Source organism: Ovis aries, chromosome 7 (genome assembly GCF_016772045.2).
Source record: "Ovis aries strain OAR_USU_Benz2616 breed Rambouillet chromosome 7, ARS-UI_Ramb_v3.0, whole genome shotgun sequence".
Lineage (NCBI taxonomy): Eukaryota > Metazoa > Chordata > Mammalia > Artiodactyla > Bovidae > Ovis > Ovis aries.
In genome coordinates this window covers 84268390-84337950 of record NC_056060.1, presented here as the reverse complement: position 1 = coordinate 84337950, position 69561 = coordinate 84268390, and the positions used below count along the sequence as shown (strand labels likewise).

The following is a 69561-nucleotide window of genomic DNA, read 5'->3' as shown; positions in this document are numbered from 1 at the left end:
CCTGTCTCTCTAGCAGACCGAGCTCCCTGATGCCAAGGACCATTTTTTTTTTCTTTTTAGAATAAGAGGACCTATCTCATAAAGATGCATTAGCTGAGACAATTCATACACAGTGTCTACACCTAGTAAACTCTAAACGGTCGTATTGTTTTACTCCCCAGCCTCTAGTCCATACAGATGGAAGGACATCATCTTTGCTCCCATATTAACTGCCACTTTGAATCTTCTTATTGGTGGATATTCGGTCTCCTCATCTCTGAGGAGATGTGCTAGACGTTGAAAAGTGAAGTGAAGCCGCTCAGTCATGTTCGACTCTTTGGGACCCCATGGACTGTAGCCTACCAAATTCCTCTGTCCATGGGATTTTCCCGGCAATAGTACTGGAGTGGATTGCCATTTCCTTCTCCAGTGGATCTTCCCAACCTAGGGATCGAACCCGGGTCTCCAGAGACCAATTGCCTTACAGAAAAATATATCAGTACCCAAATCAGACAAAGATAATATGAAAAAAAAAAAAAAGAAAATAAGAGACCAGTGTCCCTCATGAATGCAGATGCAAAGAGCTGCAACAAATTATTAGCAAACCAAATTCATCAGTATATAAAAGATTCATGTAAGAACTTCCCTGGTGGCCCAGTGCTTAGGAATCCACCACCCAATGAATGCAGAGGACACAGGTTCAATCCCTGGTCCAGGAGGATCCCGCATACTACAGAGCAACTAAGTGGTGTGCCGCAGCTACCAAAGCCTGCGCCCTCTAGGGCAGGAGAACCACAACTACTGAGCCCCTGTGCTGCAACTACTGAGGCCCATGTGCCGGAACCAGTGCATCACAAGTAACCCCTGCTCACCACGACTAGAGAAGGCCTGCATGAAGCAATGAAGACCCAGCACAGTCAAAAGTAAATAAGAAGATTAATGTATAATTACCAAGTATAATTTAAATCTGGAAGATAAAGCTGTTGCAATATTTGAAAATCAATTTGAGAAACTATGTTAATATTCTAGAAAGTAAAACCACATGACCATATCAACTGATGCAAGAAGCATTTGACAAAAATCAACAGACATTGAATTAAAAACAAAAAACCAAAAAACCTTAAAAAACTAGGAATAAAGAGGAACATCTTCAGCACCACAAGGGCCATCTACAAAATCCTGTACCCAACATCATACTTTATGGTCAAAGAAAATTTCTCTCTAAGATCAGAAACAAGGCAAGAATGTCCACTTTTACCATTCAAATTTAAACTCAAAGATCTAGCCAGTGCAATAAGGCAAGAAAAAGAAATTTTAAAAGCATACAGACTGGAAAGCAAGAAAACTAATAGAAGACATCATTGTCTTCATAGAAAATCCCAGAGAATCAACAATAAGAAAAAAACCTCCTAGAACTAATTTAGCAAAGATGCAAGGTCAACACACAAAAATCAATCATATTTCTATATACTGTTAATGAATAATCAGAAACCAAAATTGAAAGCATAATAACTCCCCAAAGCCATAAAGTATTTATCAAGTTTAAAATGTCTGAAAAGTTGTGTCAATTTACAGGCTTGCTAGCACTTATCATGTTCTGGCCAACTTTGGATATTGTCATTATTTTTCCAGATATAAAGACATTAAAAATAAGATATGTACTGTTTTATACATACAGAAGAATATATATGTGTATGAAATGACAATAAATGAACACCTGTGAGCCCATCTTTCAACTTGAAAACTACAAATCTCAAATTCGTAGACACAGAAAGTAGAATGGTGGTTGTCAGAGGCTGGAGGGAAAAGTTATTTATTATTTAATGTATAGGATTTCCATTTTACAAGATGAAAGGAATTCTAGAAATGGATGATGGATGGGTATTTATATTGTATAACAGTGTAAGTGCATTTAATGCCACTGAACTGCACACTTAGGGTTAAAAAGGTAAATTTTATGTGTATTTTACCACAATTTTAAAAATAAATAAATATGTGAAATTTTAAGAAGACACCTAAAATACTGTCACATCATCACACAAGTGTGTGTGCTCTTCTCCTAATCCATGTCCTTGCCTTCTACCACATTCAAGAATAACCACAAAATTTTGATTGATATTCCTTTGCTTCATAAAAAAGAAGTTTTATATATTTACAACCCCTAAATAACAAAGCACTTAATTTTGCTTATTTGGAATTTTTTATAAATTGTATTATAATGTAATCTTCTACAAATTGCTTTTTTTTAAACTCGGTATGGCATTCCTAAAATTTCCCTCCATGTTGCTACATGTGTCTGTAGTTCTGTTTGCACTGCTGCATAATGTTCCGTCATGTGACTGTACCACAATTTATGTATTCATTTTCCTTCAACAGATATTTGGGTTGTTGCCAATCTTTCTGGAGGGTGAGAGAATGTAAACTATAAATATTCTTGTGTATATCTTGGCATACCTACAAGTGGAACAGCTAGGTCATAGGCTATGTGAATATTCAACTTTACAAATAGTGCTAGTATTCCAAAGTGATTACATCAATGCATGCTCCCTCCAGAAGTGCTTAAAGAGTTCTAGCTGATCTACTCCTTACCAACACTTGGTATTATCAATGGTTGAGGGAGGTGGGTGGAATCAGATAAATATAAAAGGATCTATCATTGGCATCTTAATTTGTTTTTCTGATTACTAATGAGGTTGTTGTTGTTTTCATATGTTTCTTGGCCATGTCCTTTTCCTCCTTTGTGAAATTTCTGTCTTTTACCTACTTTCTTTAGGCTAAGGAAAAAAAAATTTTTTTTCTAATATATTTGTAGGAGTTCCTTATATATTCTGAATACTAGGTTTTTTCCCCTTAATTTATGGCTTGTCTGTTTACTCACTTGAGATGTCTTTGAACAAAGTTCTTGATTTTAATATGATTGAATGTATCAATCTTGTCTTTTATAGTTAATACTTTTTGTGGTTTATTTAGGAAACCCTTCCCTAATCTAAAAGCATAAAGATAATCACCTGAATCTTCTTCTGAGTAATTTTACAAATTGCCTTTACACATCATTTTGAATTACTTTCTATATAGAATGAGAAATGAGATGTAATTTTATTTTCTTTTTCCATCTTTCTTCAGTGATTTTCAGTACTATCTTTGTAATTTGTGAAGTTTCTATATTGTGAGAGTCTGTTTTGGGGCCCTCTGTTTGTTCCTATTACTAAATTTGCCTATCCTTGTATCAATATTACACTATCTTAATTACTACTGTCTTTTTTTTAAAGTCTTGATATCTGATAAGAAAAATTCTCTTACCATATTCCTTTCTTTAAGAGTGTCTTTAGTTTGGGGCCTTTGCTCTTTCATATACATTTTAGAAATAAAGCATCTATTTCTCAAAAAAACTCCCACTCTATTGAGATTTTGTTTGGCATTGCTTTAAATCTCTAAACCAATCTGAGGACAATTGACATCTTTAAGATACCAAGTCCTACTATCCATGAACATGGTATATATCTGCATTTACTTAGGTCTTCTTTAATGTTGTCCAGTGAGATTTTATAATTTTCTTCATTTAGGTCTTGCACATCATGTATATAAACTTTATTCTTAGGCATTTTGTATATTTGTCTGTATTGTAGGTGATTATCATTCTTTTTCATCACTGCCAAATTAATAGAGAAATACAGAAACTACTTTTAATTTGTACCCTTTTGCTCATTAATCATGAAGAGCCTTTTTTCATATTTATTTACCATTTGCTTTTCTTCTCACATGAAGTACTGGTGCATGTGGTTTGCCTGTTTTTCTAATATGATGTATAGCAGACATTCTGGTTGTTCATTCAATATCCATTTTTCTCTTCTTTCTTGTTAGAAAGAACTGATTTTGGTTTCTATCCACAGGGAAGGTGGTTTTAGCTTATGAGTAAATCTTGATTGATCTAAACCAGTCATAGTCATTCCATTCTCCTTTTTTTAAATTAAACAGATTGGTATAGAGTAACTTATTTTCTAGCCAGTGGAATGCAAGGGAAATCTATTTGGCACTCCCTGGAAAGGTTTCCCTGTTCTAAAGAAAGAAACAGACAAGACTACTTAGTCTATTTCTGGACTTCTTGGGTGAGATTCCTGGAGTTAATGCAGCTATGTTGTGACCCTGAGGTCTGAAGACTGAGAATAATGTTAACATTGCTAAGGATTCCAGAACAGAAAAGCAGGAAGAAACTGGACTCTTGATAATATCAACACTTAACGGCTATTTTACATATATTAGCTCTTCATCCTTAAACCTATGAGATAGATACTATTAATATAGCCATTTTCAAAATAGGAAGCTAAAGCATAAATAGGATAAGTAACTTGCTCAGTGTCCCACAGTCAGCAAATGGAGGGGCCAGGATATAAACCCAACAACCTAGCTTCAGAGCCTTTACCATTAGTCTATGTTTTGTGGTGGCTATTGTGTGAAATCAACCAAATCAGAAGTTGCCCTATCTTTGGAGTTATTATATGAAGTCTAAATTTCTCTATTGTTTATATAATTTTAATTGGAATTTTATATCATTTGCAGCCCAAAGCATCTTGATTTGGGGTATTTCTTTTTTCTAGTCGACTTATAAGATCTATTTAGATATTAAGAATGCTGACTGTTTGACTGTAATTTGTGTTGAAATACAACTGCCTAATTCTTGTATACTGCTGTGGGATTGTAAATTGAAACCTTTAGTAAGACAATTTGAAAAAAAGGAAGAAAGCAAAATACTTTATAATGTTCATCCATACCCTTTATTTTTATTTATTTTATTTTTTTGGCTGCACTGCACAGCATGCAGGCTCTTAGTTCCCCAACCAGGGATCAAACCCACATCCCCCTGCTATGGAAGCTTGGAGTCTTAAGCACTGGACTGCCAGGGATGTCCCTTCATTCATACCCTTTAAACCACTCTATCTATGTCTAAAAATTTATCCTAAGGAAATAATCAGAAATAGGCGCAAAGATTTTTCCACAATATTTTTCATTTTATTATTTATAACACAAAAATAAGAATATTTGTAAAATTCAGGAATTCCTAAAATTTAGATTGGATATTATAGTATAGCTATAAAATAGAATCGGAGGAGGCAATGGCACCCCACTCCAGTACTCTTGCCTGGAAAATCCCATGGACAGAGGAACCTGGTGGGCTGCAGTCCATGGGGTTGCTAAGAGTCGGACACGACTGAAGCGACTTAGCAGCCGCAGCGGCATACAATGGAATAGCATGTTTTAGAAGCATGTTTCCATTCCATGTGTAGAATGGAATAGCATGTTTTAGAACTAAACAAGTAAACTAAACAAGTAATGACGTTGTTGTTTAGTTGCTTTGTTGTGTCCGACTCTTTTGTGACTCCTCTGGACCATAGCCCGTCAAGCTCCTCTCTTCTTGGGATTTCCCCGGCAAGAATACTGGAAGTAAAAGTCGCTCATCTGTGTGACCCCGCGGACTACACAGTCCGTGGAATTCTCTAGGCCAGAATACTGACGTGGGTACCTGTTCCCTTCTCCAGGGGATCATCCCAACTTAGGGATTGAATCTAGGTCTCCCAAATTGCAGGCAAACTTTTTACTGACTGGAGTGGGTTGATATTTCCTTCTCTTTTGATCCAGGGATTGAACCCATGTCTCCTGCACTGCAGGCAGAGTCTTTACCACTGAGCCACCTGGGAAGTCTTATTTACTTAAATAGAAAGTGTTTAACGATAAGGAAAATTGTTGACAGCATATTGTTAAGTTTAAAAAAGTAGATTGCATACAGTGAGTCTGCAAAATGGTTTGGCAATTCCTTTCAGAACTGAAGATGGACTTATAATACAACCCAGCAATTATACCCTTGCTCATTTATCCCAGAGAAGTGAGCACTTCTGTCCAAATAGGAAGTTGTGCATGAATGTCCGTAGCAGCTTTATTCATGATAACCCCGAACTGAAAACTTACCCAAATGTTCTCCAGTTGATTAATGTTTAAACAGACTATGGTATTACACATCCATACCATTGAATACAGTTCAGCAGTAAAAAGGAGCAAACTATCGGCGTATGCAGCAACTTAGATGAATGTCAAGACAATTACAATGAGTGAAAAGAGCCAGTCCTAACAGTACACATACTATTTAATTCCATTTGCTTAACATTCATGAAATTATGGAGATAAAGAATGGGTGCTTGGTTGCCAGGAATTAGGAATGAGTGGGGGATGGAATGGGTGTGGCTCTAAAGGAGTGATTTACAAAGGAGAGGAGAATTGAGTTTCTTTATCCTGGGTTCCCTTACCCTACTGCTCTCCACCCGGGTGCCCTCTCCCAATAAAATCTCTTGCTTTGTCAGCACAAGTGTCTCCTTAGACAATTCATTTCCGAGTGTAAGACAAGAGCCCAGTTTCGGGCCCTGGAAGGGGTCTGCCTTCCTGCAACAAATGGCGACTCTGGCGGGACTCTTCTTCGCTGAGACTGACATCCCGACCGCTCGGGGTACTCAGGGGCCGGCTTGCCTGCCAATGGACCAGACCCAGCGGCCGCAGCTGGGACCCTTTTGTCCCTGGTCTCCTCCTCACGCAGACAACTGGCCAGAATGCCCCGACCGGTAAGGAACAAGAGACTTTATTGACCTCTCTTCCCTTCCCTCTCTCTTTCCTCTCCTTGACCCTTCCTATCCTTCCCTGTTTTTCTAGTTCCCCGGTCCTGGACGTAGGAATCTGGTGGAAGGGCCCTCAGCCTGAGCTGAGGATTGGAGAGTGATTACCTCCTCTTGACAGAGAACTTGAATTCTGGTTCTGGTCTGGTCTGATTTCTGGTAGGGCCGAGTTCCAGCCCTCCCTTCTCTGGAGGCCCAGGGAAAAGTCCCATAACACCTGGGCATCTGTAGGTGGCAGGAGATGTCTGTAAGGCCACCCCTTTCGCCCCCCTCTCCCGCCTCCTCCCCCTTCTTCTTTCAACCTGGCTTCCTTTCCTTCCTTGAAATCTTTGATGTTAGTACTTGGATCTGAAGTTCTGTGTCACTATAGGAGGTTTTCTGAGAGACTGTATTCTTCTATTTAAGGGCTTCCCTGGTGGTGCAGAGGTTAGAGCGTCTGCCTGCAATATGAGAGAACTGGGTTCGATCCCTGGGTCGGGAAGATCCCCTGGAGAAGGAAATGGCAACCAACTCCAGTATTCTTGTCTGGAGAATCCCATGGACGGAGGAGATTGGTGGGCTACAGCCCACAGGTCGAAAACAGTCGGACACGACTGAGCGACTTCACTTTCACTTTCACTTTTCATTATGGTGATATAAGGCTACGCATGAGTCCATGTATAACTAATGAAATCTAAATAAGCTCTATGAACTGTACTAATGTCAATATGCTTTTGATATTGACCCACCATTGTATAAGATGTTACCTTAGGGGGAGGCCAAGGAAGACTGCATGGGCCTTGGTATACATTGCTTTCAACCTCCTGTGAATCTACAATTATTTCAAAATAAATAAACAAAAACTTAATAAACCAGGACCTACAAAATAAAAACATCTATCATTATTTAAAAGAAATTCATAAAGCATTACATTATTCTAATTGTTTAAATGACTCAGTGCTAAAATAGACTGTAAAAAAGACTTTATTTAAGAGCTGCAATTTCTCAAAAAAACAGGATAAAAAATAGTGTATTTGAATGTATACTATCATGTGAATTGAACCGCCAGTCTATGTCTGACGCAGGATGCAGCATGCTTGGGGCTGGTGCATGGGGATGACCCAGAAAGATGTTATGGGGAGGGAGGTGGGAGGGGGTTCATGTTTGGGAATGCATGTAAGAATTAAAGATTTTAAAATTTAAAAAATTAAAAAAAAAGTAACAAAAAAAAAAGAAAAAAAAAATAAAATAAAATGAATTAAAAAAAAAAAGTATATACATTTGAAGAGAGTAGCATGGAAATATATACACTAACATATATAAAAATAGATAGCCAGTGGGAATTTACTGTATGACTCAGGTAACTCAAACTGAGGCTCTGTGACAACCTAGAGGGGTGGGATGGGGTGGGAGGTGGGAGAGAGGTTCAAGAGGGCGGGAACATGTGTATACCTACGGCTGATCCATGTTGATGTATGGCAGAAGCCAGCACAAATATTGTAATTATCCTTCAATTAAAAATTTCAAAAAAAAAAAGTGTATTTGATAGGAGCTCAATTTCATTTAAATATATATGTTATTTATATAAATTTTATATAAAAATATGCACATATGTACTTCACACAAATATATGTACCACGTAGCTATATCTACATATCTACACATACCTATATCTATTAGATTGGTGCAAAGATAATTATGGTTTCAGACTCTGAATTTTATTTATTTATTTTAAATTTTAAATCATTATAACTAGGCTCAAACACATCTTTATTAACCGAAATAAGAACCATTGAAATCAATGAGAAATATGTTTGCTTATTTCTGTTGCATAAAATCTGTGCTTCAGAATTTGACAAACTCTTGGAAAGCATTTTCTGCCTCCTGCTGGCTGTGGAAGCATTTTTCCTGCAAAAAATTGTTGAGATGCTTGAAGAAGTGGTAGTCAGTTGGCCAGAGGTCAGGTAAATGTGGCAGATGAGGCAAAATTGTAGACCAGTTCATTCAACTTTTGAAGCATTGGTTGTGCAACATTCAGTTGGGCATTGTCATGGAGAAGAATTTGGCCCTTTCTGTAGACCGATATTGGCTGAGGGCATTGCAGTTTTCTGTGCGTCTTAATGGTTTGTTGAAACACTTCTCAGATGTAATGGTTTTGCTGGGATTCAGAAAGCTGTAGTGCATCAGATGGGCAACAGACCACCAAACAGTGGCGATGATGTTTTTTTGGTGTAAGTTTGGCTTTGGGAAGTGCTTTGGAGCTTCTCAGTCCAACTGCTGAGCCGGTTGTCGCCGATTGTTGTATACAATCCATTTTTCGTTGCAAATCACAATTTGATAGAGAAATGGTTTGTTGTTGCATAGAATGAGAGAAGACAACACCTGACCCATTTACTGAGCTTTTTCACCTTTCCAATTTGCTTCAAATATGGAACAACCATAGAATGGTCGATGGGCAGCTTCTCGTTAGTTACAAGAGGATCACCTTCAATAACAGCTCTCAGTTGTCGTCAACTTCCGATGGCCAGTCAGCTGCTACACTCCTCATCTTCAAAGCTCTTGTCTCCTTTGCAAAAATTCTTGAACCACCATTGCACTGTGTGTTCATTAGCAGTTCCTGGGCCAAATGCACTGTTGATATCGCGAGTTGTCTCTATTGCTTTACGATCCATTTTGAACTCAAATAAGAAAATCACTCAAATTTGCTTTTTGTCTAACATCATTTCCATAGTTTAAAATACTGGAGTGGATTGCCATTTCCTTCTCCAGGGGATCTTCCCAACCCAGGAATTGAACTCAGGTCTCCGGCACTCCAGGAAGATTCTTTACCAACTGAGCTATGCTGCTGCTGCTGCTAAGTCACTTCAGTCGTGTCCGACTCTGTACGACCTGCCCACCAGGCTCCCACCATCCCTGGGATTCTCCAGGCAAGAGTACTGGAGTGGAGTGCCACTGCCTTCTCCAACTGAGCTATGAAGGAAGCCCAAATATAAAATAAACAGCAAGTAATTCCTTAGCAAAAAAACATAAAGTGAGAAATGTGCATTAAAATGACCTATTACATAACTGCATTTGTTTAGAATGTATTCCAATATCAAATGGCAAATTTCAGCCATGAAAAACTGCAATTACTTTTGTACCAAGGTAATGTTTTTGTGTATGCAGGTGTGTGTGTTTTTGTATGTGTGTATAAATGACATATACCAAGATGTTAACAGTGGTTATCTCTGGGTGTTATGGAAACAGGTTTATCAGTTCAGTCACTCAGTCATAACCAACTCTTTGCAACCCCATGAACCGCAGCACACCAGGCCTCCCTGTCCATCACCAACTCCGAGAGTCCACCCAAACCCATGTCCATTGAGTTGGTGATGCCATCCAACCATCTCATCCTCTGTCGTCCCCTTCTCCTCCTACCCCCAATCCCTCCCAGCATCAGAGTCTTTTCCAATGAGTTCTTAGCATCAGGTAGCCAAAGTATTGAAGTTTCAGCTTCAGCATCACTCCTTCCAATGAACACCCAGGACTGATCTCCTTTAGGATGGACTGGTTGGATCTCCTTGCAATCCAAGGGACTCTCAAGAGTCTTCTCCAACACCACAGTTTAAAAGCATCAATTCTTTGGTGTTCAGCTTTCTTTATAGTCCAACTCTCACATCCGTACATGACCACAGGAAAAACCATAGCCTTGACTAGACGGACCTTTGTTGGCAAAGTAACGTCTCTGCTTTTGAATATGCTATCTAGCTTGGTCATAACTTTTCTTTCAAGGAGTAAGCATCTTTTAATTTCATGGCTGCAGTCACCATCTGCAGTGATTTTGGAGCCCAGAAAAATAAAGTCAGCCACTGTTTCCATTGTTTTCCCATTTATCTGCCATGAAGGGATGGGACCGGATGCCATGACCTTAGCTTTCTGAATGTTGAGCTTTAGGCCAACTTTTTCACTCTCCTCTTTCACTTTCATCAAGAAGCTCTTTAGTTCTTCTTCACTTTCTGCCATAAGGGTGGTATCATCTGCATATCTGAGGTTATTGATATTTCTCCCGACAATCTTGATTCCAGCTTGTGCTTCTTCCAGTCCAGCATTTCTCATGATGTACTCTGCATATAAGTTAAATAAGCAGGGTGACAATATATACCCTTGACGTACTCCTTTTCCTATTTGGAACCAGTCTGTTGTTCCATGTCCAGTTCTAACTATTGTTTCCTGACCTGCATACAGGTTTCTCAAGAGGCAGGTCAGGTCATCTGATATTCCCATCTCTTGAAGATTTTCCACAGTTTGTTGTGATCCACACAGTCAAAGGCTTTGGCATAGTCAATCAAGCTGTAATAGATGTTTTACTGGAACTCTCTTGCTTTTTCCATGATCCAGCGGATGTTGGCAATTTGATCTCTGGTTCCTCTGCCTTTTCTAAGGCCAGCTTGAACATCTGGAAGTTCATGGTTCACAGATTGCTGAAGCCTGGCCTGGAGAATTTTGAGCATTACTTTACTAGCTTGTGAGATGAGTGCAATTGTGTAGTTTGAGCATTCTTCAGCATTGCCTTTCTTTGGGATTAGAATGAAAACTGACCTTTTCCAGTCCTGTGGCCACTGCTGAGTTTTCCAAATTTGCTGACATATTGAGTGCAGTACCAGAGGCCCCTTAATTGCCTCAGTAATAGCTCTTCTGTAGTAATATTCTGGGCAATTAGCTACTCAGAAAAAAAGACTACATTTCCCAGTTTGTCCAGCAAGTAGATGTGCGCAAGTGACTACATTCTTAGCACTGGGACAGTGTGGATGCCTTGTGTTGCTATTTCTGAGAATTTTCCCTAGGAGTAGCTGTCATGGGTCTTTGACCTCTTTATCACCTTCTCCTTCTTGCTGCCTTTCTGCTCTGCTTGCTTAGATTATGAGGTGGCAGGCCTCAGCGTAGGGATGACAGGGTAGTGAGCTGGAAGGAGCCTAGGCATGGCAAAGCCTCTGGAGAGCAGAAGTCCCATGCAATCCTGGACTTTTGGAGTTCATGTAGCTTTGAGCAAAATAGACCTCAGTCCTATTTAAACCATTGTTAGCTTGGGGTTCCTATCAGTTGCAGTCACACCCAATCCTAACAAATACAAGAGTAGTTTTTTTAAAATTTATTTTTGTATTGAAGGATAATTGCTTTACAGACTTTTGTTGCTTTCTGTCAAACCTCAACATGAATCAGCTATAGGTATACATATATCCCCTCCCTTTTGAACCTCCCTCCCATCTCCTTCCCAATCCCACCCCTCTAGGTTGATACAGAGCCCCTGTTTGAGTTTCCTGAGTCATACAGCAAATTCCCTATTTTTTAAAATAGCTATCTAGTTTACCTATGGTAATGTAAGTTTCCATGTTACTCTTTCCATTTTATATATGTTCTGTTCTGTATTTTCAAAAATTCCTGTAATACACGCAACCCATTTATAAACAGAGAAAGTTATTTGTAAGAAAGAAAAGTTATTTGTTAAGGAAAAAAAACTCATCAGGCCCATTCTCTCAACCAGGAGTGTGATTATGTTGACCAAATCTTCCAGATTTTCCCAAAGGATCCCGATTTCAAACATTCTGGCTAATTGCCTGCAGAATTATCAAATCACTATTTTCAAACTTAATTTGGAGAATAAGGTGCTGTGATGTACTCAGTTGTGTCCAACCCTTTTGTGACGCCAACAGCGGTCTGTTCACCAGGCTCCTCTGTCCATGGGATTCTCCAGGCAAGAATACTGGAGTGGGTTGCCATTTCCTCCTCCAAGGGATCTTCCCATCAGGGGTCAAACCCATATCTTCTGAGTCTCCTGCATTTCAGGTGGAATCCTTATACCTGAGTCACCAGGGAAGCCCCAGAAAATAACGTGATTATGATGATAATTCTCAACTGGTGGGGAGGGGGAGGCGGGGGGGGGGGGGGCGGGGTGCTGACCAAAATATTTGTGTCTTTCTCCTAGTGTTCTAAAGAATCTCTTTTAGGCCATCAGATCACTTCCTCTTCCTGAAGGGCTTTGACTCAGCACTTGGGCATGTGAATGCACTCCTGTTTTTATCCTTCTCTGATTGTTTTGGTGGATAAGTCATGTCTCTGCGCACCCTGAGAACAAGTGCTATTGTAGTGGACACCTGTTGTTTTTATCTCCCCTGCACCTCCTTTCCTTTGGGAATTGCCCCTCCTCATCCCATGCCATTCAGGTGGAACTGTCAATCCCAAGGCCTCCTGGTACCCAGTGTGGCTCCTCACCACAGGGATGGCACACCACCCAGATCTGGTCAGTCTCCCACTTCCATGCTGACTGGTTGTGTAAAGCCTTTCAGTTCTTGGCTGTGATTTGCCATATAGACCCCAGAAGAGAGCAGGTTTCTATCTTCCTTGTCTGCTGTGGGGAAAATGGCTCAAGTCTATCAGTGGTCAGCTGTCCTGCCTCGTAGAGAAAGATTGTCTGCAGGAGAAACAAGAGCAAGCAGAACCCAGTCCTAGCGCGAGAGGAGCAAGAGGGGAAAGAGAAAATGAGCTGATGATTTGAAGCAAGCTGATGTAGGCCCTTAGATCTAGCCAGGCCTGAAGGCAGAGTCACCCTTGTGCTTCACAACAAATTCCTCTTTGGTTTAACTTTTTGGGTTGCTAGAGCCTTGACTAGGTTTCTCTTTTGTCTTCCAACCCTATTGTCAGCTAAGGTAGGAGTTTATTATTATTTGATTGATCCTGTTTGACTAGAAGCTAATCTTAGTCTAAACATGAATGTACATTTTTTGGAAACTGGCTCTGTTCTTGAGATTCCCTGGAATTTAAACATGATTCATTCCTAGGAATTTGGAGGGAAAGTCTAATGACAACACAGTAGTAGTCCCAGGGCATGCAATTAGAAACACACACACACACACACACACACACACACACACTGTTATTGTTATTAGGACTGGATATTAACAGTTGCTCTTCATAGAGCAACATATTCAATATGCAACAAACATTTATTCAGTGTATAAATAAGTAAAAACACCATGTTGCATATTGGCAAACAGCCCCCATAGCAGGGGAGATTCTAATAATAAACAACATCACCCCTCACACTTAGAGGATCTTGCCTTTAAGTCAAAGATATTCATAGGCCTGTCTCTTTTGGTCTCGAAAGAGCCCTGTGAAGTGGGCTGGCTCTGGTCAAGAGATCAGTCATTCCACAGCTGATAGGTCCATTCTAAGTGAGACTTGCACCAAGCACATAGGTAGATGAAAACAGTCTGTGGTTCTGGGAGAAAATACGTGGAAACCAGGGCCCACCATTTTCCTCTTAGCTATGGTAGCAGTATATGGAATGTTAAACTGTTCATATGCTTGGATTTGAATGTCATGTAAATCTCAGTTTAGATCTTAGGTCTGCCTCTCTGAAACTAGGTGATGTTATCTGTCAGGGGAGATGATAACGGCAGTGACATTAGATAAGAGTAGTGATCTTAAAGATTAGTGTAACTGAGTGCTAAGGTGCTTCAGTCATGTCTGACTCTGCGACGCTATGGACTGTAGCCTGCCAGGATCCTTTATCCATGGGATTCTCCAAGCAAGAATACTGGAGTGGGTTGCCATGTCCTCCTCTAGGGGTTCTTCCCAACCCAGGGATCAAACCTGTGTCTCTTATGTCTCCTGCATTGGCAGGCGGGTTCTTACCACTAGCACCACCTGGGAAGCCCTACTGTAGCTACCTGTGAGTATTTCAGAACAGCTACAGACACTGCATGATGGTGTAGCCCAGTCAGGAAGCCTGGGTCCTGGGTCCCAGCACTTCTTACCATTCTTGGTGCATCTGTGACACTCAGCCACTAACCTGCAGGCAGAGGCTACTGGTGGATCACAGGGGCCCAAGGCCACCCTCTCTCATCTGGCTCCCTCCTTCTTTCCCTGGAATAGTTTCTATCTGCTGGTTTGATGGTTTGATGCCTACGGCCAGGAACATCCTTAACAACGCACGGTCGTCATCTAACTCTAGAGGGCAATGTGATTGACTGGTTCCTGACCAGAGTGGAGAAATAAAAGGTGAGGGAGCTTCTCAAGCATGCTGGCCACGTTGTGCAGAACCTGGTGGGTGGGGAGAACTGAACTGAGTTCTGAGATCAGAAAGTTCTTTCTAATCACAGCTTAGTTTCCTTCTTTGGGCTTGGGTAATAAAAATCAGTATCCTCTACTATTAAGCACCACACCTACCTTGTGCCAGAGACTATTATTATAATTACATCAAAACTATCCAAGACTCTACAGGATAAATGTTAATGTCTTCATTTCACAGTGGAAGGAGCTGAGGCTCAGAGAGCTTAAATGCAATGCCCAGGCATGTAGCCAGTGGGGCAGAGGTTAAGTTCTAACCCAGGTTTGTCTTCCCCAGAGATTTCCACAGTGCCTCCTAATTCCACATCTGTACCCTTCATGCTGGAGTGGAGGAATGGTCTTTAAGGGTCAGGGGGCCAGGCTCCCATCAGTCTCTGAGGTCTTCAGAATCTTGGGGATATAAAGTTCTCTGTCCCTACCCTGTCACATGTTTAAGGAGCTGAAGGATGAGACTGGAGCCGATGCTGAGAAGGCTGAGTGGCAGGCCTCTGAAAGCTGTGCTCTGGCCTTACTGGAATGCCCTGCACACACCTGAGGGCACTGGGGTTGGGTAGGGGAATCTCCCTGCCAGCCCCTATCCCCTGAAGGGAAGACTGCATGGAAACTTCCCAGGGCTCACAAGCCCTAGCCTGGAGTGGATGGATCCGTGAAGCCCAGTGGCCAGTCACACCCCGTGGGAAAGCCTTGGCCCTGGCCTGCCTGGGAGCCACGGTGGTGCCGCCTCCTGCCCACGGCTTGGCTCAGCGGGTTCCCAAGTGGCTTGACTTCCTGCCCCCCCATCCACCACCACACTCCCCCACCACCATCCCCAGGGAGCCAGGGAGGCCACTGGCAGAGTTGGCTCTCATTCCTCTGGACTCCCAAAGCCTGTTCTTCCTACACCTTGGAGCCAGATTTCCCCCCAGGGAAGCAGGAGAGGAGACCCTCCAATCCCCCTAGGTCTCTTTGGGGCTTGCAGGCCCCATCCCCACTCCTGCTGCACGCTGAGGCCCCAACTTCTGGGCTGCAATAACAGGGCTTTGGGTATGGGCTGTTGTTTTTGCAGCTGGGCCGGGGCGGAGCAGCAGGGGGAAGGCTTCGCGGGTACCAAACATCTGAGAAAGCCCCGAGCCCACATTCCCACTAGGGCTGTGACAGCGCTTCAGACTAGCAACTGTACTGTTCCTACAAGAGAGGCCCCTGGGCAAGGTTCGGAGTGTGGAGGGAAGGCAGAGAAAGAGGCCAGCCAAAGGGGAGTGAGAGCGTAGGGGAGACCCCGGGGCCTTCTCTGAGCCAGCCCTTCCCCAGCAGGCTGTGTTTCTCCCCTCATTTCCAACTGCAGCTGGACGGAGCCTCTCCCGCCAGCCCCACCCCCGCGCACATCTGGGAGATGCTGGAGCAAGCTTCCTTAAAACAAACAACAAACAAACAAACAGAAATACCTCATTTACTAGGGCAAAATGTCAGAAACTAAAAAGAAGAAAGATCACCCCATAATCCCTTTACTCAAAAATATTTATTAAGGGCATTTGGAAGTATTTCCCCTATGACCTCCTTTTTTTTTTTTTTTAGTAGAGGTAAAATAAAATAAAATTTACCATTTCCACCATTTAAAAAAATACAGTCGTTTAAAAATGTATGTTTATATTCTTGTGCAACCGCCGTCATCGGCACTTTTTATCTTCTCACATTGAATCTCTGCATGATTAAATAATAAATGTCCACTCCCTCAAGCCCCTAGCAACCACCTCTGTCTCAAAGAATTTGACTACTTTAGGTACCTCATATAAATCATACCGTAATTGCCCTTGTCTGCCTGGCTTATTTCCCTTAGCATAATGGCTCTAAGGTTCATTCATGTTGGAGTATTTGTCAGAATTCCTTTCTTTTTGAGCTGATAATAAAGTTCTATATATATTTTCATGTTTTGTTTCTCTACTCATAACCAATTTTCCACATAATTAAGATAATACTTTGTCAATAGATATCCTGATTTTTTTTTTCACTCAAATGTTGCCATGTCTTAAAAATTTTTTCCTAGACACAACTTTTAGTGCTCATCCTTTAATTCCTTACGTAGATGATATAGCATAATATGCTTAACCAGTCTCCTCCCATTGGATCTGAGATATCTTCTTTGTATGTTTGCTGCTATAAATGACACTGAGAAGAACATCTTTGAAGACATTTTTTCCCGGCCTTCCTAGAGCTCTGCCTGACTTCTGACATTTCAGATTATTTCCCAAGATAGAGTACCAGAAGTGGAATTGCTCATAAAGATGATAAACACTTCTCAGTCTTCTGATAAAAACCACCCCAAACTTGCCAGAAGAATCCTGCCTACTGCTCCTCCCTCAAGCAGTATAGGAAATCCAGAGCCTTTTCCTTCCTTCATCTCATATTTTCCACATTGCTGAGCACTCATGTGTCTGGCCCAAAGGAGCCAACAATGGAGAAAGGTGGAGGCCTCCATTAGCAGGGGCCTCCATGGTGGCCTGGCGATAAAGAATTGGCCTGCCAACGCAGGAGATGCAGGTTCAATCCCTCGGTCAGAAAGACCCCCTGGAGAAGGAAATTGGCAACCCACTCCAGTAATCTTGCCTGAGAAATCCCATGGACAGAGGAACCTGGTGGGCTACAGTCCATGCGGTCACAAAGACAGTGACTAAACACCAACAAGGCCCAATGACTCCTCTCACAAACCCTAGGCCATGGGCACCTCTACTGTCTCCATTTTACTGACAAGGCAACTGAGTTCCATGACCATTTGCTTCCTCGTTCAAGGCACACAGCTGGTGTGTCATAGAGCTGGGATTCATGCTCAGATGTCTCTGGCTCTAGACCCTGTGTTCCTTTTTCCTGCTTCTTCTCACAGGGGCACCCCCAAGGAAGAGAGAGGGAAGGGATATGGACCCGTGATGGTCTATGTGTTGAGATCTGGCTCTGCCCTCTCCGCCCAACCTGGCCAAATTCGAGACCAGAGAGCCCTGGCCATTGGGAATGGGGAGTGCGCTATGCCCCCAAGGGGACCTGGGTGGGGCAGGGATGGGGGCAACCAGATAGAGTGGCTGGGGACCACACTGCACACAAAGAGTCTGCTGTGTTGCAGCCTCTGCTCTTTGGGAAAATGAGCATCATGAAGTCTTCTTGTTTTGGACAATCTGATATCCCAGAGACCTCAAACCAAAGAAGACATGGACTGAGGACCCAGAGCAAGCAATACTGAAGCCTGCAGGTGAAACCGGCCCTTCTGGGGTTGCCCAAGGGAGTGCTCGCAGGTTCTCAACTGGAATGCGGGTGCTAATGACCAGAACAGACTCCTTGCCTGAGGCTCCTTCAGGTCCAGTCAAAGGACTAAGCCTGGAGCTAAGCGAATTACTCCACAGACAGATGGAAGCCACTGGAAGCTCAGAGATCTGATGCACATTCCCTGGGCTCCGTTGCTCAACCTGGGGAACACGCCCTGAGATGAGCAGGATAAGGGCCAGCCAGGCCTCAGGTGGTCTACAAAGCAACCTGCAAAGCAAGGGAAGACAGCTCAGTGAGAACCCCGGCGGGGAAGAGTGATCTCTTTTTCCAGAACAGGACTCCCTGCGGGGCGCAGAACAGAAGCCAGTACTCGCTAGAGTCCTGGACAAGCCTGCTTGACTCGGTTTGGGTCAAGAGGGCAGCCCACGGGCCTGGCCTCGCCAGCCAAAGCCAACACAGGAAATGCCAAGCAGACCTCAACAGCCGGGTACCTCATTTGCACTGGCTAGCAGGGAGCACCCGCCTCCCCAGCACCGCTGGGACTTAGCCATGGCATTAGCACTCAGGAGATGCACAGTCCCAGGCCTGCCCTGGTAGGCCCTCTATCCCAGGGCCTGGAGGAGCCAGGCAAACACACAGGAGGCTAGCAGGCAGAGAGAGGAGTCAGGCGTTAACCTGGATGACAGCCATCGGATTGCTGTTGTTTCACACTCCTACTCCTTGGAGGGGAGCTGTGAGGGGTCATCCCCTCCGACACACCCTGGGAAGGAGACCGATGGGCAGACAGTTGTTACTCAGGCCACCAGGGTGATTAAGGCGACTGTAATTGGCCTCGCAGACAGGCAGGGGCCAGGCCTGTCCCCCGGCAGACCCCCAGGGTGTACGGGGCAGGGGAGGGGACCAAGGCGCAGGGAAGGGCACGTCCTATAGCTGCTTGTGCTGATCAGATTCGTCTGTGAACTGACATCCCATCCTCCTCAGTGGTTTTCTTTTCGGGGCCCCAGTGCGGGCCAGAACTGTGGGAGTGGGTGGGTTTTGGGCAGGGAGAGGACCTGAGTCTTTGGGGCTCTTTTTACCTGTGCACTAGCTGGGGCAGCCTCCAAGGCGAGACTCTGCATCCTAATTGTGGCCTCAGCTTGGCCAAAGACCACTCTGAGCCCTGCAGGGCCCACCCCAGGTGGAGGGGTCCGCTCATCTCTTGCTGGTTGGCCCCCTCATTCCTAATGCAGGTGCACCCTGTACTCCCAGGCTCAGCACGCTGCCAGGCACAGAGTAGGTTTGCCAAGGATCTTGGCAAAGTGAGCACACTGGTGTCCTCTTGTGTCCACAAGTACCTTGTGGGAGAATGTCTGTGATCCTCTTTGAGGTCTAGGTGGTCCTTGTGGGCGCATTTTTCAGACAGTCTCAGCTATAGAGAGCTCTCGGGCCACTAGCCCTGACCCTGCTTCTCCAGGCAGCATCCTTTACACCATCTCTGGCGGGCAGATGTCCTACATTTCAGCCAAGTTCTTCCTTTCTACGTGAGAGTGTGCGTTTGTGTGTGTGTGTGTCTGCGTGCACACAAGGGTGCACATCCATGTGTATGGCTGGGGAAGACTACGTGTGCAGCCCTGGGTATTTTCTTTCCTGTCCAGCCTCTATGTTCCCTCCCTTGGAGGTCCCAGGCAGGGAGGAGAAAAGCGAGGTGTCTGGTGTGGAGGCTTCTGGGTCAAGGCCTTTTCAAAGCCTGTCTTATTTACACTTCAGTCTGAGGAACAGGTTAGGCTGGCCTCTCACAGGCCTGTTCCCACAGCCCCCTCTCTGAGGGGGTGTCCTAAGCCATCTGAGAGTAGGAGCCGGTCTTGGCTGCTCAGGGTCTTGGCTGGGATCCCTCTCCACTGGAGGAAATATCAGAGGCCAGGTACCTGGAGCCCTAGAGAGAGAACAGAGGCCCATTAGGTCAGCACCACAGTTTCTTGTGATCCACACAGTCAAAGGCTTTGGCATAGTCAATAAAGCAGAAATAGATGTTTTTCTGGAACTCTCTTGCTTTTTCCATGTTCCAGCAGATGTTGGGAATGATCCCTGGTTCCTCTGCATTTTCTAAAACCAGCTTAAACATCTGGAAGTTCATGGTTCACAGATTGCTGAAGCCTGGCTTGGAGAATATTAAGCATTACTTTACTAGCATGTGAGATGAGTGCAATTGTGCGGTAGTTTGAACATTCTTTGGCATTGCCTTTCTTTGAGATTGGAATGAAAACTGACCTTTTCCAGTCCTGTGGCCACTGCTGAGTTTTCCATATTTGCTGACAGATCGAGTGCAGCATTTTCACAGCATCATCTTTCAGGATTTGAAACAGCTCAACTGGAATTCCATCACCTCCACTAGCTTTGTTCGTAGTGATGCTTCCTAAGGCCCATTTAACTTCACATTCCAGAATGTCTGGCTCTAGGTGAGTGATCACACCATCGTGATTATCTTGGTCATGAAGATCTTTTTTATACAGTTCTTCTGTGTGCCTCTTGAGAAACCTGTATGCAGGTCAGGAAGCAACAGTTAGAACTGGACATGGAACAACAGACTGGTTCCAAATAGGAAAAGGAGTACGTTAAGGCTGTATATTGTCACCCTGCTTATTTATTTAATTTATTTATTTTTTAATTCACTTACAAATTTTATTTTTCTCTCAATGATTTAAAATCTTTTCATCTTGATTTGGGGGGGGCAGCTAAACTAGAAAATTATAGTTTTCCTCCTAAAAAAATGCAGTGATATTCTTTCTTATAAATTGGCCTCTCTGATTTTCTTGTCAGCCTGCTTCAAGGAGATCCATGTATTTAATACACTTGCTCGCAGTCGGGCCCAGATCAAATGGTTATTTAATCCAAATATCTGAGCAGCAAACTGAGCTGATCCTTCTGGAGAAAGGATGGTCGAACAGCCAAGACCACTGGGTAATCGAAGAGAAGACCACACATCCTGAGCTCCCCAGTCTGGAGTGAGAGGAGGACAGCTGATAACTGGATATGCAGTGTTACCAGACAACACCGGCCCTAAACCATTGCTTCTGCCTGCCACTGCCACAAATACAGTAGGAATGCCATCCCCTTCATACTCAGCTTTAATCCTCAGAGTTTCATCTGGTCCTTTATGGGCAGAGGTGACCCTAAGTTCACATGGAATGCCAAAAGTTCCACAAGCCTTCTTAATTTTTTCACAGTGACAAAGATCAGAGGTTGAGCCCATCAATACTATAACCCTGCACTGACTTTCTGGTTTCAGAAGCAACTCTACTCTTTCTGCAACCCACTCAAAATTTTTCTTTAGCATCTGTAGCCCTTCAGGAGTTACTTCCTTGAGATCACGATATGACTGTTTGTCTTTTTGCTGGCTTCGATCTCCTGATGGCCAGAGTCTCCAGGAATCCTTATCAATAACATCAGCAAGAACGATTTCTCTGGTGGTTACATCAACACCAAATTCAATCTTCATATCAACTAGTGTACAGTTCTGGGGCAACCAGGATTTCTCCAGTATTTCAAAAATAGCCTGTGTAGCATGACTCATGAGATCCACTTCAGTTTGTCCTATAACAAGTCCAGCAAAGCAAAAATTTGCAGCAATTAGCTGTTCCTCAGACCACTGTGGATCATTATTGGCATCATCCTTAAAAAACATCTCCAGTTTAGGTGGGTAGAACTTATGTCCTTCCTTAACACCAGGATTTCTTTTGAGAAAAGAACCAGTTGCTATTCTTCTACAAACCCATTCAACTGGAATCATTCCACACTTAGGTGCAATGAAAGCTGTCTCTCCACATTTTCTGGTGAAAGCAGTTTTGATACCTGCTTCCTGTAACAACTGAAAAATACAGCTGGTAATTTTATTTGAGATTGCAGCTTTTCCTTCAAGGTGATTCTTTCTGGCTGCGTTTCCTGCTGTTTCTTACCAATCTTCAGTACTTTGACTGCCGCCATTGTCCGGAGTGGTCTCCCGGCTTATTTAACTTATAAGCAGAGTACATCATGAGAAACGCTGGGCTGGGAGAAGCACAAGCTGGAATCAAGATTGTCAGGAGAAATATCAATAACTTCAGATATGCAGATGACACCACCCTTATGGCAGAAAGTGAAGAAGAACTAAAGAGTCTTTTGATGAAAGTGAAAGAGGAGAGCGAAAAAGTTGGCTTAAAGCTCAACATTCAGAAAACGAAGATCATGGGATTCAGTCCCATCACTTCATGGCAGATAGATGGGGAAACAGTGGAAAGAGTGTCAGACTTTATTTTTGGGGGCTCCAAAATCACTGCAGGTGGTGATTGCAGCCATAAAATTAAAAGACGCTTATTCTTTGGAAGGAAAGTTATGACCAACCTAGACAGCATAATAAAAAGCAGAGACGTTACTTTGCCAACAAAGGTCTGTCTAGTCAAGGCTATGGTTTTTCCTGTGGTCATGTATGGATGTGAGAGTTGGACTGTGAAGAAGGCTGAGCGCCGAAGAATTGATGCTTTTGAACTGTGGTGTTGGAGAGGACTCTTGAGAATCCCTTGGACTGCAAGGAGATCCAACCAGTCCATCCTAAAGGATATCAGTCCCAGGTGTTCACTGGAAGGACTGATGTTGAAGCTGAAACTCCAATACTTTGGCCACCTGATGTGAAGAGCTAACTCATTGGGAAAGACCCTAATGCTGGGAAAGATTGAGGGCAGGAGGAGAAGGGGACAACAGAGGATGAGATGGTTGGATGGCATCATCGACTCCATGGATGTGGGTTTGGGTGGACTCTGGGAGTTGGTGATGGACAGGGAGGCCTGGTGTGCTGGGGTTCATGGGGTCACAAAGAGTCGGACATGACTGAGCGACTGAACTGAACTGAGGTCAGCACCAATGGGCAGGGGCAATGGCCAGCACCTACCAATGGTGTTAGAGGAGAAATGCCTCTTCAAGCATAAGAACATATGTGCCCCAGCTACATTGGGGACTGAAATGCAATCCTTCCTTCCCTTTATAAAAATGTATTGATTTTTCATTGGAGGATAATTGCTTTACAAAATTGTGTTGGTTTCTGCCATACATCAACATGAATCAGCCATAGGTATACACATGTTTCCTCCCTCTTAAACCTCCCTCCCACCTCCCACCCCATCCCATTCCTCTGTACAGTTCAGTTCAGTCGCTCAGTCATGTCCAACTCTTCGCGACCCCATGAATCACAGCACGCCAGGCCTCCCTGTCCATCACCAACTCCCGGAGTTCACTCAAACCCACGTCCGTCGAGTCAGTGATGCCATCCAGCCATCTCATCCTCAGTTGTCCCCTTCTCCTCCTGCCCCCAATCCCTCCCAGCATCAAAGTCTTTTCCAATAAGTCAACTCTTCACATGAGGTGGCCAAAGTACTGGAGCTTCAGCTTTAGCATCATTCCTTCCAAAGAAATCCCAGGGCTGATCTCCTTCAGAATGGACTGGTTGGATCTCCTTGCAGTCCAAGGGACTCTCAAGAGTCTCCTCCAACACCACAGTTCAAAAGCATCAATTCTTCAGTGCTCAGCCCTCTTCACAGTCCAACTCTCACATCCATAAATGGCCATGGGAAAAACCATAGCCTTGACTAGACGGACCTTGGTCAGCAAAGTAATGTCTCTGCTTTTGAATATGCTATCTAGGTTGGTCATAACTTTCCTTCCAAGGAGTAAGCGTCTTTTAATTTCATGGTTGCAATCACCATCTGCAGTGATTTTGGAGCCCCCCAAAATAAAGTCTGACACTGTTTCCACCATTTTCCCATCTATTTCCCATGAAGTGATAGGACCAGATGCCATGATCTTCGTTTTCTGAATGTTGAGCTTTAAGCCACTCTCCACTTTCACTTTCATCAAGAGGCTTTTCAGTTTCTCTTCACTTTCTGCCAGAAGGGTGGTGTCATCTGCATATGTGAGGTTATTGATATTTCTCCCGGCAATCTTGATTCCAGCTTGTGTTTCTCCCACTCCTCTAGGCAGCACTATTTACAATAGCTTGGACATGGAAGCAGCTTAGATGTCCATCCACAGATGGATGGATGAGGAAGTTGTGGTACATATACAGAATGGAATATTACTCAGCCATCAAAAAGAACACGTGTGAGTCAGTTCTAATGAGGTAGATGAACCTAGACCCTTTTTTGTTTGTTCGTTTTCGGCTGTGCTGGGTCTTATCGCTATGCGGGCTTTTCTTCCTTCAGTTGAGGAGAGCAGGGGCTACCCTCGAGTTGCAGCGTGCAGGCTTCTCCTTGCAGTGGCTTCTCTTGTTGCAGAGCATGGGCTCCAGGACTCGTGGGCTTCAGTAGCTGCAAGTCCTGGGCTCTAGATCACAGGCTCAGTTGTTGTGGCACACGGCTTCTTTGCTCTGCAGTATGTGGGATCCTCCCGGATCGGGGATCAAACCTGTGTCTCTTACACCAGCAGGCAGATTCTTTACCACTGAGCCACCAGGGGAGCCCCCTACAGGGCTGTTGCCAGCTTGAAATGTTAAGGGACCTTTGTTGAATGAATGAATAAATGATGGATGAAGGCCCGCTGCCCATCTGGCTCAGTGTATGCTTCTCCCACCCCCACCCCGGCCCAGCTAACTCTGACTCCCTACTTATCCATCTTCTTCTCCTGAAGGGGTTAAAACAGCAGCACTTCCGAAGCAGAGTAAAGGGAGCCCAGAAGCCCCCCGGCGAGGCCTCAGCGGCATGTGTGGTGTGACGGGGAGGTGGCACCGCCCGGCAGGCTGCTAGGCCAGCCCTCTCTGCTCAGCTCAAGACCTGCTTCCAATTACCCATGAAATCTGAGCTGGAAGAGACCTATTAAAGCCCCATTTAGTTTGATCCCCTTGGGGGCCAGGGATCTTTTCCGGCGACATCCCCCTCCTTATCCGACTGGGACTCCAAGCCCTTTGGATGTTATCTCCTCCTGGGTCAATATTGTGACAACTCCAGCTGTGACCCAGGCCACCCTGGAGCCAGAGCTGATCTGAGCCTGCTGCAGTGCAGGAGGGCCCCAAACCCAGCTCCTTTTCTACCTCGAGGCTTTCAGAAGTAGTGGGCAGTCACAGGAAGCTGCCTGCCTCTTGCCAGAACCCAGCCCAGCCTGCACCCTTCATTCCCGGCTGGTCTGCAAGTGGCCGGATGGCTCCTGGCCCACCTGGTCAATCCCAAGGGGAGTTCTTACTGGTAGGGACCATCTTTCATATATTCCCAGTAGTGCCTGATATAAAGTCCCATGTTTCATAACCCTCATTACTTAAGAAATAATAAATAATGATGATTAATGACCTCCTCCCCAAGTCCCTGAGCTCGCCTGGGTCAGACCTCCCAGGGATGTCACAGGAACTCCAGGAGGAGCCCAGGGCGTAGAGGATACCCACCCTCCATCCACACTGCCCCCCTCAAATTCTCCATGTCCTCTCCCACAGCCAGTCCAGCAGGAGCAAGAGGAAGCCACCAGTAAACACATGGCAGGGGCCCCACAGCCTCTCAGAAGAGGGGACCCAGGACGGAGGTGGTGGCCCAGGGCTCAGTCTCCTGTTCAGTCGGCTTTGGTTCCCTTGGGGCCACCCTGGTAGGGTGTCCTGTGCCCACCGAGGCCTGCCCTTTCCTCCTAAGGCGCCCTGCCCTCCCGAGACACCCCTCCAAGTCTTGGCCTCTAAGTACTGTTCCTGTGGCTGGGAGGCGCAGGGCTGCACTCCAGGGACCAGGCAGGACTTGGCTGGCCCTTTGGGGGTGGTCTGCTGGCAGATTCTGTGGCTTCTTTCCCAAATTCTGCAGCAGCAGGGAAGGAGCGAGGAAGCCACTTTGGGGGCAAGGCTGGGGCAACCCCTAGGAGGTGAGGGGAGGGCGGCAGGAAATGGAGGATAAGAAAGTTTTTGGCGGGAGGGGTAGAGGGAGGTATCTTGGGGTCAGTGAACGAAGCCAGCCAGGCTGATCCTCTCCTCAGTCTCCCCCACTGGGCCCAATCAGGGCTGCAGAGGACTCCTGGCCAGTCTCCTGCCTCTGACCCCCTCCACCAGGTCGTGAATGGATGTGGATGCTATCTGGGGATCTTCGCAGATGTGGATTTTATGGCCTTGGTCAATGAGGGACGCTCCCTCCTTCTGTCTAGCCTAAGCTTCGTTGCTGCGCTGTAAACTTGTAGCTCCTCGTCCCCCCTAAAGTGGGTTCACACAAACAGACCCTCCCTCAGCACTGACTTGTTGCATTGTTCCTCTGAAGTTCACTTCCCAGAGGAAAGAGGCCCACAGAGCCCTGGCATTCCCTGGGTACTCTGGCCCTGTCTCTGTTCCCCCACCTCCAGTAGCCAATATATGCAACCCAGGGAGGGTTCCTGTTGCATAGGAACAAGCACAGAGCCATTACCTCTCTCTTTGACAAATCATGTTATTTATGTATTTCTGTTCGGCTGTGCTGGGTCTTCATTGCTGTGCAGGCTACTCTCCAGTTGCAGCACGCGGATTTCTCGTTGCAGTGGTTTCTCTTGCTGGGGAGTACGGGCTCGAGGACACGCAGCCTCCGGTAGCAGCGGTGTGTGGACTCAGTAGGCGTAGTTCCCGGGCTCTGCAGCGCAGGCTCAATAGCTGTGGGGTGCGGGCTCAGTTACTCCGCGACACGTGGGATCCTTCTGGATCAGGGATCAAACCCGTGTCTCCTGCATTGGCAGGCGGATTCTTTACCACTGAACTACCGGGGAAGCCTGAGCCATTACCTTTTTGCTGGACCCTTCCTGAGCCCTCCTAGGCTTGGTCACTGGCTATGTGGAGCACAAAGGGTCCCAAGGGCTGGAGGCTGGGGGCCAGGGGCCAGGTCACCATGGGACCAGACCCCTGCCGCTCACAGATGCTCGTCACCACAGCTAGACAACCGCACAGGAATGCTTCATTTATCTCTGTCAAAAGTCAGGATGCGGTGTACAGCCCCTCCTCACAGCCCTGGAGGTTGGGCATGGGTGGTGTGTGGAAAGCAGATTGTTTGGGCCTTGGCCTTGCCCAGTGCCATGGGCAGGGCAGAAGGAAGTACACCAGGATATGGACACCGGCATGCACAGATTCTCCAGCAGAATTCTCCAGCACACGCCTTCTCTACACACACCCCCAAAGCGCCTGCTCTGGTCTGCGAGCGCAGGATCACCCGCACAGGCTCACGTGCACACACGTGCACACACCCACTTTCACACAAGCAGAGGTACACTCATTTCCACACATTTCCAAACCCACACATAGCTCCGTGTGCTCATGCTGCCTTATATCTTCCCACGAAGGTACAAAGATTCATCTCCATACAATGATACGCTTCATGTGGAATCACACGGAACATTAAGGGAAGGTTTTCAGCTGCTGTTTGATTTACAATATGGAATATACCATGGAAATTATTCCAAAGCCATTAACTCTAGAGAGCATGGGAAGAGGAACCCTGGGTCCACAAGGGAAGTTTTCTCCCACGCCCTTTTGGGAGCCATCAGTCTCCCAGGGCACGAGGAGACCCCAGGCCTTGCAGAGTGGGTAGAATTTCAATAGGCAGGCGTGGTGACGTGTTCCAGGAAGGGGGTCTGGTTGGAGCAGGGGAGCAGAGAAGGAAGAGTTTCAGGCCAAGATTAAGGCAAGGCTTGGGGATGGCTTGATTGGAGTGGAGGGTTCTCTGGCCCAGCCTAGCGGATAATGCAGCAGCTAGAAAGTGTAAGAGGTCTTTTGTGATGGAGAGCCATGGCAAATGTTTGAGCTGGAGAGTGTAAAGATAAGAATGGCTCCTTAGCAAGCTTCATTCACTCTATGCCTTGTGAGACGAGAACCCAGAGCAGGGAAATGAGTGATTCTACCTGGAGCTAATGCGGGGAGAGGAAACAGCTTCACATCTGACATGAGCTTTCAAGGATGGACAGGAGTGGTCCAGATAAGGAAGGATGGGAAGAAGTCCTGAAGCTGGACCTGGCAGCTGGGGAACGGGGAGGAGGGCAGTGTTATTTTTCACATGCTGCTCATAGAGCCAAGCACAGGTTGTCTTGAGGAGCTGAACACAGCATCTAGTCTGGAGTCAGGAGTCCCAACAGCTATGACCAAGTTCACCAGGACACCCAAAATGAGGCCACTGAATAGTGCATGATGTTATCCTGGAGCAGGCTGACCTGACCTCGAGAGGAGAACTCTTCTGAATGAGTGAGAGCCCTAGCGTGAGGACACAGAAGGAGCCTTCAGGGCCAGTTGGCTGGCCTTCCTGAGGGACCACTCATGTCTCAAGGTCACCTGGATAGAGAACAGGAAGAGCTATGGGGACCACCTGGCTCTGATCCTTTGACACATCCCCTCCCTTGGAAACCTCACTAAAGCCATTCTTGCCAACCTCTACCCCACTGTAACCCTGCCATCCTGCTGAGGGCTGTGGCCAAGAGGCCCAGGGCCCTAGGCTGCAAACCCACCAGAGCGGGAAACACCACATCCCAGCTGTCTGACCCAAATCCATCCAGAGGCCAGCCAGCTTGGCTGGCTCAAGTTCAACTTAGCCCAGATCCAGAAGACACTGCTGGGAAGAGGCAAGGGCTGAAAGAAAGCTGCTGGGTCCAACCCCTTCTGAGCCCCACAGTGTAGGATTCCCCCTGGCATATCCATGGGCTTGTCCATTGCCAAGTATTTCTCCAGGCCTTTCTGTGCAGTCCTAAGTGATACAGGTTGCCTTGACAGCTGGTGGTTGGACCCCAACCTGATTGCCAAAGGCCTGGAGGTCTGGCCTTGAGCCCCACTTAGGACAAAAGTGAATCTGGTTGAAAACCCGCAGTCCCATCTTGCAAATTTGGAGAAAGCTTGTCATCATGCAGAGACCCTCACTCTGAGATCAACTCCCTCCTTCCTCCTGGCCCTCCCTTCCTACCCCAGCCCTACCCGCAGCCAACAGCTTGCATCAGCAGCAACAGCTGTTGCAGCCCTTGGGACAGCCTGGGGCCACTACCGCCACTGCAGAAGATGAAAGGAGGCTGGGCGTTGTTGGGAGGGGGGGCGGTCATGCCGGGCTGCTGCCTCCTCCCTAGTTCTGTGGAGTAGGCTCCGCTCATCCTCCAGACATCTGCCCCTGGGCCCCCAGCCCCCGAGCAGGCTCCTCGCTCCCTTCCCTCTGCTTTCTCCTCCATCCATGCAGCTCCCAGCCAGGAGACACTTTTCTGCTGCCCGTGGCCTCTGGTGCCTTCTCCCGTCTGCCACATTCCATACATACTCCCTCTCAGCCCCTTTTGCAGAGAGAGGAGCCATAGGGTCCCAGAGTCAGAATCAAGCAGCAGGGTGGAGACAGCCAGAGGGTACAGCCTCTGAGACAGTCCCCGAGGACATCTGGTCACAGAAGGAGATGCAGAAGTGGATGGCGAGACAGAGGCCCAGGGTCAGGTGACTCCCACCGAGCAGCCCGCATGAGTGTCGTTGTGGGTGCTCCTGTGGGGGGCAGAGCCAGTGCTGAGACAGTTTCATGAAGGGTGGGCCTAAGTGGGCCCGCCCCTCCCAATGTTCCCATTGCTACTTGCCCGCCGTGTCTGGGGTTCTAGATGGATCACTCGGTGGGCTGGTGTTTGGGATGGCTGAGGATGCAAGCTTTGGAGTGAGACACTTAGACCTGCCCTTCCAAGGCTATGTGATGTGGACCAAGAGCCTTCATCTCTCCACGCCTTGGTGACTTTGGTGAAAATGGGTCTGCTGTTGTACCCATGATTCCTGTGGGGCGCAGATGAGTTAGTGTTGCAAAATACTCTGCAGAGTTCCTGGCACCGAACAACGTGATCTTGGGGTTAGGCGATTATTACCCTTGTTTTCTGAGCTTTGATTTCCTTGCTTGTCAGAAAGAAAGTGAAAGTGAAGTCGCTCAGTCGTGTCCGACTCTTTGCGGATCCCATGGACTGTAGTCTACCAGGCTCCTCCATCCATGGGATTTTCCAGGCAAGAATATTGGAGTGGGTTGTCATTTCCTTCTACCTACATACCTCCCAGTGGCTGTGGGGAGTGAGCAGGTAGACATCAACTCGTGGTCCCACTCTAAGCCTGAAGGCTGTGGGGCCAGGACCCACCCCTGTCCCAGCCCTGTGCCTGACTGGCCACTGAGGCCCCCAGGCAGGCTTCATGCCCAGCCAGGCAACAGGTGGCAGGGCCAGCCGGCGCAGGTGCAGCTTTGTTGGGGGATGGAGTGGGGGTAGTCCCTCCCCACCCCACCGTTTCCTCCTCAGGCACGGCTTCCCCCAGCTGCTGGCTGGATGAGCTGTGCCCCGGAGGAAGGCTGGGCGGAGGGAGGCAGCCAAAATGCATGCGGCGGGGGCTGAGTAAGCGCCGTTTCCTGCTGCCACCGTCAGCAGCTTCAGCCCCACTGGCCAGTGGGCGGCTTACAATGCTTGCTGGGGCAGGCGCTCAGCCACGGGGCAGGGTCACTTCCCTGAATTGTCCCAGTCGCTGGCTACCCCAGCACACCTGGCAGGCCTGTCTTGGGGAGCCGTGGGGTGCCTAGCCAGGCCAGAGAATGTCATACCAAAGGACAGCCAACCCCCACAAGACCAGGGGGTGGGGGGCTTGGTTGGGCATGGGGTCCACAAGAGAGCCAGGGAAGGGGGGGCCTGGGTTTGGCCCCAGCCCACTGTGCCCCCTGCAGCAGCAGCAGGAGTGTCCGGATAGAACTCTACACCAAGACTGGACTCGGGCCAGCCTTCTGGCAGCATCTCCCACTATCTCGGTGGGCTCGGGGTATCACAAACACCCCAGCAGAGTACTCTGAGACAACCGAGAGGGGTGGGATGGGCTAGCAGGTGAGAGGGCGGTTCGCGAGGGAGGTGACGTATGTCTACACATGGCTGATTCATGTTGATGTATGCAGGAACCGGTACAACATGCTAAAGCAATTTTCCTCCAATTTAAAATAAGCAAATAAATAAAACCCAGCAGACAGTGAGAACAAATGCAAGTGGCTAAAGCTCACTTGGAGGGAGAATGTTCAACTCAACTCCCCAGTAACCAAGAAAACGTATGCAAAACAATCCCAAGTCTTTCCCAGACCTAATGGCAAAGATGTTAAAAAAGAGTGATGGTACTAAGGCCTGCCGAGGCGTGGGCATCTCCTCATTCTGGACATGGTAGGGAGGAATGGAATGGCTTTACTCTAGGGAACTTGACAGTAAGCCTCAAAAGCCTTTGACCCAGAAATTCTACTTCTAAGCATGAAGGGACGCAAGCAATAAATATGTACATGAAAGTCACTCAGTCGTGTCCGACTCTTTGCGACCCCATAGACTATACAGTCCATGGAATTCTCTAGGCCAGAATACTGGAGTGGGTAGCCTTTCCCTTCTCCAGGAGATCTACCCGACCCAGGAATTGAACCGGGGTATCCTGCATTGCAGGCGGATTCTTTACCAGCTGAGCTACCAGGGAAGCCCACGTGCTCATCGTAGCACTGTTAATAATGGAGAAAACATGAGATGCAACCTGAATGTCCAATTACAGGTGGATTTGAAAAGAAAAATTTAATCACACAGTGATAAGTCTTCTCTGGAACTACAACCATGAAAAATGATGCCAGATAGCAGCATTCTCAAATGTTAATGTGCACAAGAATATCCTTGGGATCTTGTTAAAATGAATATTTTGATTTAATAGGTCTGGGGGTGATACCTAAAATCCTGCATTTTCAGCAAGTTCCTAGGGGATGTCGATGCTGCTGGTCCCTGGACCACCCACTTCAAACAGCGAGACTATAGAATTTTTACTACTCATAGGAAAAGATATTATCAAAATATGATAAAATGAAGAAGAGCATGCTACAAGCAATATGATGCCGTTCTTATTTTTAAAAAGCTATGCATGCTTAGAAAGAAATCTAGACGAATATCAAAATATTAATAGAGGTTTTCTCTGAGTGATGAGGTTGGGTGGTTTTTATTTTACTCTTTATGTTAACTCATATTTTCTACAAAGGATATACAGTCACCTCTTGGTAGCTACTGGGGAATTGGTTCCAGGACCACCACCTGCTGATGCTTAGGTCCCTGATATAAATGGCACAGTACTTGCGTATACCCTGCGCATGCACATCCTCCCACATACTTAAATTCTGTAGTTTTAAAAATTTCGTTATTTATTTATTTGGGGCTGTGCTGGGTCTTCATTGCTGCGTGCGGGTTTTCTGTAGTTTCCAAGGGGGGCGCCTACGCTCTAGTTGCGGTGCGCGGGCTTCTCGTTGCAAGGGCTCCTCTCATTGCAGAGCAGGGCCTCTGGGACACTCAGGGCTTCAGGGTTTCAGTAGTTGTGGCGCATAGGCTTAGCTGTCCCGCGCCATGTAGAATCTTCCCGGACCAGGGATCAAGCCCACATTCCCTGCATTGGCAGGCGGATTCTTCACCACTGGACCACCAGGGAAATCCCTCTCATATACTTTAAATCATCTTTAGATTACTTATGATACCTAATACAATGTAAATGCTATGTAAATAGTTGTCAATGTGCAGCAAATCCAAGTTTGCTTTTTGGAAATTACTGGAATTTTTCTCCTGAATATTTTCAGTCCGTGGGTGATTGAATCCTTGGATTCAGAACCCTCGGATGCGGAGGGCTGACTGTATTTGTTTAATTAAAACAGAGTGTCTGTTTATACTGCCAGGCCACACCCTGAATGTAAGAGGTGAGTCTCAGAGGAAGGGAAAGCATCGCTGAGACCAGTTATGAAAGGTGTGTCCCTCGGTGCAAGAGCCTGCCCTGAGCTGAGAAGGCCTGGCCAGGCCAGAGGCCTGGGAATGGGGTTTTTCGGACCTGGACCAGGAAGAGGATGCAAAGTGTCAGAGGAACCTTAGGTGGTATGCTTGCAGATGAGCTGTCCTCCGTGAGGCAGGTACAGGCCAGGAACCGAGGCCCCCATCCCAGGCCTTTGACACTAGAGGGCAGACATCTCAGCCTCCAGACAATGACCCATCCCACTTCCCTCAGTTTTTCTACCTCCTTTGTCCTTCTTTCCCCTGAGTGCCCACTGGGACCCACAGGGTGGGGACAGTGGGCACCAAGAACAGAGAGATCCCCACCAGAAGGTGAATCCTATTTCAGGGCAGAGATCAGACTCCCAGGATGGCTCTTCCAGAAACTCTTCTTTGAGGACCAGCCTCCGTGGGTCTGGGTTTGCTGTAATGCAGGACAGGCTTCCCACACAGAGCGATGCTGTGTTCACCTACCTGAGGACAGGGTGACTAGAGAGGACCATCAGGCATTTGCAAAGTCCTTTGTGGGATAACCTGCTGGATGACCTTGTGTGGGCCTTTTGACCTCTACCTGAGCTTTCTCAGCCATAATAGAGAGGAAAATTACCCAGAGATCTTTTGGGCTGCATAAGGCTTAGAGTGTCATATGCTCGGGGGAAAAACAATAAACAAAAACAACTCTTTGCAAGTTGTAAAAACATGTACCAAAACTGAGAAGCTTGCCTATCCTTTTCACTCTTTTTCAGAGAGGAAATGACTTAAGCCTTCCATATTGCCTGGTGGAGCTTGCCAGTGAGGGTCTGCTCCCCAGACATTATGCCTATTCTGACTATGGAATTGGAATGTTCATTTTTCTATGCCACTGGTTGTCAAAGTACGAAAAGCATATGAGATGATTTGGGGTGTGTTTGAGATGATTTTAGCTAGCCCTGGATACGATCGAGTCATGAAGTGGGAAAATTATTCCCTTTCCAATCCTCTCTCCATGCTTCTAGTGAGTTCAAGAGAAAACCTCAGTTAGGAGTTAATATGTCTCTAACACCTAAATGTCCTGTCCAAAACAAAAAGAGAGCAGACCTCAGACTCAGAGTCTTCACTGGCAATATCCGGTTATAATTTATTTTTACAGTTATTTTACTATTTAAAGTAGTGATATAACATTTCCTTTAAAAATGTTTTATAAGTTTAAAAAAAATCAATCTAAAACAACAGTGTAGGCGGTACTAGGATTTGGCCAGCTTCATGATCATGGCACGTGGTTATGAAGATACTGGTCCCTGGAGGGAGGCAGGCACCCTTTCAGGGAGTGATGCCTCAGGTTGACTCTTCTGAGGCTCCACCTGCCCACCCATCACTGCTTATACTGGCTCTGGTCTTAGGGGTGACTTCTCACTTTTCCTCCTCGTACTGCCAGGTTTTGAACATGTCAAGGGCTGAGAGTGTTTAAGTCTCAGAATCTCCCCCAGAACAACCCAGTACAGGGCCTGGAACAGGATAAATGTCATTCACAAAGGGCTAAAAGACTTGAGGTCAGAGGTCAGGCTTCGTGGGGCATAAGATATTTGCTATATCCAAGTATCAACTGGGAGCTGGGAACCTGAGCACTGTCCTAACTCCTATACTCACATCTATGGCCCTGGACAAGCCCCTTCCACCCCCTCATCTGACTGCATCACGGTATGTTTTCAGCACACTGAGTGTGGTCGAATCAAATCCAGTGTCATTCAAACCCTTTTGCATATAGAAAACAAGAATTGAAGACGAGACTGGAGGAACAGAGGGTGGTAAAATGGGGTGAGAGGCAGAAGGGCTGGAAAGGGAGGATGCCAAGGACCCTTCACAACCTTATCTAGGGCTGGGAAGACCTGGAAACTGCCCTCTGTGACTTTGAGCACAGGCCTCCGCTGCTAGCGGAGCTCCCCAGGTTTGTCCAGCACAAAAATCCTGGTCTTTAGAGTCACGTGTCTAGTATCACATGACAAGTTCCAGCTTGGCTGCTCACTGGCTAGGTGACCTGAGGCAAATTACTTAACCTGTTGGTTCCTCACCATTCTCAGCACTAAGATGCGGTGATGCCAAGGCTCAGGGCTATTGTGAGGATGGAGGGAGATATCACATGTGTACATGCGATCTGACACACAGCAAGTGCTCGGTAAATGTGGGTTCTGGAGAACTCGTGAAGGTTCTTGGAAGAAAGATAGGGAAGTGATTCACACTATATGAAGTCATCTAGAGCACTTGATTCATAATTGGGGAGAATGGGACTCCCCAAAGCTGTCCTGTTCTAAAGCGAGAGCTGGAAAGTAGAGTGCAGCTGTCAGATCCACCTCCACCCACATCTCCCACCTCCACCCCACGCTACTAAGGCGGGAGTCAGTTCTGCCCTCTTAGAGTCTCTTGGGCTATAGATTCGAGGCCCCTGTTCTTCTCCAAGATGACGGGAGCTGGAGGAAGAGGAGGATCTTTGGAGAAGCAGCCAAGTGTTCTTTGACTCATAAGAGAGCCAGGGGCCAGGGGGCTGGCTGGAGGACCTCTGTCTGTCTGCTGAAAGCTCCGCTAGACTTTCTGTCTCCTCCACCCCTGGGAATCCAACCATAAGAGGAACTAATCTGGCTCCCCTCTGCACCCCTTGCCCCTAACACAGTTTCCTTCCTGTGCTTTCTGGAAGAAGATGAGAGCTGGGAAAAGAGGGATGCGGCTGGAGAGGCAGGTCCAGCTCAGCTGGGCCGCAACATCTGTATGTTTAACTGTGGCCTCCCCATTCCTGTTTCGAACTAAGAACTGAGAGGGGATGGGAGAGCACCAGTTCTCCCCAGGAAGCAGTGATCTGATTCACTCTCCAGGATAAGCCATGGAAGAACACAGCCTTTTTTCTATAAGACTCATGTAAAACTGTGGAACTCATGCTCTTACCTTTATATGGCAAAATGTGGAAGAGCACATTTGTTAACAGAAAACTCCGAAGTGATGACTTAAACAAGATGGAAGTTTATTTTCTCCTCACATAAAATGTTTGGACATTAATAGCCAGGGCTGGTATGAAGACTCTGCAAAGTTTTCAGGGATCCAGTTTCCTTTCAACTCATCTTCAAGGTCTAAGATGACTGCAAGAGCTCCTGCCATCATATTTGAGTTCCAGGCAAAAGCTTGGAGAAGCAAAGCATGCTTCTTCTTTAAGGGGACTCTTCAAAGTCCAAATTCCAAATTTTCCCTTACACCCAGAACTCTTCAGAAGCCCTCAGGGGCAAGTATTGGCCAAAACTTGGTCATAAGGTCACTGCCAGCTCCAGAGACAGCTGGAAATGAGCTCTTCTATCTGGGTGACAATAGATCTTATCTCGTCTCTTCACACAACCACTGTCCTGAGTCAAACCTCTCTCAGCTGTATCATAAGCACAGATCTGGCCTGCCTGCCTCCAGGCCAACCCTCCACCTCTGGCCATATCACTCTCTTATTCAAGAACTTGCAGTGGCTCCCTGGAGCCCTTGGAATTAACTGCAAACTCGCAGTATGGCCTTCAAATCTCTTCATAATCTGACTCCAGCCTTCCTTTCCAGCCTCTTCTTCAGGTACGGATGCCCACTCTCCCAGGCGTGCACTCTGTCCAGCCCCACCAGATTCTTCTGTCCTTCAAATAATCCATGCCTCACCAGGTTACTCCCCTTGACCAGAAAGCTCTTTCCCCCTTTCGATCCCTGATAAACTTCCATCATCCTGTGAGATGCTGCACTAGCATCACCTTCTCCATGTGAAACCTTCCTTGCCTGCTCTGTGGACCTCCTGGCAAGTCTCTGGAACGCTCTTCTATGTTAGCATGCCCTCCAGCGGACAGATGTCGAAGGTAAGAGCCGCTCACCTGCATGCAGTCCATGGATCTGCAGCAGAGACCCTGGACGGTTTTGTTTTGCATGGACTTGGTGTTATTTAAGACCAGAAGCTCCTCCAGCACCATCGTGGTCTTGGTGTCCCCCACAGTGAGCCCAGGGCCCGGCACAGAGTAGGGCTGAATGAGTGAAGGATCCACAGAAGACGCAGCTCCTTCTCTTCCCCATTGTAGCCCAGAGTCCAGCCTATTCACCGCCCTGGCCCCCTCCCTCTGAAGTGCAGAATGACAGCTTGACCAGGGACTAACACTCTAAAGGATGACATTAAAATGGAACAGATACAGGCCCTCACAGCAAACCTCACCCAGATCCACACCATTCCAATTATGAGATGTTTAGTCTATACTGTCTCCACTAACCTTTCGACCCATAACAGAGGCAGCGTCATTCCTGACGAGAACAGAAGCCCCTCACCGCCCCCTGGGCTCCCAACATCGGGGGAGCGCTGAGCCAAGACTCTAGGTCCTTTGTGCCCTGCCAAGTCCGGGAGGCCGGACAGAGGACAGGCTGGCTAGCTCCCCAGACTCTGCAGCCTCTGGACATGGTGCTTCGAGGGTGAGGGGCTGGGATGGGTCTTCTGGTTGCTATTTTCTTCTACTTCTCCCCAAGTACCCCCAGTCCTACCAGGTGCTAGGAAGTCCTTCGGTTGCTACCAGAAAGCAGGCATGAATCTTTTCCTTTGGGAGGAGTCCCTGCAGAAGACTTTTGTCACACTGCCACCCGGAAGACACAGCTGGGGCATTCAGCATCCTTTCCCTAGGAGCGTCAGGCCCTGGTTCTAGGGCCCATCTCCCTTCTCGCTTCTGGGTGGAGGCCTCCCCTGGGGGAAGGAATGGTCAGGGTTCCCAGGCCAGGGAGATTCAATATTGATTTGGATCTCTCACCCCTACATGAGCGCGCAGACACACGTGGATACACACACGCCAGCATCCTCCTTCCCTCTCGGTGTTCCCACAGCACTTTGCACCTGGACTCTGGTTCTTCAGAGGCCAGTTCACAATGATCTGTGATTGTCTATGACCCGAGAGCATCTCTGTCTCCTTAGGTGAACAGCACAGAGAAGGGGCCCAAGGATGGGGGTGCCTGGGGGTGCCCTCTCCTCTCCTGACACTCCCATGCTATGGACAAGGAGGTCTGTGAGGTTGACTCCACCCCCTTGGAGGTCAGAGGACTAGCCTGGAAGCCTTGCCTCCTCTGGGATGGCTTTCCTGCCATCCATGGTAACCATGGTGACCAAGGGATGTCTGCTTGACGCTTAGAGGGGGTAATCTGGCCCATGCCGTCCCCCTCTCCCCAGGAAACGATGATAACGGCTGAAATTATTAAACACAAGGTACCATGCACTCGGCTATGTGATCGACTTCTACTTTCTCACTTAAACCCAGCCGCTAAAGACGGGATTAGCAAGCTGGAAAGACTTGCCCAAGGCCACACAGCTAGAAAGAGACAAGCTCTCAAGCCCTGCCAGACACTGCCTCCTCGTACGAGTCTCCTAGTGCTCGTCCATTCTTCTCCCTTCTGCAGCTTGCCGGGCACACAGGAGGTGCTACACGGGGAGGGCAAGAGCGGCCCCCTGCCCTCTGCCCTCAGGCCTCCTTGACGGAGTGGGGGAGGAAGAGGCCGACCTGCCACACCAGCCACCCAGCTGTTGCTGCCGGGGAAGGACGGCCCCGAGCTGTCACAGGCCCTCCAGTTCTCAGAGAGCTCTGTTCCACATCACAGCCGATTAGTTACAAATCGCTTCCTCTCCTCTTGTATCACTTACACCCCAGAGAGAAAGGGGAGATTGTTCCTTAGGAGGACGGTCTCCTGGCCCCTCTCACCAGGGCAGCTGGGACACACAATGGGAAGGAGAGGAGGGGCTGGGAGGAAAAGGGGGCATCGTCACAGGACATGGGACGTCGAACAGCTCAGCAGCTGGGAAGGGACCCACTGTGTCCATCCCAGTAGGCAGCAGGCAGGTGGGGGACCAAGGCTTAGCAAGGGCCCTGAGCTCTGGGGGCAGGACGGGAAGGCAGTTATGGTGCAGCTCAAGGGCCCAGTTTCAGGAGAACAGCTGGTCAAGGACCCCCACCCAGCCCTCCAGCCCCCTGCCCTGGGAGGACGGGCTCTGGTTGGGTAGCTGGGGCACAGCAGGTGCTGGCCTCTGGATTTCTAGAGAGCTTTGGTAACTCGGGGATCTGAACAAACGCCTTCCCTCAAAACAGCCTGCCAGTCCTCCAGCTCCTCTGGTTTCGATAAAGCCCAGGCTGGAACCTGGAAGAGCCTGGAAGGAAGGGCAGTGTCAGCGAGGCTGCTGGACACAAGGTGCTGGCTGAGGCCCCTGTGCCCCTGCTGCGCCTTGACTTTGCTGTTGCCACTAAGCGAGGTCCCAAGCACTCACAGAGTACCTCTTTGTCATTCCACTTCGCACAGCTGAGACCAGCTGGCATTTTCACAAAGAACTTTACTAAATACTATGGGAGAACAAAAGGGAAATAATTACAGAAAACACGAAAAACCCAGCCCCGGCTGCCAAGTCCCCAAAGTACAGGTTTCCGATCCTCTGGTGACAGCACGTCACCCCAAAAGCCTGGGCTAAGGCCGCGGGCACCCCGCCTGGCTGCCCTCATTCACGGTCTTGTGGCAGCTGCCATCTTGCTTTCCACTCCTGGGAAACACTCGGTCCCTCGTGGGTTCTACTCTTGTCTCTCTTCCAACTCGGACCTATCCTAGGCCTCCCACCAGGTTCTGGTCTCTGGCCCAAGGCATGAGCCGTGTCCCCTGGGGGCTGGCGGGGCTGTGGTGACCAACCCAGGGCAGGATTACATAGTAACGGGAGGTTGTTTTCCCACACCACCCGACCAGAGAGGCCCACCCAAGTTGTCTTGAGCATGGGGTCTAGGAGGATTACCTCTGAAGGCTGAAGGACTTTTGGATAAGGAATGAGCAGGCTTGGGACATTTTCCTTGCGGAAAGAGGAGAGAGTGCTCTGAGGATGGGCCCACCTCAACAAACATCAAGTGAGCCCCTACCGTGTGCCAGGCACTGTATGAGGTGCTGGGGGGCCCAAGGGTGAACAAGTGTCTGTTTTATAAGCTGAGGGAAGACAAACCAGCATCTGGGTAGTGGTGATGCTGAAGGCCAGGAACCATTATAGAAGGGAAATTCAAAGTGCAGAGGGAGACTGGGTTAGGAGTGCTGGTGGCCAGGGAGGCCAACGGAGCCTGAATGAAGTTCATGGAGAGAAGGAGAGCGACTCAGGGTTGAGCCTGGGGTGGGTCCACCAGCCCAGGAGGCTGGACGAGAAGGCAGAGAGGCCAGCCAACCATCTTCTTGCTGCTGACTTTGGCTTGCTGGTGGCACAGCACACGTCCATGCTATAAAGGGCAAAGGCCTTTGGCCCATGCTGCCTGCTGCCCCTTTCCCTACCAGCCAGGAAGCAGGAGATTCTCGTCCTTGGATACTCTGCTTCTCTCTCATCTCTGGACACCATCTGGGGTTCAGGGACAAGGTCAGAGCCACCTGAGACACCGCTCCAGAGGCTAATGATCAATGTCATCAAGGGAGAAGGAAGAAATCAGAGTTGGGAAATAGATCAGAGGGTCAAGGCTATGAAGAGGCCAGGCCGAAATGAGAAAATGAGTCAGGAAGCCAAAAGCCAAGAAATAGGGATGGGCTGGGGCAAGTGTTTCAGGCTCAGACCATGACTAATGCAAGGTGTGGGAAGCCCTGTGTCTTAGGGCAGTCTCAGGAGGCAGCCCGCATGCAGGACTAGAACCCACAGCTGCTCAAGGGGACTATTGTCATGGTGCAATCAACATTCCTATGGCCTAGACCCTTGTGTTTACCTGTATTTACCTGCAACAGGGCCAATTCCAGGACTGAGATGATGGTTTTTCCCTCCCACACATCAGCCTTCATAGTTAGTCAAGTAGCCATTCCACTCGAGCAAAGGGAAGATCCAGAAAAGCTTCAGGACATCAGCCCTACCTTCAAAGTGTCTGCAATCTGCTTGCAGAGAGACCTCATGGCTCACTGGAAAAAGCCCTGGAGAAAGACCTAAGTTTTATCTCCATCTCTGTTTCTTCCCTGGTAGCTAAATGTTTTATGGGCCAATTACTTCAACTCCCAGCACTTCCATTTTCTCTGGCGGCTTAGACGGTAAAGAATCCACCTGCAATGAAGGAGACCCGGGTTCAGTCCCTGGGATGGGAGGATCCCCCTGGAGAAGGGAATGGCTACCCACTCCAGTATTCTTGCCTGGAGAATCCCATGGACAGTAGAGCCTGGCCAGACACAGTCCATGGAGTCACAGAGTCAGATATGACTGAGTGATTAGGCACACACACACACACACACACACACACACACACACACATGCAGGGTTGTGGTGAGAATTCAATGAGTTGAAGTGTGAAAAGCACCAAGTATGCTGCTTGACACATAATAGGCACTCAAAAAATACTCATTCTCTCCCTGAAACAAAGACAAATGATTGTCACACTCCGCAGCTAAATGTTGAGTTGTGAACACCGGTGCTACCTGTGGATCTGCTCAGCACCTGGATCTACTCAGAAGGCCGCAGGCACAGCTGGGGACTGACCGCCTGGATGGTGATGGTGATGGTGATAGGCTGTGAGTGTTGTGTGTGTCTGTGTCTGTGTGTGGGTGTGTGTATGCATGCATGTGTGTTAGTCACTCAGTCAGGTCTGACTCTTTGTGACCCCATGGACTGTAGCCTGTCAGGCTCCTCTGTCCGTAGAATTCTCTAGGCAAGAATACTGGAGTGGGTTGCCATCCCTGCTGGCTCAGGTATGCACGTTTGCACAAGTGCAAATCCCTGCATACTTTGTGCCTCTGCAATTCAGAATCATGAGATTCTTCATTTTCTATCTCTCGTCCAGGATGGTAAGGACTCTACTCTGTAGTGTCTTTATGTCTCCGATAAAAATAAAAAGTTGAATTAGAAATCATGCCTGACAGCTAACATTTCCTGTACTCCAGGTATGTTAGCAGCCCTCACCAATGAGGTAAGCAAGTTTTTATTCCAACTTGAGATGGAGGAAGTCTAAGCTCTGAGAAGTAAAGGAAGTGACTTGAAGTAACACAGCTGATAAGGACTGGAGTCACAGTCCCGGGGAGCAAAGCCCCTAGCCCACCTGCCCTGGACTGGATGTGAGCAACAGTAAACCTCTATCTGACCCATGGAGATTTTGAAGTCTGATTGGTTTCCGCTAGCCTACCCTAGCCAATTCATCTCACAGCGCAAGATATAGAATGATACAGTCTTCAGTTTAGTGACAAACATCTGAGGTGCACTTGCAGGAATCACAGACACTGCCCAGACACTGGGCTCACCCCAGAGAGTAGAAAGGGAACTGTGGCATTCTCAGCCATCTGAGTATTGTAGGGCTGAAGCAATGCATGTTGAATGAAAGAACAAATGAATAAAAACAAACACATACATATGCACACACAAATATATGTTCCCTTATACTCCTTGGAAGGGAAGTTATGACCAACCTAGACCGCATATTAAAAAGCAGAGACATTACTTTGCCAACAAAGGTCCATCTAGTCAAGGCTATGGTTTTTCCAGCGGTCATGTATGGATGTGAGAGTTGGACTCTGAAGAAAGCTGAGCGCCAAAAAATTGATGCTTTTGAACTGTGGTGTTGGAGGAGACTCTTGAGAGTCCCTTGGACTGCAAGGAGATCCAACCAGTCCATCCTAAAGGAGATCAGTCCTGGGTGTTCATTGGAAGGACTGATGCTGAAGCTGAAACTCCAATACTTTGGCCACCTCATGCAGAATTGACTCATTGGAAAAGACTCTGATGCTGGGAAGGATTGGGGGCAGGAGGAGAAGGGGACGACAGAGGATGAGATGGCTGGATGGCATCACCAACTCGATGGACATGAGTTTGGGTAAACTCCAGGAGTTGGTGATAAACAGGGAGGCCTGGCATGCTGCGATTCATGGGGTGGCAAAAAGTCAGACACGACTGAGCAACTGAATTGAATACATATGCAAAGGTGCATAAGTGCTCAAAAAATTCCGTTATAGACAAGCATATACAATGTGTGTGTTTGTCACTCAGTCGTGTCCAACTCTTTTGACCCCATGGACTGTAGCCCACCAGGCTCCTCTGTCCATGGAATTCTCCCCAGGGCAAGAATACTGAAGTGGGTTGCCATTTCCTTCTCCAAAGCATGTACAATACAAATATTTAAATACACCCACTCATGCACAAAACACACTCGTGCCCACAATCACAAATCCAAAAAAAGACACACATAAACACATGCATATGGGTAAACACAGATATTATGGGCAAACATATATGATCCAGATATGCCCAAACACTCATCTACTCACCCCTCATACACATGCATAGCAGCGATGCCCAGACATCCTCCACCAAGACCCTGGGCCCAGGAACGAATCTGTCTGCTCCATGAGCCTCAGCATGTTGGAGCTCGTCAGAGAGTTCTTGCAGCCCCCACCTAGCTGGCTGGTGACTGGCCTCTGGCTCCTGGAGCGCTGGGCTTGGGGCTAGCCAAGCAGGAGGCAGCCCCACATGGGTGGGCGGGCAGACAGCGGACGCAGAGGTCACTGGGGTGAGGGCTGGGCCTGCTCTGGCCTCTCTTTTCCTGGCTGGAATGTGAGCTGTAGGGCCCGCCTCTCAGGCCTCCCCGCTCTCCCACAGCCGCCCACCAGCCCCAGGCCCAGGCCAACCCGTGACCCCAAGTCCTGCCAGGTTATTGCGTCCAGGAAGCTGTGCGCAGAGGGTGGTGGTGGCGGTGATGAACCCTTGAAGACACACACAGATATGCAGAGAGATGCACAGTCACACACAGAAGCCGGCCCAGATATTCACAAAGACATGGGCAGGCATACGAATTCACAATCCCACTGAAAGGCACATTTAGACACACTTCCAAAGCCAGCAGAAAAATCACACACCACACACATAATCACACAGGCATACAGAGATACCAAGAGAACAGACCCTCACGCAAGTGACATTTACACAGACACTCAGACTACGCAGTGACTGAGAGCACACGGGGGACCTTCACAGCCACACCTAAATGCCCTCACACGGGCACAGGCACAGACACACACACAGACCCCTGCTGCACTGGAACACCTCCTCCTTCTCCTGAGACCTGGAGGAAATGCTGCACTCGGCCTCTCTCCAGTCCACATGTGGCCAGTTTGCTGGCAAGGCCTGGGAAAACTGCTTCCCACAAGAGGAAATAGTGCTGAAGTCCTGGCCGGTGCCTGCTGTCTGAGTGCCTGGCTAGGAGGATGGTGCTTGGACTGAAGAGACAGCCACATGGCTTGGCTTAGTTACACACACACACACACACACACACACACACACACTTTTCAAGAGTACATATGTGTGTCCAGCACATACAGGCAGGGGCGCTCTTGGAACCTCGGTTTCTCCATCTCAGTGCTGTGCTCTGTGCTTAGCCTCTCAGTCGTGTCAGACTCTTTGCTCTGTCCACGGAGCCTGGCCGACTGCAGTCCATGCGGCCGCAAAGAGTCGGACATGGCTTCCTCTATAGAATAGGGCTGATAATTCTTTCACCCTGGAGGATTATGGCGATGGTATAAGGTGGCACCATGAAGTGCCAGACCAAATCATTGCGTTCCTGGGGGGTCTGAAGCGGTATCTCTGCAGAGGCCGCTAACATCAGGAGCTTTGGGCACAAGCGGCGGGCTAACCTGGCTGCCCCGCACCCGAGGTGGCCAGAGCCGAACTGTGGTCCCCTCTCCGCGGCCCGCACTGGGTGCTGCCTGAATCCGATGGTGCCCCGTGCTTGGCGGCTGCAGCAAGCTCCGAGCGTCGCCGGGGAGGATGCGGGCACGGGTCCGGCTGGCCGCCTTTCAAGTCCGCGTCGGGATCGCCCCTTCCACGCACTGCGGGCCGAGGGAGCTGGGGCTCAGATCTACGCCGCTCGGCCGCCCTCTGGCCCCGCTGGGCTCGGCCTCTCCCTGGGACTCGGGTCTGGAGCCTCGTCGGCGGTGGGCGGGGCGTCTGTGCGGCCCCGCCCTGTCCGCGGCCCCTGAAACACCGCCGCCAACAAGCTTTAAGTCCCAGAAGGGAGCTGCTGTCTGAGCGAGAAGCGGCATCACTGGCCGGCTGTGAGGGAGAGAGAGAGGACCCGGGATCGCGCTGGGGCTCCTGACCCGCCCTCCCAGGGACTCGCCTGCCCCACGCCGCCCGGCCCCGCCGGACTCTGCATCAGCCTTACCTGCGGGGGGCTCCAGAATCTCCAGGACTTTCAGAGGATGCTCAGGCCGCCCACGGGGACCTCGGGGCAACAGTGAGGGGGGCATCCAGCTCCCATCCAACTCCGGTCCTGCGCCAGGGGCTTCCCCTGGAGATGAGCATGGTGGTTTTCTCTTGGAGTCCCCTGGCTTGGTACGTCTGAGAAGATGCCTACCGTGAGACTGTTCACTTGCTTCCTGCAGCTCCTGACGGGGCTGGCGTTGCCTGCGCCGGTAAGACTCCCACCCCCAGCCTGGGAATGGGGAGGGGCGGGGCTCTGAAATCCCAGACCCACAGCGGGCAGTGGCACCCTCAAGGATGTCCACACGCTTCCCAGGAGCCAGGCCGGACCGGTCCTCTGGGAGGAGACCTCGGGCTGGACTGTCCCAGACTCCAGCCCCCGGGGTCTGTCTTGGCGCGGGCAGGGAAGCCACAGAGAAGGGAGGGAGGTTTCCTGTCTGGCCCCTGGAGCCCCCAGTGGCTTTGCTAAAAGCATCTCTCTGCTAATCCCAGGCGGGTCCCTGGCCTTGTGGTCAGGGTCGAGGCCCTGTGACCAGGCAGGCGCCCCCAGGACCTCTGACCTGGCCTGGTGGAAGGGAAGCCAGCCCAAGAGGCCATTGGTGGGGAGGCTGGGCCCTGCCCCCGCCAAAGGTCCAGGCCGAGCCCAGGGCTCCTGGGTGGGCTGGGGCGGCGGGGGTGAGACAAGAGTCCCACTGTGCCCTCTTTCCCCCGGTGGGCAGCCGGAGGTCCTGAGTGCAGGGCCTGGGGAAGTGAGCAGAGCCCTTTTCCCAGGAGCTGGGTGAGTCTGGCTGCAAGCCAGCTGGGGCAGTGAGATCCTGACAAAGCCAATGAAGCTCCCTTCCCACCACAGTACCCCCACGGCCCTATCCCATTGCCCTGGGAGTCCCCGGCCCCGGCTCAGAAGTAGGTGGGCTGGGCAAGTTCCACGAGGGGGCAGGAGAGCCGTACCACCCGCCGCCCGCCCGCCTGCTGCAGGGCTGCTTAGAGGTGTAACTTTACCGGCGGCAGCAGCTCCTGGCGCCACCGGCTCCAGCGCCTCCGCTCCTACCAGCTGATGGCCTCCCCCTGGGCTCTGGCACCCAGCCAAGGCAAGCTGCACAGGACCTAGCCAGGCTGCCTGGAGGCTGGGTAGAAGGGAGACCCCCATAGTCTCACCAGATCTTTGGGACATAGCAGGCAAATGGGTCTCCAAAAACTTCTCTAGTCTCCCACTCTTTCCGAATGAGGAAACTGAGGCCAGAGAAAGTGGGACCCATCCAGGCTCCCTCGAGTTGTCAGTTGCACTGGAAAGAGCGAGCTGTGAGATGGGGCCGCATGTCTGAGCAGCAGGTGGGCAGGAGGGCGGAGGGGGCCTCTGTGCTCTTGCCAACACACAGGACCCCAGAGCACAGAGGCCCAAGGTCGTCCCCCTCACCTCTGCACCTTTCTGTCCACAGCAGTGGGCCTTGTCTCCTGGGAACATTTCATCGGCGGTGGAAGGTAAGCTGGCTGGGTGGGGAGGGCGTGGTGCAGGGCTCCCCAAGCCCTCACATCCCAGGGCTCAGCAGCGGATGGGAAAGGGTTGGCATGAAGATTGGGTGCAGGCCGATCTTAAGTTGGAAGTGTCTGCAAGCTAGCTGAGGCCTTAGCTGACAGAGTTGAGAGATCCCCCTTCCATTGTGACCCAGAGGCCTAGAGAGATCTCTTCCTGGGCCAGGGTCACCGGTCACCCAGAGAATAGTGCAGGAGCGCATATACCCAGTGTCCAAACAGTTGGCTCAGAGCCCTTTCCCAGCATGATACAAGGGGGCAGATGGGGTCTTGGAAGGCTGTGCAGCGATGAGTGCCAAGGGCCAGACTGAGGGTCCAGAAACAGGCTGCAGTGGGTCAGCAATCAAGAGGACCAGGGAGGGGCAAGAGTTCCCAGCATCCAGGCTGGAGGAACTTCAAGGATCTGAGGAGACCTCTCCATTGATTACACACAGACAGAGTGAGTCGTGCCCTCCCCGGGCCCTCCACTCCCCACCCTAGGTTGCATCAAGGGAGAATCTTCAAAGGGCAAGACATTTGCCAAAGAGACATACGTGCAGAAGGCAGGAGGCCCATGCCAGGCCCCCCGCCTTGCTCCTCCCTCCCTGCCTCTCCGAGACGTGCAGGCAGGCCACACACCACTTCCCACGGAAGAAAGGGAGCGTGTAGGGACGTGCGCACGCACACGCGTGGTAGCCTCTGCGTGCTGGGAACACCCTCCCTCTACCGCCTGGTAGCCAGCCTCTCCTGGACTTGGTCATGCTCTGCCAGCTTAAGTCCCAGGCCCCTTGGGCACTGAGAAGGTGGGGGCAGTAGCAGCCACTGATCTCATTGATACCCTCTCCCTAGCCCTGCTGTCCCCTCTGGGATTGGCACAACATTAGGCTTTCTGGGATTTGGAGAAGGACCCATCACCTAGCTCCACCCCATGGCCCTTTTGATCCTTTTAGTATATTTTGGACAAAGAAGTCTGAGCCTCAGTTTCATCATCTGTAAAATGGGAGTGTTAGACCAAATGATATCTAAAGGTTCTTTTTCCCAGGTGGCAGGATTCTCTGACTCCATAGAGGTGTCCCAATAGTATATATATCCCAGGGACCTGGGTGAGGAGGCTTGGAAGTGTTAGCCCCTTAGGGCAGCTCCCCTGTCATCATCATCATTGATTAGGGAGCCTGTATTGTGACCAGGGAAAGAACTTTGGACCCCAGTTATCAAAACCCTGAAAACGACATACCCTCGTAATACCAGACAAGAGACAGCACGTTCTGTATTCTGCAGCCACAGATGTTGATTTTTTTTTACTGTTACTATTCATGGTAATAGTATCGGCCACTTACTGTGACTCCATGCTAACCACAAGCTGTGAACTAGGAAAGCACTCATATTCTCTATGTTTTGTAGATGAAGGCTCTGGGGCTCCGAGAGGCCCTTGGGGTTGCCTAAAGGCTCAGACAGCCCTCAGGACATGTGGCAGAGCTGGAGTTTATGACACCAAGCCTCCCCGTGGCTCACAGCTGAGCAGGCATGAACAGGGTGTCTCTCGAGGCAGCCTGGCTGTGTGCTTTGCCGGTGACCACAGAGGGGATACCTGCTGGGTTCGGGCTGGTGGCCTGTGGCTCTGCCCAGTCCTGTCCCCCCACCCCAACCCCGTGGCCTCCCCAGGAGCTTGCTCTCAGGATGAAACACTTCCCATCCAGGGATCTCCTCTGTCCTGGGTGGTAGGCAGCTGGAGCCAGACTGGAAGCTTGCCCAGGAGCTAGCAAGGGAGCCCACTCATGGCCCTGGGGGTAGCCAGGCACCTGGCTGGGCCACAGGCAACACCCCCCACACACACCGTTCCTCTCTCGGACCCTGGCCTCTAAGCAGGTCGGGGGCCAAAGGAAGTGCTCTCAGGAGCAGGTGAGCAGAGCTCTTTGCTGAGGGGCTCAGCCCACATCTGGGAGCAGTCATCGCACTCTCTCAGCCGGCCCCTCGCCCAGCACCCTCTGTTTCTCCCACACCCCAAGACAGCAGCCCCAGGGATGAGTGGCCCTCTTCCTTGATGACCACCAGGTAAACCAGGCCCAGCCCACCGCCTTCACCGCCCTCTCCCAACGCCGTCTGGGCCGTGTGGCCCAGGATGTGCCAGGCTTCAGGGCCCTGGAGCCTGGGTCCTGTTGACACAGTCCATGTGGTGGGTGTGGGGGGAATAGGAAGTCTCTTCTGCTTTCTCAGCCCTGCTGGGCTCTGCTTAGCCTGGCAGTGGCCCCACAGCCTGGCTGGGCTAGAGTCTGCTTGTGGGATGGTAGGGGGCTTCGGGGCCCCTCCTCTGCTTCTATGCTCTTCCTGATGGCTGGTCCCGGGGCAGGACCCTGAATCTTCTATGGCACTTTGGCAGCTGGCTATTCTTCTGCTGTTATTTATGTTTTCCAAGGCAGACATTAAACGTTGAGAGTTATGTAGTGCTCATGAAGGTTTTAGACTAAACACGCACTCATGGAGGTACATTAGGGTGCTGCTCCTCTGACCTCTCCCTGCAAAGGCCAGTTTCCTGGGGCTTGGAGCTGCCTGGCTGACATGGCCTTGTTTCCTGCTTGGGTCCAGGGAGAGTGGCCCAGAGGCCTGGAGAGGCAGGATCAGGGAGGCCTCTGGTCCCCTTCTCATCCCCGGACCCAGCCCTAGCGCCCCTGCAACAGACAAGGCAGAATGGAGCCGCAGACGCCCAGATAAGCATGGTTTATTGCTCTGTGCTGCCCCAGCCAGCTCCACGTGGACACACCACCTCTTGGGTATTTTCCACCGGCTTGCAGTCTTTCCTGAGGGCCTCTGCTAGGGCTGAAGTTTATTTTTCCTCCGAGATTACCCTGAGACTCATGTCCTTGCAGGCTCAGTAGAATGGACTTCAGCCCTTTCTGCCTCCTAGGAAGGGCTGTGGAAGGAAGTGAGGGGCTGCTGGGAGCAGCCATTGCACCAGGGCAGAGGCTGCAGGGACCCCAGGTGGTCCAGCTCCCCTGTCCTCTCCTGCCAGAGGAGAACGACCATCCAGTGCAGGGCAGGGTGACCCAGGATTGGTGATGTGTCTCCACCCGCAGTCTCAAGGCTGGGCTGGGTCGTGTGCGCAGTGCACCCAGAAACACAGAGCACCTGTCAGAGCTGCGGGAACCCTTAGCAACCATCTCTTCCCAGCCTTCTTCTTTTCCCCCAGCTGGAGAAACTGATACACCCAGAAAGGTGCAGTGACCTCCCCAAGGTCACACAGCCAGAGCATGGCCGGGGCCAGGAGCCAGTCTCCTGGCTCTGGCTATTCACTTCCTGCCAGTCTGTGTTTGGGTCCAGGCCCCAGGCCCTCCTCGAAAGGAGCAGCATCTTTTGAGAGACTCCAGATCAGGCCCCCAAACATCCAGTCACAACCACCAGGACATCGTGGGGGTCGGGGATGTCCCTGATAATTTTTAGTGAACCATCATCTACTCAATCAGTAATTACCTAGCCTGTGTTTACTGGGTGTTTGGGTGCCTGTCTACAAGGAGCCTCAACTTGCTTGTAAAAATGATAAAAGCCACCAGTGACGGAGATAAAGCAAGCTCTTGGGGCTGAGTTATGCTCAAAAGAGGAACATCTGTTCATATCAGACAAGTTGGAGAAGGCTTCAGAGAGGAGGCAGGGAGGCAGGGCCAGAGGCGTGGGTGGTGGGCTTTACTTGGTTAGAAATGAGAAGGGGGCAAGGAGCATGGACCAAAAGAGGGAATCTGAGTGATGCGGCCCTGGGCCCATGCAAGGGTGGTCCAACCGAAAATGGAGAGCGGGGATGGGGCACATCGTTGGCTGCAGTCTGGGCCACCAGGCGGAGGAGCTGGCCCAGATATTAGAGGAAAGAAGGGCTAAGGGGAAGGTTCACCCTCCCTGCGGGACTCTGCAAGCCAGTCTTACGGAACTTGCAGAGCTAACTGTATTCTGCCAATTACCCAAGACCAAGGGAGGACCAGGTCAGGCCCTGAGAAAGATCCAGAGGCCTGGGGAGACTACCAGAACACTCTCCTCCAAGCTCCAAGGCCCCCGAGGCCTGTGCCGGCACCTGAGCTGAAAACAGAGCCAAGAATCGCAAGCCCCTAAGAAGTTCTGTTCCCCTGGGATTTCCATCTAGCAGATGAGCCGGGGCGGGCAGCGGGGAGGCCCAACTGTCGTCCCAGAGAATTGACATCAGGAGTTCAGAGCAGGGGGAGAGCTCACGTAGGCTGGGGGCTTCCTGGAGGAGCGGTGTGGGCTGCACCTGGGAGGGCCTGCCATGCCTGGGGACCTGAGCCGGCTGTCTGTGCCTCCTTGCAGTGGTGCCCTTCGAGCAAGTGTGGAGCCGCAGCTACTGCCGGCCGGTGGAGAGGCTGGTGGACATCGTGTCTGAGTACCCCAGCGAGGTGGAGCACATGTTCAGCCCATCCTGCGTCTCCCTGATGCGCTGCACCGGCTGCTGCAGCGATGAGACAATGCACTGCATGCCCCTGGAGACAGCCAACGTCACCATGCAGGTAGGGTGACACCCCGGCTCGGGCCCCAGCCTGCCCCGCCATCCACAGCCACTCAGAGGGCCACGGAGCCTGCCCCCCTAGAGAGTGGGGCTGGGAGAGGGCAGGCCAGGGCCACAGGACCCGAACTGACACCCAGGTGTTCTTACCCACAGCACTCCTCCTTCTTGAGTCCCCACCCCGTCTTTGAGCCCCCCTCTCCTCCTCCCTTAGCAGCTTTCTCAGGCTCTGGCTTAGCCCTACCCCAGGACACAAAGTATCTGATTGAGGTTGGGAAAGAAATCTGTTCGGATTCAAGACATCCCTTTTTATACCAGGAGTGTTTGGTGCCCTGAGCTTTGCTTCCACACTCACACTCACAATGTTGGGGGTTTTTTCTGAGCACTTGAAACTTCAGAAATTTCCAAGCACTATGCTTCAGAAATGTTACCTCAACTTTCAATCCTTGGAGCCAAGTGATATTCCCATTTCACAGAGGGAAGCTGAGCTTCAGAGATGATATTTCACCTACTTAGCAAGTGGAAAAGCCAAGATTTGAACATAGGTCTTGCTGCCTTCAGAGCACGGGCCACCTTCCCACCCTGTGCTTTGCTGATGGCCCTGGGTAGAGGGGGGATAGGAGCCTCCTCGGGTCCACAGGCAGGTAGGAGGGCTGTTGCCCCACGCTCCAAGCAGAATGAGGGTGTGTAGTACAGAAGGAAGGAAGCACTAGTCGCTCAGTTGTGTCCGACTCTTTGCGATCCCATGGACAGGATCCTCTGTCCATGGGATTCTCCAGGCATGAATGCTGGAGTGGGTTGCCAAGCCCTCATCCAAGGGATCTTCCCTACCCAGGAAATGAACCCAGGTCTCCCACATTGCAGGCAGATTCTTTACCATCTGAGCCACCAGGGAAGCCCAAGAATACTGGAGTGGGTAGTTTATCCCTTCTCCAGGGGATCATCCCTACCCAGGGATTGAACCCAGCTCTCCTGCGTTGCAGGCAGATTCTTTACCATCTGAGCAACCGGGGAAGCCCATGTAGGACAGAGGCTGGTGGGAAACAGGGAGTCCAGTCCTCCCCTAAGGGGTGGCTGAACGGAGTATTGGAAACCCGCAGGCCACCCCTGCAGCCCAGTCACCCAACCTTTGTCTCCTCACAGCTCATGAAGTACCACTCTCTGGACCAGCCCTTCTTTGTGGAGATGAGCTTCTCTCAGCACGTCCGCTGCGAGTGCAAGTGGGTCCTTGGGTGCGGCCGGGACAGCCCCCACGCACCTGGCGGCATCAGCCAGGGGTTGCCTATCCGTGCTGCAGTCTGTGCCTCCTCCCTAGCTGATGGAGGCCAGGGAAGTCGGGGACCAGTGGCAGCCCAGGGACCTGGTCCCAGGAGCTGGAGCATAGCTACTGAGAAGCCACAGGGACAGAGGGAGCCAGGGTCCCTCCCAAACTGGCCAGGCTTGGGCACGCTGTCTCCCTCCTTGAGCTGGGATGGGGATGCCAGGGCTCTGGAAGAGGCACTTGGACCCACGGGAGGGGGCAACGGGATTGAGGAGCTCAAAGACAGACAAACCCTGGTAGGAGGGAAGAGGCAGAGGGAAGAAGGCATGGGCTTTCTTTAAAGTCGAGTCTCCACCTGGCAGAGCCTCTCCCCAACACATCTTGCTGCTGGTGCCCAGGGCACTTTTAGCATTAGTTACCGGGAGCAGCAGGCCTGGCACTGGCGACTGGTTCCGGGGCACTCCTGATACCTCTGCGCCGTGGGATGGAGGCACGGGACCAGAGGTCCTGAGCCGTATCTTGGGGCAGGAAGAGGGGGAGAACCACCGTTTATGGTGCATCTGCTGTGTGCCTCACCCAACATAAGCACCCGACCTGAGTGTATTTTCTGATTTAATCAGCAAACATCTACTGAGCACTTACTGTATGCTAGGTATGGTCTCAGATATTTGGGATACAGTGGTGAGCAAGACAGACCAGGTCCTTTGTCTCCTAACCACCCATTTTACAGATGAGGAAACCAAGGCTTGCTAAGGTTGCATGATTTGCCACAGCTAGTGGGTTGACCCCAGCCTGTTGACCCCTAAACCTGCCCTTTCTCATGCTACCTCTCATGGCCATTACAACACTCTACAGAAGCCCCAGTACTGCCCTGGGCTTGGTCTTGCCTGGTGTCCAGGGCTCTGGCCACTGCTCTTGGACCTATACCACTGCTAGAAGCCCTCCCTCAATCTGCTTCCTCCCATCCTCCCTTGCCAGGGCTTGGCCATGTAGCAGCAGTTCAGTAGCAAATCCTCCTTGGCAGTGCTAGACAGCGACCTTTCACCTTCCCCATCACCTTTGCCCTCATAACCTGTATGTTGGGGCAGACAGATGAGAAGATTAAGGGTCCAAGAGTGTCTTTGACTGATCCCAGATGGCAAAGACAGGACCAGACAGTCCCAGGAGGTGCTGGTACCCTGCCCTGACTCCCAAGGGAGACAGCCAGCCCAGGGCAGCCTTCCCTGGCCCAAAGCTGACTGTCACCACGCTGTCCCACGCCCCCACCATGGTTCCCAGGGAAGACTGTCGCCGTCCAGAGGGCTGAGCAACAGGGCCACCTTTCTTCTCTCTTCTGGGCCAACAGCCACGGCCCTGGGAGACAGAGCCAGGACAAGTCTGGTGACTGTGGGGCTTTCAATCACCTCCTGTCATCCCACTCCCTGAGTCCCTGAGATTGCTGCAACGTCACACGTCCCCAGGGTAGAGTGGTGGCAGTTGTGCCTTGACAGGTGGCCTTGCCCCTCATTTACTGTCAGCGAGGAGACTCCCAGAGGGCAGAGGGCACCCTGGAAGAAAAGGGCACCCTGGCAGGTGCAAGGGAAGGAAATGAACAGAGAAAGGCGGCAGAGAGCAGACTCGGTCCCCAGATTTGATTCCAAGAAGCAGAGGAGAGCAGACAGGTGTGGAGAGGACCTCCAAGAGGGCATTCGCACCTCTTGTAGTGGGGCCGCCAGGGCCTAGAGTGGGAGTGGAAGCCCCCAGGCCTCTGGGCATCTCTCCCTCACTAGCTCCATGCTACCCTCTAGTGGCTTCAGCACCAAATACAGGGCCAGCCCCAGTGATGGCCAGGGGAGTCTGGCCAGGGAGCCCCGACCCACGGCTGTCCTAATTCTCCTCTGTTCCTCTCTCTGTTTTTGCAGACCTCTGCGAGGGAGGATGAAGCCAAAAAGGTAAGCAGCCTGGCAGGGGTACCGGGCTGTTCTCAGGCCTGCCAACGCCTGCCCTAGCATGGGGGCCCCTGCTGCTCTGTCTTGACGCTTTTGGCTTATTGCAGGAGGAGATCCAGGGTCAGGGGCCCGAGGAAGAGAGAGGAGCAGAAACACAAAGACTGTCACCTGTGAGTGCACGGGGGTGCCCAGGGATGGCAAGGAGGCTGGGCCAGAGGGGAGCCCCACCCTGCCAGCACGGTCAGTGGTCGGGAAGGGACAAAGCCATCAGTATGGGCCAGAACCTAGAGATTCCAGGCCCTAGGAAGCCTCTGATGAGCCAAGACAAGAACCAGGAAGCCGTCCTGGCTTCGTTCTAAGTCTCTGTGTGGCCTTGAGCAAGTCACATCACCTCTCTGAGCCTAGTTTTTCTGTGTGTAGAATGAGGGTCAGCAGGGTCAAACAGGCATTTGGTCGATCTACAAACATTTACCAAGCACTTACTGTGTGCCGGGTACTTTCATGGGCAGACCAATAATATTTCTGCCCTTACAGGGCTTACACTCTAGTGTTAGGAAGTCCAAAAATTTAGGGACTGAGGCTGGTGGGCTACAGTCCATAGAGTGGTAAAGAGTCAGACCCAACTGGAGCAGCTTAGCACACACACAGGCCAGCAGTCCAGTGGTTAAGACCCCACCTTCCAACGCACGGGTCTCTGGTCAGGAAACTAAGGTCCTACGTGCTGCAGGGTGTGGCCAAAAATTTTTTTTTTTAAGTAAGATTTTTTTTTTTTTTTAAAGTCCAAAAATTTAGCCAGGACTACCTCCTGGAGGCCCTAGGGAATGTAGAGCCCCTTCCTGGCTCTCAGGCCAGTATTTCTTTCACTCTCCCAGGGAGCCTTGGGGCCTACTTGCTTTTCTTTCTTTGTCCATGTTACCTGTCCATTTGGCTTCACCTCTGGAGAAGGTGGCTGGGGTCCAGGCCTGAGTGTCGGAAGAGAAGAATTAGCAAAGGGCAACCCTGAATCTGTGAGAGTAAACAGTAAAAATAAAGGAGATCACATGCGCAGTAACTCAGAACCGCAGTTCTCCTTCAAGACCAGTCTCCTCCCAGCGACAGAATTGTCTCCAGTCCTGTCTTTTTCACAGATCTTCTCATGTCATGGGACTGGAGCTGGCCAAGTTCTACCCTGTGAGCCTGTCCTTGCAGGAGCAGACACGTCCACCCCACTCTGTGAAGCTAGGGATTCTGGGGAGGTTGGTCCCTGCAGGCATGTAGCCCTTATTTCTCCCCTGGTTCCGAGCAGTGACTAGGGGAGGGGCTGGCAGTCCCCACAGGGCTCCCCAACCGGGCAGCCCCAGATGGAAAGCGTCCTGTCCTAGCTGCTGGGGTAGCAGCCTTCAAATGTTTCATTCAGGAATCTCTTGAAAGAACTTCCAAAGCCCACATGCCCCCTTGTTCATTTTTAAGTCAACATTAACCTTTTTTTCATCAACATTGCAGATAGTTGCAAAGAATGTAATATATTAATATTTTAATATAAAGTCATTATATCACTCTCCAGATATATCCTGTGGAATAAGCCATCCAAATTTAATACCATCATTCACTTTTTAAAAATTGTTTAACAACATCAAAAAGTATATGAACACTCTCCTTTAATAGCTGCATATTTCCATTGCTTCCTTTTTCCTCGAACATGTCTTTCCATTTTACTTTCCCCACAGAATTTCAGCCTAATGTAATATTTTTTAAATAGTCAAACATCTTTTATGTACCACCTTGTCTAACTTATCTGCCACAACGATGGTATATGAGTTTGAATTATTTTAAATTTTCCTGTGAGCAGAAAACTCGAAAGTAAATTTTTTCTTGGAATGAATTATCACAGTAATTGTTAGTAGTACCCATTGGTTAAAACAGCACAAATACATTATATTTTTCTAGATGCTAAGCACAAAAGGACAGTCAATCTTACTGGGGTTGCATCTCAATGAGATGGTTGCAGCTACTTCTTTTCAATTAGTTGATGAACCCAGCCATGAACGTTATCTCCTGCCAGACTGAGACAGGATTCAGCAGTAATTCCATTCCTGTTCATTTTTTGCAGATGAAGAGATTGAAAAACCGTGTTCACATAAATAAGTAAATGGGGCTGGGTGTTACTCAATCACTTGAACTCCTTCCAAGTTATCAATATTTGCCGAAAACCTGAAAGTGATGTGCTATAAGAATTTACTTCTCTTGACATATTACCTGACGATTTAGCTAATCTCTTCAATTTTGTTGAAAGCAGATGTGGAAACCACCCAACTTGCAAAAGACTTGGTTACCCAATAGCTCACCATATTTCTTTTCTCAACCACCTACACCAATATCTATCAAATTATTCTTTTATTCAGTGTCCCCCTCAATCCTTTTTACCTTGGGACAAAGTACTGTAACAGGAACTTCCTTCCTTTCTGAGGGAGAAGGGCCTTTGGCAACGAGATGATGGGAAGCAGACCTCTGTCGCAGACAATTTTCGGGCAGAGTGCAGGTAGAGGCTGGGAGCAGATTCCTCTAAAACTACCAATACTCACATAGGACTTGGACAATCTTTATGTGCATCCAGGGGTTTCGGTATCCTTGTTTGAAGATTGCTGCCCCAAAGTAACCAAAGGCATTGGTGCATGGAGCCAGACTGTGTTCAAAGCCGGCTTTGTCACTAACTTGCTGTGTGACCTTGGGCAAGTTTCTTAACCTCTCTGAGCCTCTGTTTCCTCATCTGCCAAAGGATGATAGTAATTGCACCCTTCCTCGTGGAATATCATTAAGGGTAAATGAGAGAGTGCTTGGCGCAGGGCTGAGCACCTGGGTAAGTGCTTGGTGAAGACCATTTCCTAGCTGCTTCTCAGCCTCGTGCAAGCAGAGATCCAGGAGCACTGCAGGCTCTCCATGCTCCCTGTCCAAACTTCCCCTCCAGGAAGTCCTCCCACCCTCCACCCTGGGCTGATACCCTCTTTCTGTGTTTGGTCTCTGGCAGGTGCGGTGATACTGTTTCCCGGAGGTAACCAGTTCCTCGGAGGAGAGAGACCCCCTACACCCAGCTCGTGTATTTATTACCGTCACATTCTCAGTTACCTCCCTGCTGGCACCTGCCCTCTATTTATTAGCCAATTGTATCCCTGCTGAATGACTCACTCCCTCCACGGGACAGGACCCTCAGGAATTCAGTGCCTTAAACAGAACGTGAGAGAAAGAAGACAGACCCATGTGGCTTCAGCTGGAGAAGGAGCAAGACTTGCAGCTTTGTGATGATGGGCAGGCCTGGCCCCAGAGGCCCCCGGGGGTCTCCAGGAGGCTGGAGAAGGGAGGACTGGAGACCCACAACTTGCCCTCCTAGAACCTTGGGCTCCGCGCAGACCAGCAACCCTTGCTGGAGCAGCTCCTGTGGAAGTTGGGGGTGGAGGCCACTGCTCTGGCCATGCTGGCCCTGCTGAGAGGGTGGGCAGGCAGCCACTCTGCACCCTGGAGGTCGGACGTTCAGCTCTGGAGAACAGGGCTTGCCTGGGGGGCCTCTGCCACTCCTCGTCCCCTCAGTCTCGCCTCACCTCTTAACTGCTGCTTGTGCTGGAACATTGTTCTTTGTGGCCAAGGCATCATCATCCCACCCCTCTCAAGGACAAAGGCAAAAAGCGGGCCCCAGGCTGGACATGGAGCGAGCTGCCCTCGCATGGCTGTCTGACCGCCAAGCCAGATTCTCTTGAATAAAGTATTCTAGTCTGCAACTGCTTTCCAGGGGAGCGTTCCTGCTAGAGCAGCGGGTGACAGCAGGAAGTGGAAGGGGGACAGAGGAAAGAGGCCCGTGGGCTCCAAGGCTGCCTGGGGGTGTGGGGTGGGTGCAGTCCCTGGGGTGTCTTCTCCAGAAGCTTTAGGCAAAACCCTGAGGCCCACTCTTCCCATAATGAGGGGTTTCCCAGAATGGAGACTTGGCCCTAAACTTGGGGCCCAGGCCTCAGCCACCCCTGAACACCCTCAAATTCAAGAGCACAGTCCTCTTCCCCTGATACCTGTCAGCTTCCCCAGGGCCACCCTACCCCTAGCCCAATGCCTGGCTCTCAGGTGCCACAGTTCCTGGCTCCAGGGACCTAAACCACGCCACCTCCAGCCCGCTCCGGCTGCTGAATGCAGGGACTGGCAGATGCTGCCTGATTTCTTCCGCCCTGGGCCTCCCATCTTCCTCTGTCTCCTCCTGAATGCCTTGGCGTGAAAGGAGGAAAAAATGCTCTTTTTTCCCCCTAATCCAAACCACTTATTATCTGACTCCCTTTAGCCTCCGACCCCCAAGGTGTGTCTGTTTTCCAGCTATGTTTAGGGACAGGGTGCTCCCTGTTCTCTCTGGTTGCAGACTGCTCAGATAAAGCCACAGGGCCTGGGCCGGAGCCCTCCTCAGGCTTTGGAGGGAAGCCAGGGATGGTCTGGGTTGGGTAGCGCTGCCGAGGCAGCTGCCCTTGGTGGTCTGTCCACCACTGAGGCCTGGGCCGCCTTGGAGGACATCCTGGTCAGAGTGTGCTTCTGGCCGGCGATCACAGAGTGGGTGTGGGCCAGCCCCGCAGGACATGCTTCATGGGAGAAAGGTATTTTCTCTTCTGCCTCTTCCCTCATGGGCTACACCCGTTCCGAGGGATAGATAGCTAAGAAGAGCACCCTCCCCTTTAGTCAGTCTCTGATGGGCCCCCAGGGACACTACCCCAGCCCTCGTAGCATGTCCCAGGCTCTTGGCTTCACAAGTCACCCACGTGGAGGTCTGTCTCCCCACCCAGACTAGCTACCCCTGGAGAGAACTAGACCAGAGGAGCAGCCAGAGGCCAGAAGCAAAACTCTGCGTCTGTGGCCAGAACCTCACAGCTGGAGCCAGTAGGAAGGGAACTGACGGGTGCATCTGACCACCCTGGCCATCCTTTCAGGTCATTCAGGACGTAGCAGGCCCTTTTCTTTTGCTCTTTATCTCTTTGTGGAGCCCCACCTGTGTACCTAGGCACCAGAGACCCAGTGGGGAATAAAACATCCAGGACCTGCTCTTGTGGATCATGTATTTGAGTGGAGAGATGGACCGTAATCATGGATTTGGGATGTGGGGTGGACTTTATTGCTTTTCACATTGGAGACTGGACCCAGCATTTAGGAGAAAAGGGTCTTAAGCACCGCCACACTTTTTAAAACAAAGAAGCAGCAATTTGGCGCTGGACACGTCTGTCTACAGGATTTATGATTAATAGGAGATGGCTGAAGTAGTCCTGCTAGGCTCAAACATCACCCAGCGCGTCCTTCTACAGCCTCCATAAGCAGAGGGGTCGGGGAGGGTACGGGGTGGTGAGGGGAGGAGAGAGAGGGAGGGGCAGTCGTTGGATACCTGGGTTGCTGGTGTCTACCCTCCTCTCCCTGGAGCGGGATTTGCCATTCAGATTAGCCTGTGTGCTATCTGGCTGGAGGTTGGAGGGCTGGAGAACTGAATAGAGGCAAGGGACAGGGAGAGGGGACACTTCAGGACATCCAGCAGTTATTTCCCACGGGTTGGGGGATGTGGGAAAGGTGAATGGCCGTGAGCTGCCTTGCCAATGGTCTCCCAAGAGGGATACCTGCAGGTGAAGAGGCCCCAGAGGCTATCGGCTATGGGCATAGAGTTGGGGCGATCACTGAGTGGGGTGTCAGGTGCAGACCTCGAAAAGGAGCATAATAGGGACCAGAATAGTGGGGCAACCTTGCGGTGCACCCACAGGACAGCTGGCATCTCGATGCCTACCATACCAGGTACGTTCACAGCTAGAGAAGAAATGGCCCCTGCTAAGAGGAACTTGTCCCCTGATTTCTCCTTCCTGACCCTGTGAAAAAGAGAAAAGGACTTTGGCCAGGAAAGTGGTGAGGGGTCTAAGAGCAGACCATGCCTCTTCCTGCTCGCTCGAGTTCAATCCAGGCCCTGCCCAGGAGCGAAAGGAGTTAGCCTTCAATTAGATGGACCAGCTTAAATGAGGCCAGGCCTTTAATAAATTAAAGTGACAGGAACATTAGAAGATCTGCCCAAGATGCTATTAAGAGACAGGAAAAGGAGAAACAACACAGTTCATCTAGAAGCAACGATGAGAGAAAGAAACTGGTTTGTTTGTATTCCTGCGGCTTGCTCAATAAGCAACTGATACATGTAAACAGAGAAATTAATGAGAAAATGGTATTATTGCCAGAGTATGGGTCTGGCACATTAGAGATGGCCCTTCGTTTGAATCTGAGTAGACCTGGGTCTGCTTTGATTAATAGCGTATGGCAGAAAGGACCCTATAATGGTTCCAAGGCCTTTAAAGAGGACTGGCAGCTTCTGCCTTGGTCTCTTGGAACCCTGAGCTGCCATGTGAGAAGTCCAGCTATGGTGAGGTCACCATGTTGGAAGGAAGCCCAAGCCGTGCGTAGGGAGGAGGCGGGGGGGAGGGGATCAATCAGCCTCCAATTGTTCCAACTCCCGGGCATTACAGTCATCTCAAATGAAGCCTCAGACCCCCTAGAGAACAGACAGATTGGGACTTCCCTGGTGGTTCAGTGGTTGCGAGTCCGCCTTCCAGTGCAGGGGACGTGGCTTTGATCCCTGCTTGAGGAACTGCTGCAGGGCAACTTAGTCTGTGAGCTGCAACTACTGAGCTGGCACGCTCCAGAGTCCCTGCTCCACAAGAGAAGCCTGTGCACTGCAGCAAAGACCCAGCACATCCAAACAAATACATAATGAAATTGTTTCTCACTAAACAAAATTAAGAACAGAGAGGAGAGAGAAGCTGTACCCACTGTACCTTAGTTGATTTCCTCATTGTTGAATTATGAAATAAAATAATAACAGAGTATTTGGAAGCAGTTGTCATGCAGCAATGGAGGCTTCATGGAAATACAGAAAGGTGATGAGACAGTGTTTGGGGAAAGTTTTCTAGACCAGGAGGTCACAGAAGGCCTCTCTGTGGAGGTGACATTTATGGTGAAGTTATGGTCATGTGACGATTACTCCAAAGCAGGACAAGAGTTCTTCAAACATAAAACACAGCTGATGCTAAAGCCTGGAAGGAATCCTAGTGTGTCTGGAGCCTGAAGGGCAAGGGAGGAAGGGCCATGACATATGATGTTAAAAGTAGGCAGATCATGAAGGGCTTTGCAGGGTAAGGAGTTTGAGTTTTTTTATAATGTGGATGGAAACCATTGGAGGGGTTCAAGCAAGGAAACAAAGTGATAATCCGCACGTTTTTTTAAAGCTCACTCTGCCTTCCGTGTGGAGAATGGACCCTAGGGGCACGAGACCAGGTACAAATACCACTGAGAAGGCCAGAAGAGAGTTCGATCTTAATTATGCATTTGAGCTGGTTACCCTGATCATTCATTCATTCCTGAACATTTTTTGAGTCTACTAAGACCAGGCATTTTGTAATGGATACATGTGTGAAGGGGCAAAATATATTAGCACATGAAAGTCTTTCCAGTTCAGTTCAGTCGCTCAGTCATGTCCAACTCTTTGCGACCCCATGGGCTGCAGAATGCCAGGCCTCCCTTTCCATCACCAACTCCTGGAGTTTACTTAAACTCATGTCCATTGAGTCCGTGATGCCATCCAACCATCTCATCCTCTGTCGTTCCCTTCTCCTCCCGCCTTCAATCTTTCCCAGCATCAGAGTCTTTTCAAACGAGTCCGCTCAGGTGGCCAAAGTATTGGAGTTTCAGCTTCACCATCAGTCCTTCCAATGAATATTCAGGACTGATTTCCTTGCAGTCCAAGGAACTCTCAAGAGTCCTCTCCAACACCACAGTTCAAAAGCATTAATTCTTCAGTGCTCAGCTTTCTTTATAGTCCAACTCTCACATCCATACATGACTACTGGAGAAACCATAGCTTCGACTAGATGAACCTTTGCTGGCCAAGTAATGTCTCTGCTTTTTCATAAGCTGTCTAGGATGGACAGGGAGGCCTCGCGTGCTACAGTCCATGCAGTTGCAAAGAGTCAGACATGACTCAGCAACTGAATTGACTGACTAACTGACTAGGTTGGTCACAGTTTTTCTTCCAAGGAGCAAGTGTCTTTTAATTTCATGGCTGCAGTGACCATCTGCAATGATTTTGGAGCCCAAGAAGATAAAGTCTCTCACTGTTTCCACTGTTCCCCATCTATTAGCCATGAAGTGATGTGACCAGATGCCATGATCTTGGTTTTCTGAATGTTGACTTTTAAGCCAACTTTTTCACTCTCCTCTTTCACTTTCATCAAGAGGCTCTTTAGTCCCTCTTCGCTTTCTGCCATAAGAGTGGTGCCATCTGCATATCTGAGGTTCTTGATATTTCTCCCAGCAATCTTGATTCCAGCATGTGCTTCATCCAGTCCAGCACTTCTCATTATGTACTCTGCATAGAAGTTAAATAAGCAGGGTGACAATATACAGCCTTGAAGTACTCCTTTCCCAATTTGGAACCAGTCTGTTGTTCCATGTCCAGTTCTAATTGTTGCTTCTTGACCTGCATACAGATTTCTCAGGTGGCAGGTCAGGTGGTCTGGTATTTCAATCTCTTGAAGAAATTTCCACAGTTTGTTGTGATCCACACAGTCAAAGGCTTTGGCATAGTCAATAAAGCAGAAGTAGATGTTTTTCTGGTATTCTCTTGCTTTTTCGATGATCCAACAGATGTTGACAATTTGATCTCTGGTTCCTCTGGCTTTTCTAAATCCAGCTTAAATATCTGGAAGTTCACAGTTCACGTATCGTTGAAGCCTGAGTTGGAGAATTTTAAGCAGTACTTTGCTAGTGTGCGAGATGAGTGCAATTGTGCAGTAGTTTGAGCATTCTTTGGCATTGCCTTTCTTTGGGATTGGAATGAAAACTGACCTTTTCCAGTTCTGTGGCCACTGCTGACTTTTCCAAATTTGCTGGTATATTGAGGGCAGCACTTTCACAGCATTATCTTTTAGGATTTGAAACAGCTCAACTGGAATTCCATCACCTCCACTAGCTTTGTTCATAGTGATGCTTCCTAAAGCCCACTTGACTTTGCAATCCAGGATGTCCGGCTCTAGATGAGTGATCACACCATCGTGATTATCTGGGTCGTGAAGATCTTTTTTGTATAATTCTTCTGTGTATTCTTGCCACCTCTTCTTAATATCTTCTGCTTCTGTTAGGTCCACACCATTTCTGTCCTTTATCGAGCCCATCTTTGCATGAAAATTTCCCTTGGTATCTCTAATTTTCTTGAAGAAATCACTAGTCTTTCCCATTCTTTTGTTTTCCTCTATTTCTTTGCATTGATCACTGAGGAAGACTTTCTTCTCTCTCCTTGCTCTTCTTTGGAACTTGCATTCAAATGGGTATATCTTTCCTCTTCTCCTTTGCTTTTCACTTCTCTTCTTTTCACAGCTATTTTAAGGCCTCCTCAGACAGCCATTTTTCCCTTTTTGCATTTCTTTTTCTTGGGGATGGTCTTGATCCCTGTCTCCTGTACAATGTCACAAACCTCTGTCCATAGTTACTTCAGGCACTCTGTCTGTCAGATCTAGTCTCTTGAATCTATTTCTCACTTCCATTGTATAGCCACAAGGGATTTGATTTAGGTCATACCTGAATGGTCTAGTGGTTTTCCCTACTTTCTTCAATTTAAGTCTGAATTTGGCAATAAGGAGTTCGTGATCTGAGCCACAGTCAGCTCCCAGTCTTGTTTTTGCTGACTGTATAGAGCTTCTCTACCTTTGGCTGCAAAGAATATAATCCATCTGATTTCGGCGTTGGCCATCTGGTGACGTCCATGTGTAGAGTCTTCTCTTGTATTATTGGAAGAGGGTGTTTGCCATGACCTGTGCATTCTCTTGGTAAAACTCTGTTAGCCTTTGTCCTGCTTCATTCTGCATTCCAAGGCCAAATTTGCCCATTACTCCAGGTATTTCTTGACTTCCTACTTTGGCATCCCAGTCCCTTATAATGAAAAAGACATCTTTTTGGGGTGTTAGTTCTAGAAGGTCTTCATAGACTGTTCAACTTCAGCTTCTTCAGCATTATTGGTCAGGGCATAGACTTGGATTACTGTGATATTGAATGGTTTGCCTTGGAAATGAAGAGAGATCATTCTGCTCTTTTTGAGATTGCATCCAAGTACTGCATTTTGGACTCTTTTGTTGACTCTTTTGGAGAAATGGCTGCTCCATTTCTTCTAAGCGATTCTTGCCCACAGTAGTAGATATAATGGTCACCTGAGTTAAATTCACCCATTCCAGTCCATTTTAGTTCCTGATTCCTAAAATGTTGATGTTCACTCTTGCCATCTCCTGTTTGACCACTTCCAGTTTGCCTTGATTCGTGGACCTAACATTCCAGGTTCCCATACAATATGGCTTTTTACAGCATCAGACTTTACTTCCATCACCAGTCACATCCACAACTGGTGTTTTTGCTTTGGCTCCGTCTCTTCATTCTTTTGGGAGTTAGTTCTCCACTGATCTCCAGTAGCATATTGGGCACCTACTGACCTGGGGAGTTCATCTTTCAGTGTCCTATCTTTTTGCCTTTTCACACCATTCATGGGGTTCTCAAGGCAAGAATACTGAAGTGGTTTGCCATTCCCTTCTCCAGTGGAGCACGTTTTGTCAGAACTCTCCACCATGACCCATCTGTCTTGGGTGGCCCTACATGGCCTGGCTCATAGTTTCATTGAGTTAGACAAGGCCGTGGTCCATGTGATCAGATTGGTTAGTTTTCTGTGACTGTGGTTTTCAGTCTGTCTGCCCTCTGGTGGAGAAGGATAAGAGGCTTATGGAAGCCTCCTGATGGGAGAGACTGACTGAGGGGGAAACTGGGTCTTGTTCTGATGGGCGGGGCCATCCTCAGTAAATTTTTAATCTAATTTTTTGTCGAAGGGCTGGGCTGTGTTCCCTTCCTGTTATTCGAGGGAGGCCAAACTATGGTGGAGGTAATGAAGATAATAGCGACCTCCTTCAGAAGGTCCCATGCATGCACTGCTGCATTCAGTGCCCTCATCCCTGCAGCAGGCCACCGTCAGCCCACGCCTCAGCCAGAGACTCCTGAACACTCACAGGCAAGTCTGGATCAGTCTCTTGTGGGGTCACGGCTCCTTTCCCCCAGGTCCTGGTGCGCACAAGGTTCTGCTCATGTCCTCACAGAGTCTGTTTCCCAGTCCTGTGTAAGTTCTGGCGGCTCTATGGTGGGATTAATGGTGACCTCCTCCAAGAGGGCTTATGTCATACCCAGATCTACTGCACTCAGAGCCCCTGCCCCCGCAGCAGTCCACTGCTGACCTGTACCTCCTCAGGAGACACCCAGACACAGTTCTGTCTCAGTCTCTGTAGGGTCTCTGCGTCCTGGTGTGCGCAAGGTATGTTTGAGCACTCTGAGCATCTGTGGCAGGTATGTGGTTTGATTCTAAATGTGATTTCACCCCTCCTACCTTCTTGCTGGGGCTTCTCCTCTGCCCTTGGACATGGGGTATCTCCTCAAAGTCGCTCCAGCACCACACAGCTGTCGCTCCAGCACCTACTATCTTGCTGGGGCTTCTCTGCCTTTGAATGTGGGATGTCTCCTTAAATTGTATTTTGATGGGGGGAAAGGGAAATAACCAACTTCAGAAACATCTCTTCATTTCTGTCTCACCCAAGGTGAAGAAATTGGGAGAGACAGCTCTGCTCCATGGTGCCATTCAGGGGTTGAGGCTCACTCCTGTCATGCAGTGGCCATCTTCCAGAGCCTCAGATTTTATATCTTCTTTCATGAAGTGTTTATTCAAAATTTTTCTTCTTCTTCATTGTTTTTTTCCTCTTCCCACTGGCAAGAAGACATAATCTCTTGTTATATGTGGCTATAAAATCCACATAATGAAGCCAGAAAGGATGGATACTGTATTATTTCCCAAGATGAGTTCACTGGGGCTTCCCCTTTGCCCTTGGATGTGGGGTATCTCCTCAAAGTCTTTCCAGTTTCCCACTTACTGAAGAAAACCCCATTCTGGAAGAAAGAAGGATAAAGAGAGAGGTCTTAGTTAGAAAGGCTAAGTTGTCTACCTGAGAACCAAAAGAGAGAAGGCACGATGGGAGAGGGAAATAAAAGACATCAGGGTCAGAGCTAGAGAAGGAACTTGGTGTTCTGTTTGGAGCTTCTGATAATAAGTATGGGGTGTGAAGGAAGTGACTTGGGAAGTGTTGATACACTACTTTGCTAATGTTGAAGGCCCTAATTTTTTGTTTTGCTTTGGTTTCTTAGCTCTGCGGCTTGTGGCATCACAGTTCCCCCACCAGGAGTTGGAACTGAGCCCCTGGCAGTGGAAGCACAGAGTCCTAACCACTGTCCTGCCAGGGAATTCCCAAAGGTGCTAGTGTTCTTTTCTTTAAATTTTATTTATTTTCTTAGTTATGTTTGGCTGAGCTGGGTCTTCATTGCTTCTTCTAGTCGCAGTGAGTAGGGGCTACTCCCTAGTTGCAATGGGCAGGTCACTCATTGCACTGGCTTTTGTCGTGGCAGAACAAGGCTGTAGGCATATGAGCTTCAACAGTCGTGGCGCACAGGCTTAGCTGCCCCAGCACATGTGGAATCTTCCCGGACTGGGGATCTTACCTATGTTGCCTGCATTGGCAGCCAGATTCTTAAATACTGGACCACCAGGGATGTCCAGCCCTAATGTTCTTAGGGCGAAGCAGAGCCCAGTGAAAAGCCTGGAGTGTACAGAGATATATATTGAGAGAGCTGGACAGAGATATATATAGGGATATATATAAGGCTTCTTATATATATAGATATTTATATAGATACATAGCGCTATATATTTTTTTATATATGGACATATATATAGGGCCAGGGCTTCTATGTTTTTCTGTATATATAGATATATATGGGGCTAGAGCTTCCCAGGTGGCACTAGTGGTAACAAACTCCCCTGCCAATGCAGGAGACATAAAAGATGCAGGTTCGATCCCTGGATCGGGAAGATCACTTGGAGGAAGGCGTGGCAACCCACTTCAGTATTCTTGCCTGGAAAATCCATGGACAGAGGAGCCTGGCAGGCTACAGTGCATTGATTTACAAAGAGTCAGACACAACTGAAGCGACTTAGCACATGCATACACACACATACAGAGATAGCTAAGACATTTTCCCTGACCCTAAAAAGAGAGTCAAAGGAATCAGATACGCACAGATGACCACAATAGAAGGGGGAAAGTCCATGTAGAGTCAGCAGATGCAGATGGAGTGCTATTAAAGACGTCTGAACAAATTTACACATGAGGAAAATCAGGGTCAGCTTCACAAAAGCAGTGACATAGAGGAATAGGCCAGATTGAGTGTGGAGAGATGGCTGGGGAACCCATTAACAGGTTGGAGAAAACCCTTTAACAAAGACCCAGGGTAGAAAAGCCAGGGGTTTTCAAGTGGTTCAGTGTAGCTGATGTGATGCCTAAGGTACCAGCAGATGGAAAAGGCAGGAAGGGGAAGGTGGGCTGGACCCCAGATACCATCCTAGGGAATTAGGACTTTGCAAAGCAGTGGGAGGCACTGAAATGCTTTAAGCCTAAGTGTGGCATGATCTTGGCATTCAAGGTTGAAGAAAACTTAGAAATAATCCATTTCTGTCTCCTTATCTTGCAAATAAAGAAGCTGAGACCCAAGGATCAAACAGGATGTCCTGCATTGCAAGCAGATTCTTTACCCTCTGAGCCACCAGGGAAGCCCAAAAGCTGAGGACCAGTTGTGTCCAAAGCTATGGAAGTTAAGTGAGCCAGAATTTCATGACTGACCAGTGACTGGAATGGATTTGAATACAGATCGGAATACAGAACCTGTGCTCTCTATCCCTCACCATATTATCTCATCTCAGGATAGAGCACAGAGGAGAGGAGGCGGGGAAGCAAATGGTGTCTGCTCCAAATCTGAGAAGCAGGCCAGACATCTATGAGGTGGGTCCACAGAACAGGCCCCTCCGCACACTCTGGTGGGAAACCAAGGCTCCAGACAGGGCGGTGACAGGACAGGGCCGTGGTGTGGAAAGAAGGTTCTGTCAGCACCGGAGCCCAGCAGCTGTTTTTTCCTAAAGAAAGCTGAACCTTCCCTTTCCTGAAGGGAGCCTGGCTCCCGGCCCCTCACCGCCCACCCAACATTGGCTGTGACTGAGGCAGATGAGAGCCTGGTCCCTGCTAGCTGTCTGTGGGCCCCACCTCACAGGCCATGGGGCTCCAGGCAAACAAGATGGCGTGTTTCTAGTTTCTGAGGTAACTTTGTTACCATAGAAACCACCAGACAGGGAGGAGGGTGAGGGCTTCCCCACAGAGCTGGGCGCCCCCGCCCCCACCGCCTCCATTTCTCTCACTTGAGAGAGTGTCACCTGGATGACAGGCAGAAGGTCCAGCCCCCTGTTCTCACTGGGCTCAGAATAGGAGAGACCCCCCCCCACCCCAACCCCACTCCTGACCCCTATCTCGAAGTCTCTCCCTTCTTCTCTCCCCTCTAAGGCCCCTGTCCCACCCACCCAGCCGTCAGCCGGGGACCTGTGAGTCACCATGTGGGCCACTCGGTAACGCGAGCCTCTGCACTCACACAGCCGGGCCAGCAGCGCTGGTTGTTTACAGACATGTGATCATCCGACGCCCCCAGCGGGGCCTGAGGTTTAGACTGTAACAGTGATATCCTCCCCTCCTTGAGCTCTTGATCCCTCTCAAATCTGTCTCTGCCACAGCCCTCTTTCTGAAGTCTGTGAAGTCTTCTCGTTTGCCAGACAAGCTGGAAGGAAGTACTGAGAGGGTGAGAAATCTGCCCAGGGAATTCCAGCCCCAGAGTCTCTGGAGGGTCAGGGGGGCCTGACAGCTGGCCACGGCTGCCACGCAGGGTGAGGCATAGGCCGAGGCCTCGCAGGCTCTGATCTGCTTGTGGACTGGGCAGTTGGCCCTGCAGGGTCCTGGAGGGCATCACTCAGGAGGGAGGGGGGCATCACTCAGGAGGGAGGAGGGCCCAGTCAGAACCTGCGGGTGGGGGGTGCCCAGGGGCTACTCCCCACCGCCCCCACCATCAACATGAAATACACCCTGTCACCAGACTGGGGGAGGTAAGGAGCGGGTAAGACTCTTCCCTCACGACCACATCCTGAGTCCAAATCCAGGAAACTCTGGATGTCTTTGGGATCCTTCTTTAGAAACCAGTCCTGGCTAATCGGGATTAGCTCCAGCACAGAGGCCCCACCTGGGCTATTTCACTGAGACCATTCATCTTCATGTATGTGTAGACTGTCCTGCTGTCTCAGTCCTTCTCCCCTAAGGAAATAACATTTCCCATCCTCTTAGGAACAGATGAATTGCTGGGAATCCCTGGCAGTCCAGTGATTAAGGCTCAATGCTCTCACTGCCAGGGGCCTGAGTTTGATTCCTGAGCAGGGAACTAAGGTCTCACAAGCCACAGCAGCACGGCCACATACACACACAAAGATAAATTGTTAGGTGACTCTTAACACTGATGGCATTACCGACTCGATGGACCTGAGTTTGAGCAAGCTCTGGGAGTTGGTGATGGACAGGGAGGCC

At 49.5% G+C, this 69561-nt stretch overlaps 2 protein-coding genes and 1 long non-coding RNA gene across 5 annotated transcripts; 1 reads left to right on the top strand and 2 right to left on the bottom strand.

Moving 5' to 3' along the window:
* Positions 1–16196: 16196 nt before the first annotated feature.
* LOC114115884 (bifunctional phosphoribosylaminoimidazole carboxylase/phosphoribosylaminoimidazole succinocarboxamide synthetase-like) lies at positions 16197–28946 on the bottom strand. The gene is made up of 3 exons (XM_042253131.2): positions 28892–28946; positions 20196–21869; positions 16197–19860 (listed from the first exon to the last, which is right to left on the bottom strand). The coding sequence occupies exons 1-2, from the start codon at positions 28944–28946 to the stop codon at positions 20713–20715; spliced, it is 1212 nt and encodes a 403-aa protein (XP_042109065.1). The 3' UTR covers positions 16197–19860; positions 20196–20712.
* Positions 28947–35623: 6677 nt separating this feature from the next.
* Positions 35624–44666, bottom strand: LOC132660135 (uncharacterized). Its single transcript, XR_009601371.1, has 2 exons — positions 43945–44666; positions 35624–40692 (listed from the first exon to the last, which is right to left on the bottom strand). It is a non-coding gene; the product is annotated as an uncharacterized LOC132660135 (long non-coding RNA).
* PGF (placental growth factor) lies at positions 44633–57771 on the top strand. 3 transcript variants are annotated; one of them, XM_027972033.2, is made up of 7 exons: positions 44633–45038; positions 46263–46305; positions 50641–50837; positions 51977–52053; positions 53996–54025; positions 54130–54192; positions 57027–57771. In XM_027972033.2, exons 1-7 carry the CDS (start codon positions 44973–44975, stop codon positions 57052–57054), a joined length of 504 nt encoding a protein of 167 aa, XP_027827834.1. In that variant the 5' UTR covers positions 44633–44972; the 3' UTR covers positions 57055–57771. The 3 variants fall into 3 exon arrangements, with proteins under 3 accessions (XP_027827834.1, XP_027827835.1, XP_060274655.1); XM_027972034.2 differs by lacking the exon at positions 54130–54192; XM_060418672.1 differs by having other exon boundaries at positions 51977–57771.
* The last annotated feature ends 11790 nt before the right edge of the window (positions 57772–69561 follow it).

Coding starts and splice junctions, on each gene's coding strand:
- PGF (XM_060418672.1), top strand. CDS start 44,973: ATGCCTACCGTGAGACTGTTCACTTGCTTCCTGCAGCTCCTGACGGGG. Junction 46,306..50,640: donor CATTTCATCGGCGGTGGAAG/GTAAGCTGGCTG, acceptor GCCTCCTTGCAG/TGGTGCCCTTCGAGCAAGTG. Junction 50,838..51,976: donor CAGCCAACGTCACCATGCAG/GTAGGGTGACAC, acceptor GTCTCCTCACAG/CTCATGAAGTACCACTCTCT.
- LOC114115884 (XM_042253131.2), bottom strand. CDS start 28,946: ATGACCGCCCCCCCTCCCAACAACGCCCAGCCTCCTTTCATCTTCTGC. Junction 21,870..28,891: donor TTTCATCTTCTGCAGTGGCG/GTAGTGGCCCCA, acceptor GGTAAGAAACAG/CAGGAAACGCAGCCAGAAAG.